The sequence below is a fragment of the Schistocerca cancellata genome, chromosome 6 (assembly GCF_023864275.1).
Source record: "Schistocerca cancellata isolate TAMUIC-IGC-003103 chromosome 6, iqSchCanc2.1, whole genome shotgun sequence".
NCBI classification, from domain to species: Eukaryota; Metazoa; Arthropoda; class Insecta; order Orthoptera; family Acrididae; genus Schistocerca; species Schistocerca cancellata.
Window position 1 is genome coordinate 647,872,909 of NC_064631.1, and position 72,089 is coordinate 647,944,997.

Here is a 72,089-nt window from a genome sequence, read left to right on the forward strand (position 1 = left end):
GTGATTTCATTGGAATTCATTGTCCCAGGAAGGGGAAACTTTATTGACACATTCCTGGGGTCAGATACATCACATGATCACACTGACAGAACCACAGGCACATAGACACAGGCAACAGAGCATGCACAATGTCGGCACTAGTACAGTGTATATCCACCTTTCGCAGCAATGCAGGCTGCTATTCTCCCATGGAGACGATCGTAGAGATGCTGGATGTAGTCCTGTGGAACGGCTTGCCATGCCATTTCCACCTGGCGCCTCAGTTGGACCAGCGTTCGTGCTGGACGTGCAGACCGCGTGAGACGACGCTTCATCCAGTCCCAAACATGCTCAATGGGGGACAGATCCGGAGATCTTGCTGGCCAGCGTAGTTGACTTACACCTTCTAGAGCACGTTGGGTGGCACGGGATACATGCGGACGTGCATTGTCCTGTTGGAACAGCAAGTTCCCTTGCCGATCTAGGAATGGTAGAACGATGGGTTCGATGACGGTTTGGATGTACCGTGCACTATTCAGTGTCCCCTCGACGATCACCAGTGGTGTACGGCCAGTGTAGGAGATCGCTCCCCACACCATGATGCCGGGTGTTGGCCCTGTGTGCCTCGGTCGTATGCAGTCCTGATTGTGGCGCTCACCTGCACGGCGCCAAACACGCATACGACCATCATTGGCACCAAGCCAGAAGCGACTCTCATCGCTGAAGACGACACGTCTCCATTCGTCCCTCCATTCACGCCTGTCGCGACACCACTGGAGGCGGGCTGCACGATGTTGGGGCGTGAGCGGAAGACGGCCTAACGGTGTGCGGGACCGTAGCCCAGCTTCATGGAGACGGTTGCGAATGGTCCTCGCCGATACCCCAGGAGCAACAGTGTCCCTAATTTGCTGAGAAGTGGCGGTGCGGTCCCCTACGGCACTGCGTAGGATCCTACGGTCTTGGCGTGCATCTGTGCGTCGCTGCGGTCCGGTCCTAGGTCGACGGGCACGTGCACCTTCCGCCGACCGCTGGCGACAACGTCGATGTACTGTGGAGACCTCACGCCCCACCTGTTGAGCAATTCGGCGGTACGTCCACCCGGCCTCCCGCATGCCCACTATACGCCCTCGCTCAAAGTCCGTCAACTGCACATACGGTTCACGTCCACGCTGTCGCGGCATGCTACCAGTGTTAAAGACTGCGATGGAGCTCAGTATGCCACGGCAAACTGGCTGACACTGACGGCGGCGGTGCACAAATGCTGCGCAGCTAGCGCCATTCGACGGCCAACACCGCGGTTCCTGGTGTGTCCGCTGTGCCGTGCGTGTGATCATTGCTTGTACAGCCCTCTCGCAGTGTCCGGAGCAAGTATGGTGGGTCTGACACACCGGTGTCAATGTGTTCTTTTATCCATTTCCAGGAGGGACCAGTAGCCGCATGCAACGGCGTATTGTGATCTGAATAACTGATGAGGTCCATTGGTGAGCTCACTTCGGTAGCAACGAACTAGAAGTTATCTTACAAGAGTATTATTATGAACAGTGGTTGTTATACCGGCGCCATTAGCAGTACATTTATATTTTGTGAATCAGTTTGTGTAATAGTCAAACCAAGTTCTCTACAGTGTGTAAAGTTTGGAGGCAATAATAATTTTGTGGTTTAAATTGCATTCCCCGAGTGTAATCAATTATTTAAAGGAAATAGATCATTATTACCCCACATCCAGGGATTTCTATGTGCTGCAACATCAGTGCAAAATTATTGTGCGTGAATATCAGCGTAGCTATATTACAAGAGAAAATAGTCGGAATTAACGCCCAAATTGTCAGCAGACGCCGCCTCATGCAACGGATGGAAGTGCTAGGTGCTGTGCCACCTCAATTACTATCCAGCTCGATGTGGTGGCTTTTCAGTGCATTTCCATAGTCAAAAATTACTCGGTTCCGTCCGAGCAACGTGATTCACAATTAGTGTTTTCAGTAACTCTATTGACAAGCAGATCTATATTGTTCTTTAATTAAGCGTTCAAGGAAATTGCTGCCACCACAGTACACGTTGTGCCTTCAGCACAATGCAAGCTCAGTAACATTAAATTCAGTAATTACAATTTGTGTAGTTTACATTAACGTAAAACAAGTTCAAGTGTTTATCACGTGTGTTTATGTATTATGAAACGATTTCAGGCTGTGGTATTGTTTTAAATGAATAATGTCATCCAGCTAGGCAATATCAAACATACAGAATTACGAGCTCCCTGTTCAGGTACACTTCAAAGAGATTATCAGTGCTACTAATAATCAAATATAGAAGTAAAAATAAGTTTGTTACACGCCATTATCATTATTAATTCCAAAAATTCCATGTAGTAGTTGAATCACCATAGAGTGTCTATTCAAACCTATTACACGTGAGAGCCGCTTTCTGGAAGTCTGATACCGCATTGTCTAATAATAATACAGTAAATTCGGGTAGTGGCGTCGCAACTTGGGGATTGGCCGTATGAAACAGTTAGCTCGTCGACACTGTACTTGGCAGGGCATGGACACACAAATAGAACAGCTGACGTCACAGTGTCACGCATGTGCGGAAAATCAATCCGCTCTGCCACAAACATTCTCTGCCTTGCCTAAGTCGCAATCACCATGGCAACGTGTGCACGTAGCCTTTGCTGGTCCTTTTTGGAACAATCGTTGGTTGATTGTGATACAGTCTCATAGCACGCTTCCTTTTGTTGTGCCAATGAACTCGACAACGTCAAGTAGCACAGTTCAGGCATTGTCCTCTATTTTTTGCCTCGGAGGTTTGCCTGAAGTCATAGTGTCGGACTACGGCTCTCAGTTCATTTCAAATGAATGTGAAACATTCTGTGAACGCAATGGCATACAGTATCTAACTAGTGCACCGTTCCATCCGCAGTCACACAGCGAAGCGGAACGTTTTGTCAGAGCCTTAAGCAGCACATGGCAAATTCCGCACTGGATATACCAGGGATGAAACATTGCAACTGTTTCTCGTCTCCTATCGTTCACAGCCATGAGATGGACGATCGCCGGTGGAACTTCTTCACGGTCGCCGCCATCGGCCACTGTTCCACCTGCTCCCCCTCCTCAGCATCCGCCACCGAAGGACGGCCGCAAGTATCACTTCGCGCCGCATGATACTGTGTTTTTCAGGATTTTTAGCGGCCGCAGGCGGTGGGCACGAGGCGAGATCCTCCGTCGACTTGGCGCATGCATGTACCTCATTTCAAGCTTAGACGGATTGCAGCGCCGGCCTGATAATCAAATTCGCCACTGTCAATTGCACGGCGATCCATCAGTATCTCTTCCCCAGATTCACAGATGCCGAGGACAGCGCGGCCACAGCAGTCCCCAGAGGATGTCACCACGATACCGCGGGACGACCCCAAGGAGACGGAGCCTGCACCTCCTCCGCCTCCTGTCATCCTACCGCAGTAGCCGACGCCTTCTACTTCTTCGTATGGACCTCAGGAGGTGGACGCGTACCCTTCTGGGCGTTTTCCGTTGAATGTTTCCACCAGAGCGCAGGCCGAATGGTGGGGTACGACCGTAAGTCTGACGTCCCTTGCAGCCGCAGCTTCCGGCCGATCGCAGCGTCCACGCTCCTGCCTCCCTTCCCGTTGTCGTGCCGCACATACGACTACGGTCCATCGCTTTACGGCGTAAAGTCAAGCGCTGGCACGCCAGTCGGGAACGACAGAGAAGAGAAGGCTGTGAGAAGAGGTCAGCCAATCGCACGCTGACCGACCCCTCTCAAGGACGAGAACGCGATAGCAGCGGCCCGTATTGGAAGAGGACATAAGCGCCACCACCGACTGGCGACGCCCCAGTTGAATAGTAGCTTCAAGATTAGGCACTTGTATAGCAGCGTGAACGCTAGTCTATGTAGCACGCACTTTGATTGTTTGTACTGAAGAAAATTGCTAATTTTTTATGTCGCCCTTTGCTTACGACACATCTGTGTAATTGCAAAAGTGAAGTATTGTCAGTGCCCAAACGCATAAAAACAGGAACAGGCGCAGTGAAGGGACGAAGACGGACAGCGAACAAGGAGAACGGCTAAAAGACACAGACCTGACGCAGTTTCAAATCCTCACATACAGAGGCAAAACAAGAGGAGAAGAAACGCACTAAAAAGGAAAGGAAACACAAGGAAAAGAGAACAGAAACCGAAGGGAAACAAGGAGGTAATCATGACTGGCGGACCTCTTACCTAAAACCTGGGTGAGCCAGTCACCCAGCAGCACATTAAAACCCTCTCCCTAAAATCCGGGGCAACAAATTGGACAGGACACAAAACCGTAAGACCTTAACCACAGTCGTTGCGTCATCTTGCGTCAAATAGAGAGCAAATCCGGTGCCAAAGAAACCACCGCCCTCTGGTCAGAGAATAAAAGACAGTCAAGTAAAATGTGGCGGACAGTAATCTGGACGCCACAAGAACTGCAGAATGGGGGGTCCTCCCGCGGGAGTAAAAACCCATGCGTTAAGGGACTGTGCCCGATGCGGAGGCGAGTGAGGAGAACATCATCCCGCCTGCATGACTGGTAGGACGTACAGCGTGGCCGCGTGGTGGCCTTGACCAGACGCAGCTTATTTTCACCGACTGCCAGCCACTCCAGCCACTGATGCATAACACGAAAACGCAGGAGGGAGGTAACAGCATGGAGGGGGACGGCACATACAACAACGTGAGGGAGGGAACATGCATCTTTGGCAGCCACATCCGCCAGTTCGTTTCCCCTAATACCCACGTGCCCCGGCACCCAGCAGAAAGAAACCTCCTTCCTCTGCCGTTGCAGGTGGAGTAGGGCATCACGGATGTTCTGGACGACCGTATCCGCTGGGTACAAGTGTTGCAGGGTCTGAAGGACACTCAGGGAGTCAGAACAGATGAGAAACTTAAGACTGAGAACACATCTCATCTGCTACAATGCCCGCAAGATCGCAAACAATTCGGCATCAAAAATGGTAAATGCCGCAGGAAGCCGTAACTTGACGACTCGATCAGGGAAAACAACCGCACAACCAACAGAGTCCCCCTGTTTAGAGCCATCCGTAAATACTGATACATGGTCGGGATGCTGGTGTAAAATATCGGAAAATAAGGAGGTAAAAACAAACGCAGGAGTGTAGCTCCTCCGGTACTCCGACAAGTCTAAAAGGATTCTGGGCCTCTGGAGCAACCAGGGAGGCAGGCGGGTAAAACCTTGAAGTTGAGGGGCCACACGCTCCACACCAAGGGACTCAAGCAAATGCTTGGCACGAATCCCAAATGGTCTCGTTGCCCTGGGACGACTGGAAAAGAGACGTTCCATAGGCGGTCGGGCAACGCTAGGGTACGCAGGGGAGGTAGGACAGGCAAGGAATTGACACACCCGTCGCACCATGAGGAGTTTCCGCCGGATGGCGAGCGGCGGTTCCCCTGCCTCAGCACACAGGCTGGGGATGGGACTGGTACGGAAGGCATCAGTGGTCTGCCTGATACCCTCATGGTGTACTGCGTCAAGAATCTTCAGATACGAAGGCCTCGCTGACCCATACACGGTGCAACCATAGTCAAGACGCGATAGGACGAAAGCCCTATAAAACTGCAGCAGACGCGCCCGATCTGCTCCCCAGGACCGATGGCTCAGACACTTCAAAATATTCAGTGTCTTCAGGGCCCGCACCTTGAGGTCTTTAAGGTGAGGCAACCACGACAACTTGGAATTAAAAGTGAAGCCCAGGAACCTCACAGTGTCGCTAAAAGGAAGAATGGTGTCCCTCAGACGCAATTCAGGGGAGGTAAAAAGACGTCGAGCACAATTAAAATGAACATACACACATTTGTCTGCAGAAAAGGTAAAACCCGTCTTCGCAGTCTATGCCTCTAATAGCTTTATCGTAAGCTACAACTGCCGACTAGCAGTGACAAGACGGGAGGAAGAACAGAAAACAGCAAAATCGTCCAAAACAAGGAGCAGTGGGCAGGACTCCGGATAGTGGACGTGATACTGTTAATGGCGATGGCAAAGAGGGTGACACTTAAAACGCTTCCCTGAGGAAAACCATTCTCCTGCGCGTACAAATCAGATAGCACATTACCAACCCGATATCGAAAGAGGCGTTGGGAAAGAAAGGACTGAATCAAGATGGGGAGACGGCCACGAAAGCCCCACTGATGGAGTTGATTGAGGATAAGGCGGCGCCAAGTAGTGTCATACGCCTTATTAATGTCAAAGAATACACCTAGACAATGCTGGTTACGTAGGAAGGCCTGCTGGATGGCCGCCTCAAGCAGGATCAAGTTGTCTATAGTTGAACGACATCTCCGGAAGCCACACTGAGAGGGGCTAAGGAGCTGCCTGGTCTCGAGCAGCCAAACCAGGCCACGGTTGACCATGCCTTCCAACGTCTTCCCGACACAGCTCGTCAAAGCAATACTTCGATAACTACTTCCCTGGTTTGAGGAGGGGAATCAAAATCGCCTCCCTCCACGAGTCAGGGAACATGCCGGATAACCATATCATATTAAAACAATTCAGAACTTCCTTGGATGGCAGCAACAAGTGCTGCAGCATGTTGTACCGGATTTGATCATGACCAGGCGCAGTATCATGAGCCACAGACAGCGCCGAATCCAGTTCCCACATTGTGAAGGGGCAGTTGTAGGGCTCAGAATTTGGAGACTGGAAGTCCAAGTGACCCCTCTCGATGGCAGTGCGGTAGCGGCAGAAATCTGTATCACAGTTAATAGTGGCGGTAGATTCCGCAAAATACATGGCCAGTGTCTGGGCAATGTCTCTCGGTGCCGTGACGAGACATCCCTGATGCAGCAATGCCGTGACAGGTAGTTGGCTGAGTTTCCCGGAAATCCTCCTGATGGCTTGCCATACTTTCGTAGAACTAGTGGAGTGGGAGATGGAGTTCAAGAACGATTGCCATGACCGTCGTTTGCTCTCTTTAATCACTCGCCGCGCCTTGGCCCTTGCCACCCGAAAGGCCGCAAGATTGTCAGCTGAGGGACGGCACTTGAAGCGGCGCAGAGCTGCACGGCGGGCTCGGATGGCTGAGCGGCACTCAGTGGTCCACCAAGGGACAGGACGCCTCTTGGGATGACCCGATGACCGTGGGATTGACAATTCAGCAGCATGGTTCAAATGGCTCTGAGCACCATGCGACTTAACTTCTGAGGTCATCAGTCGCCTAGAACTTAGAACTAATTAAACCTAACTAACTTAAGGACATCACACACGTCCATGCCCGAGGCAGGATTCGAACCTGCGACCGTAGCGGTCGCTCGGCTCCAGACTGTAGCGCCTAGAACCGCACGGCCACTCCGGCCGGCTCAGCAGCATGGGAGATCACGGCTGTAACATGGTCGACCCATTCGTCGACGCTGGCACGAACAGCCAGTTGGCTGAAAAGTATCTAGTCAGCTCTGCAGAGGTGCCACTGGGGTGGCACTGGTAATGCCACAGCCTCATCCAGGAGGCGAATCCAAAGGGGAAGTGGTCACTGGAATGGAGGTCAGCAGCAACCACCCACAGAGCAGAATCCGCGAGTGCTGGAGAGCAAAAGGAAAGGTCAATAGCTGATGACGACCCAGAAGCAGTACAGAAATGAGTGGGAGCACCAGAGTTGAGGATGCACAGTTCTTCAGACATCATGAGGCTTTCCAGAACGCGACCCCTGTGGCAAGTAGTCGGAGAGCCCCATAAGTCATTATGAGCATTGAAGTCCCCCAGAAAAAGAAATGGGCGGGGGAGTTGGCTAATAAGGTCTGTGAGAGCCTCAGAGTCTATTGCATCCTGAGGCAGTAAGTAAACGGAACAGATTGTGAGCCTCCGACCCACAAGAAGGTCAACTGCAACTCCTAGCAAGTCTCTAACGAGAGGGAGCTCAGATGAGTGGTGCATGTCATGGACAAAAACCGCAACACCACCCTTTGCCCTTTCCCCTGTCAGATCATCTTTTCGATATACGGTATAGCCCCGCAAAGAAGGAGCATCAGTGGCCCGAAAATGTGTCTCTTGGAGAAATAAGCACAAGGGGCACTCTCGTACAAGGAGTTGTAATTCGGCCACATGCGTCCTGAACCCATTCAGGTTCCACTGTAATATGGGAGCCAGTGGTCAGGGTGGCTGAACTTTCACACTGCCTCTGTGCTTTGGAGCAGAGCCCATACTTGCCGTAGATTTATTCCCGGGGCGAGAAGATCGCCCCCAGTTGACATCAATGTCCATCAGCTCCGATGATGACCCACGGGAGATGTCAGACAGTACGACGGCCTCGTCATAGGACCGACCCTGACTGGTCTCCTCAGGTGGCAAAACCTTCACCTCTGGCGTCTTTGTCTTGGGGGGCTTAGAATGCAGAGCCTTGTCAACAGTTGGAGCTTTACTCGCCTGGGCAGAAGGCGCGATATGGGCAGAAGCAGGAAGTACCCCAATGTCAGCAACCACGGCCTTGTCCGACGTTGCGGGGAGAGCTGCAGGTTTCAACAACTGCAGCAGCACAAGTGCACTGGCAAACGCAGGTATTAGTGCTAACACTAGCAACCTCCGTTTGCGTAGCAACAGTGGCCAACTGTAGCGGTTTTTTTCAGAACAGAAGCGAAAGATGTTGTAAACACAGAAGGCTGCATGGCCTTAAAGAGCTTCTTGGCCTCACCATAGTGGATGCGCTTAGATGTTTTAATCTCCTGTATCTTCCGTTCTTCGAGATAGATGGGGCAGACACGGCTCCAGAAAGGGTAACTCCCAGAGCAATTCACGCACTTCACAGGCGATGAACAATCGGCTCCTTCATGGGCAGGCTGACCACATTTACCACAAGTGGCTATCCCATTGCACCCCAACGTAGTCTGCCCAAAGCGCTGACATTTAAAACAGCGCATTGGGTTGGGGAAATATGGTCGTACTGGCAAACGTAAGAACCCATCTTTAACATGCTCTGGGAGTCTCGGGCAACTGAGCGTGAGAATAAACGAGTCGCATTTGACTAGGTCCCCATCGACTCGTTTCATAATTTGGTGCACGTCAATAATACCTTCGTCAGCCCACTCAGTTTTAACTCGTCTGTGGGGATATCCACCAAGTCCCTACATGTCACAACACCCTTACTATAGTTCAAAGTGGAGTGGAGCTCGGTCTCGATAACGTACTCTCCGAGACAGGTTGCTTTCCGAAGAGAAGCGACTTGACGGGAACTAGAAGTCTCAACTAACAGAGTCCCATTGCGCAGTCGCTTCACAGATTTCAGTGTTCCTGCAATTCCCTCAAGACCCTCGTGGATGTAAAAGGGAGAAACCCTCTGAAAGCTACCCTCCCTCCGTTTAACAATCAAAAACACATTCTGATTATCAGAATGTGCTCTGTTACGACAGTCTAATAAATCTCTAGCAACACCAGGCGCTGGAGTACTCGCAGCACGAAGTCGCTTTTCGATGGGATGTGTTTTCCTACCAGTGGCCCACCCAATCCACTGGTAGGGGGAAATGTAGAGGTCGAAGGGTCCATTGCGGTCCCACGAGCAGCTAGGGAACTAAAGGTCCACTCAGACAGAGCCCCGCGTGCCTGAGTAAGCCTTATACAACTGGGGTGCGGCAGGTGCCCCAGAGGTTGCCCGCTTGTGACTGTTCCACCCCAACAGCCATGCATCTTATAGGCGCGGAGCACGCCTTAAGATTGAGGGGTTTTTATAGAGGTTGGCCTTCCTCGCAATCCAGGCGGTCAAGCCAAGATTGTCATTCCCCGCAGCACACATTATTCCACCGCCGCGCCATACGGTGGTCACTGAAGCATGTCCGGGGGTTACGGTGACAGGAGACTGGCGGCGCTGACCAGTCCCCAGCTCAGGACCCCGAGGTCGCCAAGCCCGTACTCAGCAAATGAATGCTGAGCCCCTGGGGGCTCTTTTATTATTAATCATTATTCTTTCACTACTTATTCTATCAAGCAGTAAAGTTCACTGCTGTTAAATGAGAATTTTGGATAGTCCTCAATTTTGTAAATTACGCTTTTTTATCTGAGTTACGGAAATTAAATAAGCTCGTCTTCCATATTTTACTGTTCTTTCATTGGCGGTATTCTCAGAGTCAATAATGGTGATAGGATACGACTCTGTTAGCTGAGTGATTGAGATAAAGTTCGTTTACTCTATAACATTATAAAACACTTCTAATGTAAAGTAACACACATACACATTCGGTTAACCACGTCGCGGACAGCTGATACTCGCGTAATACAAGATGTTGCATTGTGAACAGCAGCTATGGCGCTCAACTCGCTTGCATATTTCGAGTACTTTATGTAAATCCCCTAGAAAACAAGTAAAAAACAACATATCGTAAATGTTGTGTGAATGTGTAATTTTGGAAACACTTCCAACGTTTATTAACAAAGATATGTATTCTATCGTCCTCGTCGATATTAATTGATGTCTTGTTTGATGTAAGTTCCTTGCTTTGTTCACGTGCAGCTAGCTCACGCACTTCCAAGGGATCCAGTTGGTTATAAAATCCACCATCAATCACAAACTATGGGTGTTCTTCGAAAGTTGGTGCACAGGTGCACGTTTTGTCTGATGGGGACAGACTTGAAAAGGAACACCCTACACGTTCACTAAAACTGGAAAAGACCTGCATTGGGATAGTAGATTGTTGATGAAAAGAAAGGTGGATATGGAGAAAGACAGGAGAGTTTTGATGATAAGGAATGATGACAGGTCAGGTGGTGACGAGACAAGGGTGGATGTTGGGGACAAGAATAGAGGGGTAGCTAATAATGGGAACTAAAAATTTCAGAGAAAAAGTGGGTAGGGGGATAGGGAAGAGGAAAAGGAGATGTTGTACTACAAGGAGAGGATGAGTAGGGACCATTGGGTGGTTGGATTGTATGGGTTACAGTCAGAGTTGGTAGATTAAGTATACATCGGGGGCAGAGTTTGTGGTCAGGAAAAGTGTTGAAATGTCTTTGGTAGAGGCCATGGAGGGTGTGCAGATCGAGGATTGGTGGGATATACAGGTAGAGAGGCGGCAGTGCACTAGGATTGGGAAGAACATGGGACACAATAGAATTTTTGGAGCAGAATTTGCGGTTGGTGTAGGTAATTCAGAGTGATTAATATAAGTGAGCCGAGGTGAGAATCTGATGAGACAGTAAAGGCTTCTTGTCGGAAAAGGTAAGTGGATGTGGAAAGGAAGGCAGAAGGCATGTAATTTGAGGAGCTGGAGGGGCTTATAGAACTTTGGTCAGGCGGATACCTATGTAACAATCACATAACAAAGGATTGGGCACATTAGGGAGTTGCATGTGTGAAGAACAGTGCAGGTATGTAGCCTCATTTTCAGATGGTTGCTAGTTTTAGTCTACAGTGGGCTTTCTATTGGATGGTTAGTGGGTGAGGTTTCCTTGCCAGTATTTTAGTGTGGAGACGGAAGGTGGGAGTGGTGCGTCCTATGATTGTTGCCTGGGTATTGGAGGGATTAAACTTAAGGGGACTGGTCCGTGAACACCAGGGGAAATCTTGGAAAAAAATAGTTCAAATGGCTCTGAGCACTATGGAACTTAACTTCTGAGGTCATCAGTCCCCTAGAACTTAGAACTACTTGAACCTAACTAAACTAAGGACATCACACACATCCATGCCCGAGGCAGGATTAGAACCTGCGACCGTAGCGGTCGCGCGGTGCCAGACTGTAGCGCCTAGAACCGCTCTGCCACAACGGCCGGCAAACCTTGAAAAACTGTCAGTTTTCCAAACAGTGTAAATCAAAGAATAACATTTGTAAACCTATATAATGCATACCACCTTTTAAGTCATCTTTTGTGAACACTTTTATATATGAACCACTACTTTAGCTCTCACACTTTTTTAACTGTCCTTTTGTTGCTAACCATGCTAATTATTTATGAACATCATAGATACATATTACTCAAAATACATACAAAGTAGGAGGTTTACTTTCTCCTGTAAGTTCTTTAGACTATTATCTTTAAATCAGACTATTCAAAAGATGGTGCTGTCATATATGGTGGTACAAAAATTTTTTAAGTATGATTATCAAAGATTTTCGAAATGAATTCAAGATTTTTCTTCAAACAAGCATTTTATTTTCAAGGTTACTGCAAGAGTAGTCTACTTTTCAGTCAAGCATGTTTTAAGAGAGTATACAAAATTTCTGTTCTCTGTACTGAATAGCATTTAGCCAAAGTGTACCACAACATGAAATAATTTAACTTTCGGGAAATTAAAGTTAAAGTTAAAACATGCCTTCTCTGTTAAACTTGGATGGCACTAATACATCCCAGGTCCATATTCATCTTGTTTACTATGTTGTTCTTCCACCCTTCTCTTTTTCACACTTCTTCTTATTCTTGCTTCTTTAGTGGCTTCCAACACAGATTTTTTTGTTTCGAAGAGTCTCCTTTGGTCAGTGGGTATTAGAGATCTATGCATATTTAATCCCCCAGGCCCTCCCATCATTACGCCTTGACGCTTCAAAGTCATTGAAACATAGAACGGCAACTAGCACACCTATTTTCAAAGTATTTAATCCCACTAGACCAGTTTTTGGTATCCAATCCCATATCCAACTGTTGAAACTTTCATTTGAATTTTGAGTCCTACTATGTAAACATTTTTCTAATGATCTTGTGTCACTAAGATCCCTAAATAGGTTTTAGAACTTCCATTATAGCAAAAGTCAAAGAATGTTTATGGTTGTATGTCTCACCTTGAATAACAGCCCTCAGGTAGCCACACCATTAATCACTGCCAGGTGGGCAGTATGCATGACATGGATTGTCATCTGTTATTATGAAAGAAGATAGCCCATAGTGCTTTTTTCATCCTATCAAGATCATTTTTATTTTTTCTTATGGTTTGTCCTCGTTATTACTGCAATGTCTGCAAGCTGGCCACATACACTAATGCACTTAACGTCAGCTAATTTCCTTCTCTTCAAATCCTTCTTCAAGTTCCTCAGTATTGTACCTAACCTTTTCTGGACATGTCCAACACATTCCAGTTTTTCAATTTTTCTGTCAGCATAAGGTTCGGATTCACAAACTTTTTGTTACCCTTTTGAGTCTCCATCTCCTAGGTAAGATGTATACATCACACAATCTTTCTCCACTTCACAACACTTTCAGATTCCATCCCACCACTGTAACCATGGAAATTAATCAAAAATTTATTATTTTCAGTTCCACTAACACAGCCATGACACTACTTGGTAATACATTCGACGTCAATTATTTTACCATTGTCCAAAGAGGTAGCAGGTAGCTGTCACTACACCATTTATGGAACTGTGGTCTCTTCATTGCCACGATGCATCCACAGCTGCATACATACATGTATTGCTGTCATTCATGTCTACACTTCCCTGAACAGCATTTTTCATACTATCATCTTTCACTCCTTCTAAAATCTGTAGAATAATTTTATTGTAGCTATGAAATCTTGTAGGGGGAGGTAAGTCCATGAGAGCACAGGAAATTTGTGCACTTCCGCACCCTTCGCCTATACACTTCATACCATAAGGAAGTTTAACATTTGTGTTATACACTATCGGTTTAGTTACACCACAAGTATAAACACATTCACTCAAATCTCAAAAATTGCAAAAATTTCTTAATTTTGATGCACAATCTCTTTCAGCACGTGTCTCGTCAATTACCTTCACACTACTATTGCCACATTCCTTACATTACAAAGCTTTATTTATTAGTTCGAATAGAGCAGAGAGCTCAACAATAACAGAACTTGAATCAATAGTGGGCGTCTCTATATTCCAGCATTAATACTGTCAAACCCATTGTCCAAATGTCCCTGTTTTAGCTTCGAAGCACTTGGAGTAGTTGAAGTGGATTCAAGTGTTGTACCACGTTGTATTTCAGTAGATTTAATCCGTTTGGTGAAACGATTTCCCTAAAATTTACGATATTTAACACCGAACTTCTTAATTCTTCCCATTGCTTTCAATTGGAATAAGAAACTAACGCACACAATAAGAAACTCATGCATACAATTACTTCACTGTATACAAAATATTCGTTCCAAAACAACAGAAAACTACAACTAAACTCTCTGTGTGAACAAAAGATAAGCAACTGTAAAGCTTCCGCAGGTTAGCCAACTTAAGGGGCTAAACAGTCATAAAAACGAAACAAATGAGAGCAAAATTTTATTTTTAACAGAGCTGACTGTATGTCATGGAGACGTCGTGGTGCATACCACCACTTTTAAATTCCTCTAAATTTGGTACTTTCTGTGGTCCATTTTCCTGGAAGTAAACTTTTCTCGTTCAGAAAACTACAGAGAATTTTTTAAGACAAAAATTAAAAAATCGATTTTTTTACAGTTATTCACGTACAAGTCCCCTTAAGGAGCCATTCGTCACGCGAGGAGATAAACTGACATGTGGATTTGGAAGGATCATTGGTATTTCTGGAGTGCCGGATAGATGGTAAGGAAAGTGGTGTCATCAGTGTACTGAAGGAGGTGGATGGGAAAAGGTGGTTTGGATATATTGGCAGTGTATAAGAGGTAAAAGACCAACTTGGGCCATTCCTGCAGCGGGGTGAAAGGTACAGGAATTGGTGTTGTTAACAGTGACGTGGGATGAGCTACCGGAGGGGAAGGAAGCAATAAGGCGGACATAGTTGATTGGAAGTGCACAAGTCTAGAGTTTTAGAAGGTTACTGAAAGGCGATATGTGGACGTATGCTTCCTATAGGTCAAAGGAGACGAAGATGGTGGATTTAAGTTCGTTAAGCTGTTGTGATAGGAGATGGGTGAGGTTGTGGGGTTGATCACCAGCAGTCAAGGAGGGACGGGAGCCACACTGGGAAAGGGGTGGCGGGGGGGGGGGGGATTGTTCAGTTTGAGGGATATTGCTAGTTCACATTGCTAAATGTTTACCAAAAACTGGCACAGATACCAGCCCAAAAGGCAGCAGCTACACGAGCGACCTGTGTTGAGTTGCACGCCGTCTTCGGATATTGCTCCATCTATGGAAGTCGTATTAATAAAATTAACGGTCGTTATACGTGTCGTGGGTCATAAAATGTTTTATATCTGAAGATATTAACGAAATCAGCGGGGCCCACATCTTAACCAATTCAAAGCCGCAGTCATGATTAATCAGATGTCCTGAAAAATGTGTTTTCACCGACTGCTTAATTATTTAATCGCAGAAGGAGCTTGTCGAGGACAAGATTTCCGTGGCAGAATAATCCACGGAATGTACTGTGAAGATACAGTGCTCGGCTATCACTAGCGTACTGGGCTGGGAAAGGAGAGTGTGGTGATCATGTTCAGCGCGTCTTTCACGCACTGTGCGAGTTGTCTGACCAATGCCACACTGGCAAGGTATTCTGTAGATTCCAGCTCTACACTCGTGTTCCTGGAAAAATGCATATACAGTTGAAAGCGGTTTGTTTCGGAACATGGACTATTTCAATTTTAGTTGGCCCCAACAGAAAACTATGTGTGTCGTACATTGAAGTGCCAAATAAACTGGCATAGGAATGTATATTCAAATACAGAGATATGTAAACGGGAAGTAAACGGCGCTGCCGTCGGCAACGCCTATATAAGGCAACAAGAGTCTGGCGCAGTTGTTAGGTGGTCACTGCGGCTACAACGGCAGGTTAACAAGATTTAAGTGAGTTTAAACGTCATGTTATAGTCGGCGCACTAACGATGGGAGACAACATCTCCGAGATAGCGACGGAGTGGCGATTTTCCCGTACGACCATTTCACGAATTATAGTGAATGTCAGGAATCCGGTAAAACTTGAAATCTCCGACATCGCTGCGGCTGGAAAAAGATACTGCAAGAACGGGACCAACTACGACTGAAGATAATCGTTAAACGTGACAGAAATGCAACCATTTCGCAAATTGCTGCAGATTTCAGTGCTGGGCCATCAACAAGTGTCAGCACGCGAACCGTTCAAGGAAACACTGTCGATATGGGCTTTCGGAGCCGAAGGCCCGTTCGTGTACCCTTGATGACTACACGACGCCTCGCCTGGACCCTCAACACCAACATTGGATTGTTGATAGCTGGAAATATATTGCATGGTCGCATGAGTCTCGTTTCAAACTGTATCGAGCAGATGGGTATGGAGACAGCCTTATGAATCCAGGGACCCTGCATGTCAGCAGGGGACTGTTCAAGCTGTTGGGATCACTGTAATGGTGTGGGGCGTGTGCAGGTGGAGTGCTATGGGACCTTACAGGTCTAGATACGTCTCTGGCAGGTGACACGTACGTAAGCATCCTATCTGATCATCTGCATCCATTCATATCATTGCGCATTCGAACGGGCTTGGGCAGTTCCACCAGGACAATACGACACTCCAGACGTCCAGAATTGCTACAGATTGGTTCCAGGAACACTCTTCTGAGTTTAAACACTTCCACTGGCCAGCAGACTCCCAAGACATGAACATTATTGAGCATATATGGGATGCCTGGCAACTTGCTGTTCACAAGAGATCTCCACGCCCTCGTAATCTTACGGATTTATGGACAGCCCTGCAGGATTCATGGTGTCAGTTCCCTCCTGTACTACTTCAGACATTAGTCGAGTCCATGCCACGTCGTGTTACAGCACTTCTACGTGCTCGCGGGGGCCCTACATGATATTAGGCAGGTGTACCAATTTCTTCAGCTCTTCAGTGTATTATGGTATGGAACTATCGATTAAACACGTTGAGAATTGTATAAGTATTGAATGCAATGTGATGATACGTCTTACCTAGAACATATCAATCAATAATAGGATTTCCACAAATATGATAAATATCATAAGTGATAGAACAAAGAGCATCTGGAAAGAATAAATGTTTTTCCCTGATTCGTGTAATTTTCTTCATACGACAAAAATCTTGCATCACGCACTTTGTAAAGTAGCATATGTTCTTCCTCAACATTATAGTCCTACTGTATTTCATCAAAATCGGTTCAGCGATTCAGCTGTGGAAATAACTATCAAACAGACTTTCGCACTTGTAAAAATTTAAATTGTGATATCTTTTCTTCTCGGTGATGAAAGTAACCATGTATGTAGCCCCAAGCTATGCTGAAGTTAGATTAGCGTGTTCAAACACAAATAGACAGACGCGACGATTTTAGACAAATCTTTAAATACCATATCTTTTTTCTTCCGTAGTCCGATTTGGATGAAACAAAACTCATATGTTACCCCAAGCTACGCAAAAGTTTCGTGTTTGGAGTTTAGCATGCTGAAACAGGCAATCGGACAGAGAGAACGGCCTTGCAGTTTTATTATTAGTATAGGTAAACTGTGTACATAAACAGTCCGCCCGGATAGCCGCTCGGTCTAACGCGCTGCTTCACGAGCGGCAGGGCGTGCCGGTCGCCGGCAAGAATTCGCCCGGCGGATTAGTGTCGAGGTCCGATGTGCTGGACAGACTGGGGATGGTTTTTAAGGCGGTTTTCCATCTCCCCCGGTGAATGCGGCTGGTTCCCCTTACTCCGCCTCAGTTACACTATGTCGGCGATTACTGCGCAAACACTACCTCCATGTACGCGTACACCATAGGTAGTCTACGACGCGAATAGTAGGGGTTACACTCGTCTGGTATGAGTCGTTCCCGAGGGAGGGGGGGGGGGGGGGGGAGGTGTCCGCTGGGGGCCGAACCGCACAATAACTCTGAGTTCGGTGTGGGGCAGCGGTGGGGTGAATGTACTGCTGTAGCCTGTAGTGGGGTTGTGAACCATTGAGGGCTATGGAGGGGACGAAACTTCACCGTCGTTTCTAGGTCCCCGGTTCCATACACAATACACACAATATGTACATAAAACACAGTTTTCATCATTATTGAACAATCAACTGTGTCTGTTACCATATAATAAGATCTAGACTGAACGTACCTTTACCAGTTATAAACGTTTCCTAGTAAGGAATAAACATGTAAACTACATAGCCTAATTACATTAAAGAAATAACTAAAACAAACTCGTTTATGAAGGTAATAGAAAAGCACCTGTTAACTAATGCATTCTGTACTGTGGAGAGTATCATAAACAGTACATGATGCTAATAATAAATAATGTAACACAAATACATAATAACTAACATCTCTATCATTTCACACCACACTTTGGCACATCTACGAGGTTTTTCTATTCAAAATTCCATCAAAGTTCTGGAACCAGTAATATTACATTCAAAGGCTTTTTTCTGTGTTCTTTATCACACTCATTATGCAAGGCTGTTAAATTTTTAGGTAAGGAAATGAGAAGATGCAGCACACTAAACAGAAACCGAAAAAGTGCATTGTAATAATCCAGATAATGACTGACAGCGTGTATTGCTTTACATTACGAAATTAAGCATGTTTAGTGCACGTAGTTCGTGTGGTGAGTAGTATTGAGAAAGAAATGAACAGTACAGCCCTAGATTTTAAAATATTAAATGCATTCTTTACGGGAATCTGTAAATAGAACAGCGTCTTACACTAGGAGTAAACCAAGCGAGGCTGGGTGGCTGAGGCTTTAACATGTACCAGGCCAACCATAGCTGCGTCTATCGTACTATTCCTGCGTTACTATAAACTGCTGACAGGATGGCTCCTGCACCGAAGCCACGGTTCCACATGTGCCATCCTGGCAAAACTAGTCGTACAATTACATAAATGGCTGTCTATGGCAATTTTTTTTGTTCTTAAATTATTATATGTCTAAATCTCTCGTAAGATTTCAAAAATGTCTCTGAGCACTATGGGACTTAACATCTCAGGTCATCAGTCCCCTAGAACTTAGAACTACTTAAGCCTAACTAACCTAAGGACATCACACACATCCATGCCCGGGGCAGGATTCGAACCTGCGACCGTAGGAGTCTCGCTGTTCCAGACTGAAGCGCCTAGAACCGCTCCGCCATCATAGGTCGGCTTCGTAAGAGTATTTCACGCACAAACAAAATTACTATTGTTAGTACACACCTGTGTTTCATTATTTGAAGTTATCTATTTATAAACACAACCATAGATATGAGCCAAAACATTATGTCCACTGCCCACCGGGAAACGGAATGACGTGTGGAGGCGTGGCAGGTATTGGAAATTTGGGGTAAGGTTTTATGGGACCAAACTGCTGAGGTCATCGGTCCCTAAGCCTACACACTACTTAATCTAACTTAAACTAACTTACGCTATGGACAACACACACAATCATGCCCGAGGGAAGACTCAAATCTCCGACGGGGGAAGCCCCACAGACCGTGACAAGGCGACTTTGACCGCGCGGCTACCCCTCGCGGCCGTTGTAGATATATGCCACATTGGAGCAGAAACGAACGGGGAATCATTTATAACGACGATACGAACTGAGAATGCAAAAATTCAGTGGAATAAACGACACTGAGAAAGAGCGGAATGTTATGGCCAGTTACGACTGTCTCGGAAACGGCGATGCTGATGAGCTGTTGATGTGCTACTATCTTGAGCGTCTGTCGAATGTGGCTGAAAACGGCAGAATCACTAAGAGGCGACAAGGTGTTGGAGGTCCACGGCTCATCAGGCAACCTAGATGTCAGAGGCTCTTCCGCGCTGTAAAAAGGTATACGCGGCAACCTGTGGCATGTAACTTCCCCCTCACTTATCGACCTTAATGACAATGAAAAATTAAACCACGTGTACCCAATGGAAATTTGGGAAAAGCAATCGTCACCAAAGTTAGACTGTCGGTAAAGAGGGAGGAAAGGGTTACATCTAAATGAAAGGAAAAATGCAAACGAAACTGGCGGAAATTAATTTTGAAAAGGGGTAAAGTTAATAAAGAAAGTAAATATGCGGTCGTCACGTTAACAATTAATTGGCGCTAATTAGATATTTGAGATTTGGGGGAAATTACGGTCGCCAGTCCTAAGGACAATTACTATAATAACTGAAAAAGAAAGGTTATTACACATATAATTAGCACTAGAAGCGTGGCAACTGAAGGTTGACACGTGTAGTGTGAAAACTGAAAGTTTGTCAGAAGTAATAAATTTCGCTACACTCTGACTTAATTTAGCAAAAGAATTAATAAAACCGGAAAATCGAAAGTTAATTTAGTGACTGAAGTTAAGAGTGAGCTTTCTTTCTGAAGCACATCGAAATTCAGTAAAATACGGTTAGTCTTGGACTACATCAACAATCATTTCAAAAGCTACTTGAATCTACGCAATTTAGAAATAAGAGATTTAACATTGAACTTGAATTAAATGATTCTGAACAATTAACAATAGTAAAATTTAGTACGTACCAAGCTGAGCTGCAGTCACAGGTAAGCTAAAATATGGTAACAAAACTCACACTCTTAATTTGTGCTTGTGTAATCTAAATACTGTAGCCAGCTATGAATACTTTAACTGAACTTTGAAATTAAAGCAGTGAAATCGAATTATATTACTTTAATGCTGGCGTTTGAGTTTCAACGACACTTGGGTTCATTTCGGAAAAGGAAGGGACCCTGCTTGGCAATGCAATTGGGACAATGAGCAACAAAGGTTCATGCAAAGTTGCTGTAATTTTGTGATGCAACAATTTTAAAAGTTTGAAAAGCTGAGGTCTGCCATACAGTTCTAAAAATTTACGTGCTTCCAGTCTTCCTTGTTGGTTGATTGAAGGTTTGAAGCCGTCGATCGAGGAGGTGGCGACAGTCACTCATTGTCGGCCGTCGCTGTTGCAGAAGCTGGATGTTGGCGCGCCTTCTTCTCGACACGGTCACCAGACGAAACGGGCTCTTGATGTGCGCCAGCTAATGCTTCCCGTCCGCAACTCCGTATCTGAAACTATCATAGCAAGTCGAGCGCAATTACATGCTGCCAAACCCCGAAAGCGCGGCAACTCGCGGGAGCTTCACACAACACACCTACTCCACTCGCCACTCCAGGCAGACTCCCTCTGTGCTCAGCCCGCGCTCCACGCGGCAGAGTTCACACTACCAAAGATCCTGACACTCTGGTTCTCCACACGACCTATCGACGTATTCGTTCGATAGCATAGTTTTCCCTAGGCAAGACCCAGCGTAAAAATGCAAATAATATTTACAAAACAACCTACTATACATCGACATAAATGCATAAATATATATATACAAACAGTAAAACAATTACAATATATAAAGAGACAAAAAATTTCATATCTTGAGGTAACAAAACAAGGAAAAAATTATAGTACAATAGATGGAAATAGGAGGATATGCATTTCCGGCGTTACGGGCAAATATGGCACCAGAGTACAATGCTTGTGCAGGCAAAAGTGTTCTGGAACACACCATTCAATACACCTTGTTGAGCATGAGGCTTTGCAGCATATGATCCCCAACTTGTTCCCATGTAGACACAACGACATCGTTAACCACGGTTGCAGTGTGCAAGGCAAATTATAGATTCGACTATGGATCAGTGGAAACATTTTGCCGGGTCGGATGATTCCCGTTTCATCTTACACCAGGTCTTATACAGACACGCCGTCATCCAGGCGGACGACTGCTTGAAACATTCTCCACATCATGGACGAAGGGTGCTGGGGCACAGTAACCTAAGGCACCAAGACAGCTGCACACGACGTGAATATTGCTGTGGATCAAGTGCATCCCCTCATCTTAATCTCTTCCCCGGCAGCGAATGCATGATTCAACCAGATAACTGTCCATTTTAGGGCCCTAACCGTGCTAGAATGGTTTGAGGAGTATGATAGTGAGCTGACACTGATGTCTAGACCACCAAATACGCCTGATCTAAACCAGAATGGACACATCTGAGGTCCTTTTAGACGCCAGCTCCGTGCTCATACACCACCGACCCATAATTTATGACAATTGTGTGACCTGTTCGTAGACATCTGCTGCCATAAGCCTCTGGAAACCAACCCACAGACACCAACTCTTCCTCGTAGATATTGGCAATGGGGCCGAAAGAGGGATAGTCGATACTACACCTGAGCCATTAGCGCCAGGCAGAACAGTCTACCAAGTCAATGGCGCCACGGCTCAAAGGATGTAAATGAACTCAATTGATTTCCTATACAGTACACGTGGACTGCTGTAGCAATAGTAGCCGGGGAAGAATCAAGGGAATTACAGATTTACTGGATCTTACAAGAAGACCTGGTACCGGCCGCATTGGCCGAGCGGTTCTAGGTGCTTCAGTTCTAGGCGCTACGGTCGCAGGTTTGAAGCCTGCCGCAGGCATGGATGTGTGTGATGTCATTAGGTTAATTAGGTTTAAGTAGTTCTAAGTCTTACGGGACTGATGACCTCTGATGTTAAGTCCCATAGTGCTCAGAGCCACTTGAACCATTTTTGAAAAGCTGGTACAGCACTTATAGCTCGAGCAGTTGTGTTATTGTTGTACAACACAGGTGGGGTTGTAAGGAACCTGTAGCTGGTCCCAGTGTCGGAGCCTCTTGAAGCAGGGAATCTGACCAAATTTCTTGGCGAGAGAGTCATTAGTAAAGAATTAATAATCACTAAAAGTAGTTAATGACAGCCGCACGGGATTAGCCGAGCGGTCTTATGCGCTGCAGTCATGGACTGTGCGGCTGGTCCCGGCGGAGGTTCGAGTCCTCCCTCGGGCATGAGCGTGTGTGTTTGTCCTTAGGATAATTTAGGTTAAGTAGTGTGTAAGCTTAGGGACTGATGACTTTAGAAGTTAAGTCCCATAAGATTTCACACACAGTTAATGATAGAAGCTGAAGAACTGAGTTAAAATTTGTACCTGTGCGAGGACTTAAACCTGGGGCTCCTCCTTACTGGGCAGATCTGTCAGCCATTACACCACCGTAGCAGTATAGGTAACACAGCTGCAATGTCTATCCCATTCCAGTGCCCTCCCTAACACAAACTTCAGTTCACATCTTCATCCTATTTTCCCCTTCTTAAATCATCAGTGTTAGGTCATGGAAGTTCGGATCGATATCCCAGTAACGATTTCGTAGACACCGACTAAACCAGGGTTACCATGAATCTCTCACTGTTGTGGATAAACTTAACTACTAACATGTATATTACGGTGCATCAGGATACTGCTAAAACTGGAAAGTTCACGACAGTATCGTCGAACGACGGGGCAGTTCACATACGAGGGGGTCATAAAAATAACGAGAACTGTTTTACAGGATATAGTGTATTTGATGGAACATTTTCAGAACCTAAACACCTTCAAAACAGTGTCCATCAGACATAACTGACTTGTCCCAGCGTTTTTTCTATAGGTGGAGACAGCTTTTAAACTCGTCTGAAGTTACGCTGTTTAGTGGCTCTAGCGATTTCCTTTTCACTTCTGCTACGTCTTGAAAACGCATAAATCTCAGGTGTCTTTTCATTCTTCGTAATAAAATTAAGTCACATGGGGCAAGGTCCGATGATTAGGGTTGGTGAGAAACCGTTTTCATTTGGTTCTGGGAAAAATTACCTGACACTCAGTGCTGTGGGCACAACGAAATTGTAGTACTAAAAGTTCTAGTCTCTAATTGCCACAATGAGATCGTTTATTTCTCATTATTCCCTGTAGTTTTAGCACTTCAGCTTTGTAATGTCCGTTGACTGTGGTACGTTGGGGAACCGTCCGAGCTGAAGATCCCCTCTATGTCAAAAAATCAGACCAAAACAAACAATGTGTGCAAATGAAAACACAGATGCCATGTTTTTTTGTTTTTATTGTTGTTTTTTTATCTTGGTGATAAAGTAGTCTTCCACTGGCTGGATTGTTGCTTGGTTTAGGAGTCTTACCCATAACACCGCGATTCTTCACTAATGATGATTTTTGGATTAAAATGTAGAACAATTTCTGTCTGCTCTTTCAGTTCCCGATACGTGCGCAAACGGTGCGCAAACGGTTTGCTGTCTGGTCGTCAGAAAGCACCTCAGGACACCAGTTTTGCTGCAATACGTTTTATCTTCAGATCTTTAGTCAAATACTTGATGGTTTCCTCCAGTTCATCGATTGTTCTGCAATAGTCAAACATCACCATAATACGGATTTTTGCAAAGTTTTCGTCCATTTTGGAAGTCGAGAAAGTCCGAAACTTGATTTCGTCTCCAGTTGAGAATTTGCCACTTTTAAAACTAGAAAACCACTCGTAAACCTTTGCATGGCTCAAGGTTTCCTTCACATAAGATATCAGTAGCACTGTGATAGTTTATGCTGCTCATTTGCCTAACAGTAAACAGAACCTGATGCTAGCAAATCGCTATTTAATGTCTGTCATTGAAAAATCGCCGAACACGTAAAAAAAGAAAAAAAACAGCCACACTGACCACATTAATGTTTGCTCATGAAAGCCGCTGGAAAGACTGATACAACATGGTTTTACTAAGGGCATCTGCCGGGATAGTTTGGAACTAATGTTCTGCCAACTTCCAGAGAAACATTCTCGCAACATTTGAGTCCATCCTCAAACACTTCCGTTCACGTTGGTCAGTATCTTCGCCACAGGTAATGGAGAGGTCAGCACACAGTACGCGTATTCTACTTTACAGTCGTTCCAGATAGACACTACATTATTTAAGTAAACTGGGAAGAAGGTGATTGGGGAATGAGTAGACAAACTTAAACGAGTTCGCACGGGACAAAAATTGTCTGCTTTTGATTTTGAGCGCTGGACTCGTATAACGTAGGATAGCGCAGGGCGTGGTCCAACGATATATGAGACTGTGTGAGATTTGGATCTTGACATGTGAAGCATTTAAGGAAAGGCTTGGGTCGATAATTCCATTAAACTCAGGGACAATTTATAGTAGCGTTAGCGTGCAAATATCAGTGAGTTGGAATGGTTAGCAAGGTGACACACAAAGTCCCACTCCCAGATCCTTATCCAGTTTCCTACGTCTTGGAGTGACACACGTCCTCACCAAACTAAAACGAAAGAGTTGAAAATACTGTACATAGATGCCGTCTTTCTAATTCCGATGCTACACGGCCTATGATTAAAATTAAAAATAACATATCACATGGTGGCATTTTATTAGTTCAGGGGTTGCTATTGAATAGACGTCACCGCAGTGATCGAAGACGTCTGCTTGTTAGGTTTCGGTCACAGTCACGTCCTGCTATCATATATGCATATAAAATGAAAAGGGAGAGAGAGTGTAACGACTACGCTCGGGCGTACTTTAACTCTTTAAAGCCTGTACTATGGTAAGTTGACGGGCTTCACCTTATAAGAAAGGATTTTAGTAAATATGTTGACCGCGTGTACCTGAATGAAGGCAAAATCAGACTTACACCCACTCAGTAACAACAATGATACGCCAAGCAAGTCTAAAGTGCAACTACACGTTTGGACGGACAAGAAACATACACAGCAGATGCTACCAATTATTAATAATACGGTCGCCAGCCTAATTAGGCATTAAGTGAGTTTTTTCCTTGTACAAGTGGATGTACGTACAAGCATAACAACACGTAGTAATACTGCATTAAATGGTAAATTTTAGAACCAGAAAAATCTACTGAACTAATATTTTCACTTTCTGTACTAATTTGGACAAGCTATAAATACACAACATTACACTATAATGATTACTACAAACTTCGTTTTGTCTATTGATCCGACTGAAATCGGGCATAGGTTACCCTAGAAATAGCACTTTTGAAACACACATACAAAGTCAATTTTAAGAAGGGAAAACACTGATAAATTTAGGTTTTGTATTGACTTTAACTTTGCTGGTCAAATCAGTTCAGTACACTTCAGAATTCAAATGAATAGAAAAGAAAAAAGGGCGGGGGGGGGGGGGGGGACCCTGAAACTATTATGATCACTGTGGTGAAAGTTTGATTATTGAGAGCATTAAGCATTCAAGATTTCCAAAATATGATTTACCGCTCTTTTTGTCTTATTTCATGCTCATTTAACTACCGTTATTTTTGTCTCAGTTTAAATAAACTTCATTACTAAACTAATTTCAACATTAACTTCCAACTTTGTCATACCTATATTATTCGTCCAGTATTCATTAACAACGAAGTTCTTTAAATATCATTTTAACATTGAGAGGTCTGCAGGTAATTATTATTAACATAAACTTTAAATCTTCATCTTGGGACACTCGGATTGCACAACATGTGGAAAGGACCCTGTCTAGGTTAGTTGTGAGGATAATTAATTGATAGGGCAGTTCTGGTAAAATTTAAGTTGTTATTGAACCGTATGTAGCAAAAGTAACACTGGTCCACACGAATACAGTACTAAAAGTTTCAACCTGTTCGTATCGATGAGGCGGACGGCAGGCGGCGAGATGGCGAGGCACAAAGCACACATGCAATTACAGCAATGGCTCTTGAAATATCGGCACTTCACTTCTCCATAGCATCGCAATACTTTTCCATTTAGTGCCTATGGAATATTGCCATGCTGTATAGGCGTCGGAAACAGCGCATCCGAGGCTCAACGAAACCACTTTTTCCAGGAGAGCCTCCTCGATCCAGCACGTGTTTCTCAGATTGATGCCCAACTCCGACTAACTCTGCTGAGCCCGTTATGCCGTGCAGCGCCCGTGTGCATTTTCACGCGCTCGCCTGCCTCCACCTTTTACCGCTCCCCCACAGACAGGGTATTCACCAAAGGTTTTACATTCCACATATTCTAATACATTGCCTACGTATGGACCAGGCGTACAAATACAACTTTCACATCTTACAATAGTTTCAACATTAGGTACACTTCCCTTCGATTACAACATTACTTGAAATTTGACATAAATATTAAAATTTACATCGAAATTTGTTTATAGCTTTTTTAACATAATGTCATGAAACAAAAAAGAAATGAAACCAGAATATCGATTATACTAATTTATCGAAATTCAGAAGACAAAAATTTATTACATATACAGTAGGATAACGTTAGTGTTGTTACAAGAGGTATCGAGAGAAAGGGAGAATGACTAAATTTCCCAACGTGGAGAGAGAGAGAGAGAGAGAGAGAGAGTGAGAGAGAAAAGAAAGTGAGAGGAGCTGGAGTGTGTTAGCTTAACGGGGCACGCATCTGAGATAAATGAGTTAACTGCCTTTGAAGTTCTATGCATATTTTAGGAAGGAAGGAAGGAAATTGCCTTAAATGTCGGGACTCATCTCTGAAAACGAAGAATGTTAGTAATTATTTACACATTTTCAAAGGCAGGCATATTTCAGCCTTCAAGCGCACACCGAACCTCATTTAGCGCCGTGCACAATGCCGGTGATAGAAGATTTTAAAGAACAGAGAAAAGTCGTGTACGTACGTTGAGTTATTTTTCTCACTCTCTTGTCGTCAGATATTTATTTCATCAGTTTACTTACCATGACGTTTTCAGAACACTTTTTAATTAGATAGGAAACTTGTGGACTTAATGTTTCCATAACTGAAAGTAACATTCCGAAATACCAAAATCAAAATGCACAATTTTTAACTAATGACAGTGAGATATCCGTTATAAACCACAGAAATAAAATGTCATAAACAGTCCAATGTGCCACAGTCTGAAACCAGTTAGAATGTGTGCACGCTTCGTTAGTAGGCAATGTGTTTGAAACCCCGCAGCGCCATACTGATTTGTATCCCTTACGTTTAAGACCGAGATAAAGCCTCGTTTTAATTGGCCTTGTGTTCAAAGGAGCGTTAAACTGTACGGAGAAAAATGAAAAATGCAACAGCACCGTTCGGACAACTAAATGAAACTAGTGTAGAACAGACCTGTAGAGGCCATGCAGAAATTTGTCGACTTAACCGTTCGCAGATTCTAGGAAAAATGCATATAAAACTACCAACGTAGCAGCTGGTAGATTTTTCGTAGAAGTAACAAGTAATTTGAAGTTTCTACATACTACCAAAAGCATTCATAACGACATAAAGGAGAGCGCATGCTGGACCAGTGCTGAGCTACAGAAGTATATATTCTCTTTCGTTTCAGTAATAATTCTAATGCATACGTTTTTGTATGAAATATTTATAACGAATTATATTTTGTTTATTATGTCTACATCTACTTTAAGGAAAGCTGCACTTTCCAATACAGACCCGAAACATCCTGAAAGAATTAACATTTGTTTTCTCAAGAGATGTCAGGGCAGGTAAATGAAAAACTTTTCTCAAGCTCCTTTTTTCCATAATGGTTTCTTGATCATTCCCCTCCTGAACTCATCTTCTTCCGCGTTTTGTACCTGTCATCATAACTGCACTGCAAGGGTAATACGCGTCGCATGTTGTCTGTAAGGAAGTATAACTCTAAATATTCTTCTGTCTCCTTCTCTACTTGCTTTACAACTGCGAATCAAACTGCTCAATATCCTGATACACAACCACTATATGCTCCAGAGAAAACTAAAGTGTTTTCATGATTTAATCGGCGTTGGTGGCCTACTAGCGAATATCGTCCGATTTTCTCCCATCCTCGTAGAACCCGCATCTCTATCTCATTTACAATACTCTTCCAGCTTACTTGATTCGTATCTGTTTGTTTCGTTTCTTCTTTCGTGTCTGTTACTTTTACTTCAGTATATCTTCTGCTAATTCTTACCTACAATATGTGTCTCTCACCCAGGGAGGTATATACGCTAAACATGATTCTTTGGGTACAGTTGGCAAGCTTTTCTGCATGCTCACAATAATTGTAATACAAAAAGATGTGTGACTTGATGAATTACTTGTTTGTCATCTTCTTTTACGGTACTTTTTCCAAAGCTGTTTTACAGAGGAAGACCGCACTGCAGTTACTTCTCTAAATTCTCGCACAAACGAAAAAATGGCTGACATCGCAATAAGTGTCCAAGGAATAGAAAAGCAACTGAAATCACTCAATAGAGGAAAGTCCACTGGACCTGACGGGATACCAATTCGACTCTACACAGAGTATGCGAAAGAACTTGCCCCCCTTCTAACAGCCGTGTACCGCAAGTCTCTAGAGGAACGGAAGGTTCCAAATGATCGGAAAAGAGCACAGGTAGTCCCAGTCTTCAAGAAGGGTCGTCGACAGATGCCCAAAACTATAGACCTATATCTCTGACGTCGATCTGTTGTAGAATTTTAGAACATGTTTTCTGCTCGCGTATCATGTCATTTCTGGAAATCCAGAATCTACTTTGAAGGAATCAACATGGATTCCGGAAACAGCGATCGTGTGAGACCCAACTCGCTTTATTTCTTCATGAGACCCAGAAAATATTAGATACAGGCTCCCAGGTAGATGCTATTTTCCTTGACTTCCGGAAGGCGTTCGATACAGTTCCGCACTGTCGCCTAATAAACAAAGTAAGAGCCTTCGGAATATCAGACCAGCTGTGTGGCTGGATTGAAGAGTTTTTAGCAGACAGAATACAGCATGTTGTTCTCAATTGAGCGTTGACTACCGACGTTAAAGTAACCTCTGGCGTGCCACAGGGGAGTGTTATGGGACCATTGCTTATCACAATAGGTATAAATGCCCTAGTAGATAGTGTCGGAAGTTCCATGCGGCTTTTCGCGGATGATGCTGTAGTATACAGAGAAGTTGCAGCATTAGAAAATTATTGCAAAATGTAGGAAGATCTACAGTGGATAGGCACTTGGTGCAGGGAGTGGTAACTGACCCTTAACATAGACAAATGTAATGTATTGCGAATAAACAGAAAGAAGGATCCTTTATTGTATGATTATATGATAGCGGAACAAACACTGGTAGCAGTTACTTCTGTAAAATATCTGGGAGTATGCGTGTGGAACGATTTGAAGTGGAATGATCATATAAAATTAATTATTGGTAAGGTGGGTACCAGGTTGAGATTCATTGGGAGAGTCCTTAGAAAATGTAGTCCATCAACAAAGGAGGTGGCTTACAGAACACTCGTCCGACCTATAATTGAGTATTGCTCATCAGTGTGGAATCCGTACCAGATCGGGTTGACGGAGGAGATAGAAAAGATCCAAAGAAGAACGTCGCGCTTCGTCACTAGGTTATTTGGTAAGCGTGATGGCGTTACGGAGATGTTTAGCAAACTCAAGTGGCAGACTCTACAAGAGAGGCGCTCTGCATCGCGGTATGGCTTGCTGTCCGGGTTTCGAGAGGGTGCGTTTCTGGATGAGGTATCGAATATATTGCTTCCCCCTACTTATACCTCCAGAGGAGATCACGAATGTAAAATTAGAGAGATTCGAGCGCGGACGGAGGCTTTCCGGCAGTCGTTCTTCCCGCGAACCATACGAGACTGGAACAGAATAAGGGAGGTAATGACAGTGGCACGTGAGGTGCCCTCCGCCACACACCGTTGGTGGCTTGCGGAGTATAAATGTAGATATAGATGCAGATGTAGATGTACTGCCGCCTCGTTTTTTTATTCCATTTACTGGAATCACTAACTTCTGCCTTACTTCCTGTAAGTGGCAGCAGCAGCGCTTATCGATAAGTGCACTGTCGTACCATCTCTGGAGCGACTGATATTATTTTCGGGTCGTTTTGTGTCTGGAAGTCAGTTGGAGACGGACCAGCGGTGCAGTCGTGGGCGGAGCAGCGGTCGACAACGAAGGAGCGTCGTGGACACAGCACCAGTGAGGTGCGGACAGCCAGCACTTGCCGACCGCTGGCGACACACATGGCCTGTCCGACCGAAGGAGACTGGAGCGGGAACGACCGTTTGGTGGTCGTTCAGTCGTTCGTCCCATCGGCCGACGTCTATTTGGCCCTTTGACCCTTGCCATGTGTGGCGGTCGGTCGGTTGGGGCAGAGCAGCGAGGAAGTCTCCATGGAGCATGGTCAGGCTGGAGCCGCTGGCAGCGTGCACGCACGGTTGGAGTTGTGAGTTGCTTCTTGTGAGGGTTGCGAAGTTCGTCGCCCACCGGTCGTGTACACTAAAGCTGAGTGCTCTCTTAACCTACTATCAAGCCTCAACTCCTATCACACCTCTTCGTTTGATCCTGGTTGATTCTTTCTGGGAGATTCTTGCGAGCAACAAGGTGTGTGAATTGAAGTCGGCTAGAATTGCAGCCGTCTTCCTATGTGGTGTTTAACTTCATTTAATTCATTCCTTCATTAATGAAGTGTACCAGCGGTATCTTCTGCCTTATGGCCGTTGATGTTCCGGTGACCTTGAAAGGTGGCTACACTGAGCCACAGCGCCAAAAATCGCGCCAGAGAGAGTATTGTTCGGCCGCCTCCACTGGCAGTGCTTTATGAGACGTAGTGGCAAGCAGTTCTTGCCGAGAGTTCTTGCCGAGCAGTTGTGGTGGACACTGGTTGTAGCGGAAGTTGAGATGAGATAGTGCAGAGTGTTGTTCCATGTTTATGCAGTTATTTGATGGGAGAGATAGCAGATGTTGATCCAATGGAGATATTGTAATGATCTGAGTGCTTTTCGTCAATATAAATTAAGGTAACTAACTACTGTTCTTATTTTCTTATTATTGTGTGTCCTGAATAATGCTTCATTACAGGTTCAGTCAACAAAGCATCTGGCTTGTGTTCTTGTATTAGAGTGTAATTTTGGTTTTCTTGCACAATTATAGTATTTGTAATTTTCTTTTATCACGTCAGTATAATTGGTATTTAAAAATTCTTGTCTTGTTGAAGAAGAACCGTGCCAGATGTGCGTTGAGTCATACTACCACATACAGAACAGCTACACTTGTGCTTTGTTGGATTTGTAGGTTTTATAGTTGCTGGGGACTTAATTAATTAATTGTATTAACTGAAATTTTCTTGCATTCTTTATTGTCATTCTATGCAGTCAGATAGCGTAATAATACTAGTCGTCAGGGCCAGCCGTTTACGAGACTTGCGTAACCGGACATACAGCTACCAAAATTATTTGCATTACATTTTATTAAGCCCCCATGCACGTGGCGACCGCTGCTTCGGATCGTCCCTTGGAATTCTTCTGATTGCAAAAATAGTAGACAGTAGTATTGTTGTAGTAATCTGTAGTTTAGTAATTGTAGTTTGTATTGCATGTGTAGATTTGGTGATTGTTATTCTTCTATTGTTCGTTAATCGTGTTTGAAGGAAGCATTTCGTGTGAATGGTATTATTGATGATAAAGTGTCATTGTGAATAAATTTCGTATAGTGACGAGTTTTGTAGATTTTGTAAATGATTACGCGATCAATGAAAAAGGCAAAAATGATGAATAGTGAGAATGACGAAATTGTTAACATGGCGAACTCGCCAACAGAGGAAAACAGTATGATGGATAATGAAGTGGAAAACAATGTAATAAGTCGGGAAAATAGTCCGGAACCATTTCAAAATTTTTCTCAATCAGAAAATTCACAGAATACGAGATTAATGACAGAAGATTCTGGAATAGTATCGAACAAAGATAGCTTTACAACTATGACGAAAGAAGTCGATTTTGCGGGAAATGTTAGGGGTGAAAAGAGTTTCGAACCAGTTACTATGGAGCAGTTGATGAGTGCAATATTAAATTTGGGAACACGGTTAGAATCACAAATAGGAACAATTAGAACTGAGATGAAAGCAATGACAACACGGTTATGCTCACAAATAGGAACAAGTAAAACAGAGATGGAAACAATGGAAACACAGTTAGGCTCACGAACAGGGACATGTTTTAAAAACATGAAAGATGAATCAAAGAAGGAAATTAGAGAAGAAGTACAACCGATTTTGAATCCTCACAATAATAGTTTAATTTCAACAGGAATTAGACAAGAGGAACAGGAAGAAAAGGATCGCGTGATAGTACAGAAACTTTCAGAGTTAAATTTACAATGTGCACACGATAAGGAAGAAATATTTGCGAGAATCGAGGAATCCATACCGAATGACAGATTAAATAACCTAACACAACAGTATGAACAGTTAGCTACTAAATGTGACAACACCGAAACCCGAGTCGCGACATTTACAGAAGATTTAAATAAACAGAAAGAACAATTAAGTGACTCATCGGAAAGAGTTGAGGAGATCTCAGATAAATTAACAAGTGTTAGTTTAGCAGAAGGGTTTGAAGAAAATAATTTGTTTCATTTACGTGATGCAACAAGAGAGCGCCAGGCGCGTGAATTCAACAATAATCGTCATTGGGACTGGGACAGACGCGGTAGGTCTTTGTCGCCACGAGGCGAAAACTTTGACTATAAACATTTTTTGACTGTTCGGAAATTTAAGATCTTCCGCAATTCTAAGAATGACATACATCCATGTGCATGGTTAGATCAATTTACGTACGCACTTCCGCTAAATTGGTCACTAAGTCACAAACTGAAATTAATGTGCAGCTATTAATGTCCTCAGGGGATTCACTATTCTTAAGTGAATATGTGCTGTAGCGTGCACAGGGCCTCGAGCTGTAGTGGTGCTATTTCTCTTTTAGTTTTCTGTACCGCTGCCTACTCTTTTACTATTCTTTGCATCTGTCAAAACAACTCTTCGACTATCAATCTATCTAGTGAGTAAGTAAACAATAACCGGATATGACTATTTACCTAAATGTGATTTCATAAATTACCGTTTGGACTTTACCTTCAGCAGCATTCATTCGTAGCTTAAATGAAATTTTACCTGTTTATCTTCGTGACAATATTACTTCATATGTTGACGATATTCCTATTGCTAAACGTTCTTGGAGTGAGCACAACAAAATTTTGGATTCATTATTACGTATCTTTGCAAGAGTTGGCATTACAGTGAACTTAGAAAAAATCTGAATTTGGTCGTTCTCCGGTGAAATTTCTCGGTCACATTATTTCTACAGAAGGTATTCTTCCTGATCCAGAAAAATTAGACGCTATTCGTAATTATGCTGTTCCTACCACAAAACGTGACGTTCGTAGTTTCCTTGGTGTCTGTAATTTTCTTCGAAGCTTTGTTAAATTGGACGATTTGGCCACACCTCGTTTTTGCGATCTATCTGGAAAGTTCTTTTTAAACGAAAATCGGTCGACAACTCTGTTTGGTTAGTTTGTATTCCTGATGAGTGGGTTAATAAGCTGATTTAGTATACGCATTTCAGTTATGCACACTTTGGTCCCAGAAAATGCTTTCATAAATTACGAGAAAATTGCTACTTCAATAATATGGAAAAACGTATTCGATTTGTTCTTGCCGAATGCAAATTATGTCAAAAGGCTAAACCGCCGACAGTTTCTCACAGAGCACCGTTGTTTCCTATCATTCCAGCAAAATTAAAGGACATGGCTACAGTTGATTTGTTCGGTCCAGTGGTTCGATCTACTAATGGTTTTGCGTACATTTTCGTAGCAGTGGAGTTGACATCAAAATATGTGTGTTTTACACCGTTACGCAAAGCAACAGCTCGTTCAGTATCTAATGCTTTCATCAAACATTTTCTTAAAGAAGTGGGTCATGTTGATAAGGTTATATCAGATAATGGATCACAGTTTCGTTCTAAAATTTGGCTTCGTACTCTACGGCGTCGTAAAATTAAACCAATTTTCATTTCACTTTTTCACCCTCAATCTAACGCTTCAGAGAGATGGATGAAGGAAATCAATAAATTGTGTCGTCTTTATTGTCATCAGAATCACAGAACTTGGGATCAGTATCTTCATATTTTTCAAAACATTCTGAATGAACTTCCTAACGACTCAACTTCTTTACCACCTATACTGATATTAAAAAACAAAGCACCGACAAATCGCATTTCTGAAATCGTTCCTTTTCCGCCTACACGGAAACTGCGGCATTCTGAAGTTGTCAACCTGGCTCTACAAAATATTGCATCTGCGGCTGCTAGAAGAGTGAAATCAGCAAAGCGTCCTGGTCGTTTAAAAATCTTGTCAGTTGGTCAGAAGGTGTTAATTAGGTCTCACCGTTTGTCTCACAAGGGAAAGGGCTTGTGTCGCAAATTTTTTCTGCTTTATAACGGTCCATATAGAGTTCGCAAAATTATTCATGATAACACTGTTGAAGTAGAAACTCTTAAATCTCGACGCTCTAAAGGAATCCATCATATATCTAACGTTAAAATTTTTGTGGAATGATAGACTTTTAAAATATTTTTTTAGGAATGACATACTGGTGAGAAACTAACAGCTACATGTAAACATGCGGGGTGAGAAACTAACAGCTACATGTAAACATGCGGAGAGTACAAGGACACCGCGCTGTGTTTTGGCGGCGGCGTATACTCAAAGCAACAGTCAAGTCTGCGCGCCGCAAAGGGCAGTCGTTGACCGCAAACAATCACTTCCTACGTCACGCGCCTACAGCTGATCGAGCGCTCAGTGCGAATGCACTGACAGCCGTAAATAAATACACAGTCTAATTTCTCCGACTAAATTCAGTATAAAACTATAGTGACTTGTTGAATTCTGTTATTAACATTCAGTATTTTTCAGGATACGGTTCTATAAGATATTTAAGAACTTCAGGTAAATTCTGTGCGTGTCCGATGTTAAGACGACTTGCTATCGAGGAAAGTTCAGGAAAAATGTCATTTCGAAGAAGAAAGTAATAAACTAAAAAAGGTAACTATTAATTGAGTTTATTTTTCAGGTAACATATTTCCACTCAGGTACGTACTTTAGACGTAATTTGCTGCTCGCGATTACGTGATTCATACTTTGTGCTAATTACATGTTCTATGAATTTGCTTGTGAAGCGACGTGCTTGTGTACGTTAACTGATTTTGACAATTTTTATTAATGTACTGGATTGTAACTTGTGTATACTATGCATCGCTTGGCTGCACTGCTTTTTCACTGATGTCATATTTTTTAATTATGTGCGTGCTGTGCCTATTTATTTAAATTATAATTGTCACCTGATTAATTGTGCTGATGTGGTTAGGTATGTAAGTTATACTTTGTGATTTATCTGCTTGTGCCTTCATGTTTATTTATTAGATTACATATGAACATTTATTTGCTTACGGTTATACGATGCTAATGACCTGTTTATTACGTAAGATATGTTTGCTGCTATGCGTATGGATTGTATATTTATACATTTCTGTTTGTTGTCACAACTACTCTTTAATTTTGTATATAGAAATGCTATTATACTATGTATGAACATATAGTTTAGGTTACACTATGGTACTATTCACAGATTGTTCGCTTGGCAGAGCCTCGTTGTAAGATTTGTGCTGCATCCACTTGTTGACATTCTGTTCACTACTGGTATATTTACTCGCTATTGCTTGTTTTGCTTACGCTCAGTGCCTTATATTTTTAAGATAAGAAAATGAACTGCTATAATTCGACGAACGACATTAGTACAAGAAACTTCATAGAAGTCACATGAGCTGGAGGTTTTATAAAGCTGTATAAATGTATGCCAATAGGAAGGAAGCTAACGACATGACATACCAACACAGTTATTACACTGCATTTTTCGTGAGCAATTGAAATAGAAAGAGACACTTGACACAAGAAATACTCCACATGTTTGCTTCTGTTTGCCATAATTCTTGAAGTGGTGTACACACTGTGAAATATTAGCATCATTCACACTCCGTAATCGTACTTAATTACTGAGAGTTATTTGAACTAAGTCTGTTAGAGGTCATGTATGCATTCTTTGTTTATAATTCATAATGAGAAGAAGATTTTGCTCAGATGGATTACACAGAGGTTGTGTGTTGACAGTGTGTCTTCGGATTGTATGGGATGAGGAGGTTTGCATTAGGATTTTATCGACGAAACTGACTAGAGGAAAGAGTTATTATGGAAGTGAAATGATATTGGTGCTAAGGTTTATATGTAGCGACGTATTGAAGAGGTATTATAGAGGTATTGAGATTATATGAAGTTGATTTGAGTCTTAGTGGACAAGAGGCAAGTAAGTGAGGTGCATATTTTTTTTGTTGTTGGTCTATATGGAACAAGGAGGATGAAGATAGCAGACTAGAACACTAAAATGGAAGGAAGATTGTCTACACACAATTTGTTAAATCACTAAGCAGTATGTATTTTTTTTTGGAGAGAGGAAGCATTGCATATCTTGGCACACTGACAGTTGTTCAACAACCATACATTTTGATCTGGCTTGGCAAACATTGGTCTTGACATGATGACTATGACGTTGACTTAACAATTATTGACTGTTATACATTGCTGTCACTACTACTTGATACACATGATGAACATGAAATTTGACAGAAGTGGTTCAGCCAGTTAACACTATACAATTACACAGTAGTACTTAATGTGGATGAAAGATGAGTGAGTGTGTTTTGTGTGTTTTCCTTTCCTAATCCTAGCCACCTATCTCCTAAATATTATTTTATTTGTTTGTAGTGGCTTGCACTGACACCCAAAAATATTAACTGATGTTTGTGTATTTGTAATAGTAATATAACAATTATCTGATATCATTTGTGTGTTTGTTATGATTTGTATGTTTAGTGTAAAAGCATTGTAAAAGCATTTGTAAGTGTATTCAAACTATTGTTCATGCTTGAACTGTCTGAGTAGGGATTAAATTATGGACTGTTACTTGTACTGTTTCTACATGATTGGTGCCACTAGGACATGTTTAATTTGTGCTTAGGAACAGTGTAATCAGTGATAGTTGTTTAATGTCATTTGTTGGTGTCTGCATCTACTCCACAATGCTGGGTGCCACTGATGGAACTGCTTCTACTGACATAATGTCACTTGATGGTGTCTGCACCTACTCAACATTCCTGGGTGCCACTGATGGACTGCTTCTACTGAAATGAAGTCACTTCTTGGTGTCTGCACCTGCTCAACATTGCTGGGTGCCACTGATGGACTGATTCTACTGAGATGATGTCACCTGTTGCTGTTTGCACCTACTCAACATTGCTGGGTGCCATTGATGGACTGCTTCTACTGAAATGGTGTCACTTGTTGCTGTAGCACCTGTTCAACATTGCTGGGTGCCATTGATGGACTGCTTCTACTGAAATGATGTCACCTGTTGTTGTCTGCACCTACTCAACATTGCTGGGTGCCATTGATGGACTGCTTCTACTGAAATGATGTCACCTGTTGCTGTTTGCACCTGTTCCACAATGCTGGGTGCCACTGATGGAACTGCTTCTACTGACATAATGTCACTTGATGGTGTCTGCACCTACTCAACATTCCTGGGTGCCACTGATGGACTGCTTCTACTGAAATGATGTTACTTCTTGCTGTTTGCACCTGTTCCACAATGCTGGGTGCCATTGATGAACTGCTTCTACTGAAATGATATCACCTGTTGGAGTCTGCACCTACTCAACATTGCTGGGTGCCACTGATGGACTGCTTCTACTGAGATGATGTCACTTGTTGCTGTCAGCACCTATTCAACAGTGCTGGGTGCTACTGCTGGAACTGTGAACTACTTGTTGTGAATATTTGTATTAACTGATTTTTTGTGTATTACTGTTTGTGAAAGTTATAAGACTCTTACGTGCTCATATTCGTCATTGCTGACGTTATCGATTGAATTGTTTAACCACATGATATTTCTGTAAACTATTATGTAAAGTCACATGTATGAAAGAATTTGTATTGCTTAGTGTATTTTATTAGGCTATTGAAAGGTCAGTGCAAAGCCAAAATTTTATCTAGTTATATGATATTTACGTATTAATATGATCTTTTATTTTTGTCTGTATTTTTTTTTTGACGAATTTGGTAGTATTTTCACCACCAATGCTGGCAAAAATACCATCAAATTCTAGCCCATGGAGGAAGGGCATATGAAAGGTGGCTACACTGAGCCACAGCGCCAAAAATCGCGCCAGAGAGAGTATTGTTCGGCCGCCTCCACTGGCAGTGCTTTATGAGACGTAGTGGCAAGCAGTTCTTGCCGAGAGTTCTTGCCGAGCAGTTGTGGTGGACACTGGTTGTAGCGGAAGTTGAGATGAGATAGTGCAGAGTGTTGTTCCATGTTTATGCAGTTATTTGATGGGAGAGATAGCAGATGTTGATCCAATGGAGATATTGTAATGATCTGAGTGCTTTTCGTCAATATAAATTAAGGTAACTAACTACTGTTCTTATTTTCTTATTATTGTGTGTCCTGAATAATGCTTCATTACAGGTTCAGTCAACAAAGCATCTGGCTTGTGTTCTTGTATTAGAGTGTAATTTTGGTTTTCTTGCACAATTATAGTATTTGTAATTTTCTTTTATCACGTCAGTATAATTGGTATTTAAAAATTCTTGTCTTGTTGAAGAAGAACCGTGCCAGATGTGCGTTGAGTCATACTACCACATACAGAACAGCTACACTTGTGCTTTGTTGGATTTGTAGGTTTTATAGTTGCTGGGGACTTAATTAATTAATTGTATTAACTGAAATTTTCTTGCATTCTTTGTTGTCATTCTATGCAGTCAGATAGCGTAATAATACTAGTCAGGGCCAACCGGTTACGAGACTTGCGTAATCGGACAGAAAACAAAAAAGTATTTGCATTACATTTTTATTAAGCCCCCATGCAACCTGCCATGGCCATTGATGTTCCAGTGACCTGCCCTGGTCGTTGATGTAGTTTTCGGCAGTGTATTTTCCGCGTCGTGTTGATTCTGTCCAGCATGGCGTGTAGTTCGACAGCTGAGCTGTTGTTGGTAGTTTTGGGCGTTTATTCTGACTTGGCTGGATTGGGCACCAGTATCCAGAACGTTGCGCTGTTGACGTCTTGTTGCAGTTCTGCTGGTCGGGTGGAGCAGAACTGATCTTGTTAGTTGGTTCGTCGGCTGGCTTTCGGTTGGGTTGCCTTCTGATTAAGCAGTTGTCAGTCTAGCTGCCTGTCTCACCTAAACGTGCGTTAGTGTTACCTTCCTAGGCCAACCCTTGGAAACTTCTGAGTGCCGCTCCTTGTGTTTTACATAGTGATTTCCTTCTTAGTCTTAAGTACTCTGTGTGGCAAAATTGTTAAGGCTTTCGTGGCCACTTGTTGACAAACTGCCTATTGGCTTCTGTCTCGGGTTCTTCGGCCGACGTTCATCTAATGATTTTTCTGACGTTTCGCCAGCACGAGTGGCTGGCATTGTCATAGCTTCACCCTCCATTGCCGGCAATGGAGGGTGAAGCTTTGACAATGCCAGCCACTCGTGCTGGCGAAACGTCAGAAAAATCATTAGATGAACGTCGGCCGAAGAACCCGAGACAGAAGCCAATAGGTACTCTGTGTGGCCTTCAACTGAGTTTTAGCCTATTAAAGTTGCAAGGATTTTCTTCTTAGGTCTTAAGCCATAGAAAAAAATTGTTTCTTGTTTGGTATGTGGGCTTCAGCCGAGATTCAGCCTTTCAAATCGAAAGTTGAAAAATTTTGTCTAGGCCTTAAGCTGTAATAAATATTTTCTAGTTTTTATCAGCCGAGTTTTCCAGTTTAAATTAAAAATTTGGAATTTTTTTGTTTGGGCTTTAAGCCGTGAGATTTTTTGGGTTTCGTGTGTGGCCTTTAGACGAGCTTTAATCTCTCTTGAATTAAAAATTCAAAATCCTTGCCGTGCCCTTAAGTCATAAGATTGTTATTCTTTAGTATGAGGCCTTCAGCCGAGTTTGACACGAAATATTTTAAGATAAAGCCTTCCGTCTTTTCATAGTGAAAGCTCTTCTTCCTAGGCCTTCAGCCGAGTTTTCAGCATATTTAGATTAAACATTGGAAACCTTTGTCTCGGCCTTAAGCCCTGACACTGTTCTTGATTAATGTAAGGCCTTCAGCCGAGTTCTTTCGGAAAAATTTAATCTAAGGCTTTCAGCGTATTTATATTGAAGATAAAAATTTTATTCTAAAGAAGTGAAACCTCCAGAAGAACTCCTGTACTCAATTCTTTGCTTAGGTCTCGTGCCGTGGCTTTTCGATGTGGCCTTCAGCCAGTTTAAATTAAACCAAAGGAGGTCTTTCGTTAAAACCTTAAGTGTTTTTGATTTTTGCTTGTATGATTGTGTGTTTAACAAATACAGGTTATATGTTGAGTGCAACTGACAGTAACTACACTCCTGGAAATTGAAATAAGAACACCGTGAATTCATTGTCCCAGGAAGGGGAAACTTTATTGACACATTCCTGGGGTCAGATACATCACATGATCACACTGACAGAACCACAGGCACATAGACACAGGCAACAGAGCATGCACAATGTCGGCACTAGTACAGTGTATATCCACCTTTCGCAGCAATGCAGGCTGCTATTCTCCCATGGAGACGATCGTAGAGATGCTGAATGTAGTCCTGTGGAACGGCTTGCCATGCCATTTCCACCTGGCGCCTCAGTTGGACCAGCGTTCGTGCTGGACGTGCAGACCGCGTGAGACGACGCTTCATCCAGTCCCAAACATGCTCAATTGGGGACAGATCCGGAGATCTTGCTGGCCAGGGTAGTTGACTTACACCTTCTAGAGCACGTTGGGTGGCACGGGATACATGCGGACGTGCATTGTCCTGTTGGAACAGCAAGTTCCCTTGCCGGTCTAGGAATGGTAGAACGATGGGTTCGATGACGGTTTGGATGTACCGTGCACTATTCAGTGTCCCCTCGACGATCACCAGTGGTGTACGGCCAGTGTAGGAGATCGCTCCCCACACCATGATGCCGGGTGTTGGCCCTGTGTGCCTCGGTCGTATGCAGTCCTGATTGTGGCGCTCACCTGCACGGCGCCAAACACGCATACGGTCATCATTGGCACCAAGGCAGAAGCGACTCTCATCGCTGAAGACGACACGTCTCCATTCGTCCCTCCATTCACGCCTGTCGCGACACCACTGGAGGCGGGCTGCACGATGTTGGGGCGTGAGCGGAAGACGGCCTAACGGTGTGCGGGACCGTAGCCCAGCTTCATGGAGACGGTTGCGAATGGTCCTCGCCGATACCCCAGGAGCAACAGTGTCCCTAATTTGCTGGGAAGTGGCGGTGCGGTCCCCTACGGCACTGCGTAGGATCCTACGGTCTTGGCGTGCATCCGTGCGTCGCTGCGGTCCGGTCCCAGGTCGACGGGCACGTGCACCTTCCGCCGACCACTGGCGACAACATCGATGTACTGTGGAGACCTCACGCCCCACGTGTTGAGCAATTCGGCGGTACGTCCACCCGGCATCCCGCATGCCCACTATACGCCCTCGCTCAAAGTCCGTCAACTGCACATACGGTTCACGTCCACGCTGTCGCGGCATGCTACCAGTGTTAAAGACTGCGATGGAGCTCCGTATGCCACGGCAAACTGGCTGACACTGACGGCGGCGGTGCACAAATGCTGCGCAGCTAGCGCCATTCGACGGCCAACACCGCGGTTCCTGGTGTGTCCGCTGTGCCGTGTGTGTGATCATTGCTTGTACAGCCCTCTCGCAGTGTCCGGAGCAAGTATGGTGGGTCTGACACACCGGTGTCAATGTGTTCTTTTTTCCATTTCCAGGAGTGTACTTTGTGCCTTTCCCACAAATATAACCGCTCTGTCCTGATAGCCCAAGGATTTCAACTTTATTAATATTAGTTGCGACCAAATTGTTAATTATAAAGATCTGCCATCTTTTAGCGACAACTTGCAGTGTTGTGTTATGCCTCAGGGCACGTGGAACCGCCGCCTTCTGGTAGGGTGAACATCTACAGCATGCGTCATTTCTTGAAAACTCTCATCCACAGCTATGCTCTGAGCACTGCGATTAGAAACAGAGCTGGAGATACGGGAACATACAAGCAGACTGCTGTTTGTCTAAATTATAATTGTGAGTGCAGCTCTTTTTGTATGGTTACTTTACACAACGTAACTTAGTGCTGGAAATACTTTAATAGCCTGTCAATCACAATGGCGCGAGGAATTTTTCTTTCATATCTGTCGAATAGCCCCCCCCCCCCAAATTAAGGGAATGACCACATTGAAAGTAACAGAACGTGCTGCAATTGGTTCAAATGGCTCTGAGGTCTATGGGACTTAAATCTGAGGTCATCAGTCCCCTAGACTTATAACTACTTAAACATAACTAACCTACGGACATCACACACATCCATGCCCGAGGCAGGATATGAACCTGCGACCGTAACGGTCGCGCGGTTCCAGACTGAAGCGCCTGGAACAGCTCAGCCACACCGGCCGACGCGCTGCAATTTTTGAGACTAATTTATAACATAGGAATGGAAAAGTTTTACCATATCTTTACTGCGACATATAGGGAAGATGATCCATACGGGCTGAAACATGCCTTGATACAAAAAAAAAGTTAAAAGATACATTTCGTGATTTTCAGAAGGCAGTTTATAGTAACTCCATGTATCAAGGATGCTAATACAGTTTAATTCATGAGATCGAAAATTCAAGTTGGCATCGTCACCTGCATAGTCACCATTCAATGCGGCATACTTTTTCTCAGTGATGTGGAGTGAGGGTAGGGGTGTGTGTGGTGGGGAGGGGGGAGGGGGGGAGGGGTAGACAGTAGGGCAAAGTTTTGCTAGCACAAGAAAGAAGCATGTGTGTGTGTGTGTGGCTGTGTGTGTGTGTGTGTGTCGCTGCGTCCTGCGCGGAACGATCTGGGGGCGTTGTTGTGCAGTAGAAGCGAACCCTTGGACGCCACATGCTGACACCCTCACTTAAACGAGGCAGGAGGCAATCGTTAGAGCGCTCCATTGTTGGATTTGTTGGCACCACACCTGGCGGTCTCATAAAATACTCAGTGTTCTCTGCCAGCAGTGGTTGGCTCTGCGCCTCCGTAAGTGCTCGCGAAGCCGCGTACTTCTGCCGTTTACTTCCCTCCTGCGTCTCAGGATCGCAGCGATCCAAACAGTACTCGACCGCATTGTCTGTGCATCTACAGAATTCCCCTGGCTCGGCTTGACATAGCTACGAAGTCACCGTTTTAAGCGGGATTTTTAGAATGCGTGCCGGCAATAGCAGAGGCGGCGGTTGACGCGTTCAAAATGTGCAAGACCTTGAACACCGACCAGTGAGTGATTTTTCACTTCCTCCTCCTCTATCACCTGTTATGTGATACGCTGGTAATCGAACAGCTGTGCCCCGACTTCTCTTGCAGTTTCCGTTTCCTCATACAGAGGTGGGCTTCCGCTTCGTTCTCTGTAACACAGACGTGTGTGACCACAATGGAACTTGTGAGCAACATAATATCTGTGCCACGCAATGGCGAACATCTGCCATAGGTTTCCACGAGCTCAGCATGGATTGTTGTAGCGCGCCCACAAAGTACACCACTGTAAGTAGGGGCTCCGCCATTCAGTTTCGCTCCTCCAGCGGGGTGCTGCGGTCTGTGAGGCGAAGATTCTACGCTATACGAGAACTGCAGACGTGTTTCGGCAAACAAGATAAAAATTGGAACATCCGGGTAGGTTAAGATTGTGTGCCGAACCAGGAGTCAAACTCAGGATTTTCTACACTGAAGCGCGAAAGAAACTGCTGTAGGTATGCGTATTCAAACGCAGAGATATGTAAACAGGCAGAACACGGCGCTGCGGGCGGCAACGCCTATCTAGGAAGACAAGTGTCTGGCGCAGTTGTTACGTCGGTTACTGCTACAACAACGGCAGGTTATCAAGATTTAAGTGAGTTTGAATGTGGTGTTATAGTCGGTGCACGAGCGATGGGACACAGCATCTCCGATGTAGTGATGAAGTGTTGATTTTCCCACACGATCATTTCACGAGTGTACCCTGAATACCAGGAATCCGGTAAAACATCAAATCTCCGACGTCGCTGCGGCCGGGAAAAGATCCTGCAAGAACGGGAACAACGGCGACTGAAGACAATTGTTCAGCGTAACAGGGTGTAACCGTTCCGCAAATTGCTGGACCATCAACAAGTGTCAGCCTGCGGACCATTCACCGAAACATAATCGATATGGGCTTTCGCAGCCGAAGTCAAACTCGTGTACCCTTGATGACCGAACGACACAAAGCTTTACGCCTCGTCCGGTCCCGTCAACACCGACATTGGACTGTTGATGACTGGAAACATGTTACCTGGTCGGACGAGTCTCGTTTCAAATTGTATTGAGCGGATGCACGTGTACGGGTATGGAGACAAGGTCATGAATTCATGGACCTTTCATGTCAGCTGGGGACTGATCAAGGTGGTCGAGACACTAGTAACGTGGGGCGTGTGCAAAAAAATGGCTCTGAGCACTATGCGACTTAACTTCGGAGATCATCAGTCGCCTAGAACTTAGAACTAATTAAACCTAACTAACCTAAGGACATCACACACATCCATGCCAGAAGCAGGATTCGAACCTGCGACTGTAGCGCCTAGAACCGCACGGCCACTCCGGCCAGCGGGCGTATGCAGTTGGAGTGATCAGGGACCCCTGATACGTCTAGATACGACTCTGACAGGTGACATGTACGTAAGCATCCTGTCTGATCACCTTCATCCATTCATGTCCATTGTGCATTCCGACCACTAGGGCAACTCCAGCAGGACAATGCGACACCCAACACGTCCATAATTGCTACAGTTCGGCTCGAGGAACACTCAACTGAATTTAAACACTTCCGCTGGCCACGAAACTCCTCAGACATGAACATTATTGAGCATATGTGGGATGCCTTGCAACGTGCTGTTCAGAATAGATTACCATTCCCTCGTACTCTTACAGATTTATGGTCTGCCCTGCAGGATTCATGGTGTCAATTCCCTTCAGACATCAGTCGAGTCTATGTCACGTCGTGTTGCAGCACTTCTGCGTGCTCGCGAAGGTCCCACATGATATTAAGCAGGTGCACCAGTTTCCTTGGCTGTTCAGTGTATTTCACGCGAAATACTCCAACCGCCTGAGTTGCCCGTTTTACGGCATGCCCCCCCATATTTACTTGCACCACTAGCCCTGTCCCGTATGTTCCGCACTTCATAGAAATTTTCCAGCATACGTTGAAGGACAACGATACTGCCAAACTTGGCTGTGGCTAAGCAGCCTGCCTTTCTCCAGAAGTGCTTGTGCTGCAAAGCATGCAGCAGGACTTGAGCGAAGTTTGGAAGGTGGGACAGAGGTATTTCGGACGCGAAGGTGTGACGGCGGGCCGTGAGTCATCTCTGAATCAGTGTTTACTGGCGTAGGGCCCATGTCTCCATTTCGATGACACCTATGGCTCCATACTAAACTAAGTAAACTCCGCGATCAGGTCTTGAACAACACGTGATGTCGACCGGCCGCAGTGTCGTCCTCTGTCCTGTGGCGTCGTGCGAATGCGTTTTGGAGGGGCTTTTGGCCAGCAGGAAGCTCTTCCCGCCTCTGTCGACTTTTCACACCTTGGAACGGCTTCTTCTTATTCAAGTAGGTCGTTAATCAAATCTTCGTGACTGAATGCACCCTCATCCCAGTCCTCCAACCAACGAAAAGTACCTGGCCGTACCGGAAACTGAATTAGTGTCTTGCATATGACTGTCAGACACGTCGCTCCAGAATGCAAAATTTACAGATCAAAGATTATCCAGACACCCCCAAAAACATACGTTTTTCATATTAGGTGCCATGTGCTGTCACTTACTGCCAGGTACTCCATATCAGCGACCTCAATAGTCAATACACATCGTGAGAGAGCCGAATGGGGCGCTCCGCCGATCTCACGGACTTCGAACGTGGTCAGGTGATTGGGTGTCACTTGTGTCATACGTCTGTACGCGAGATTTCCACATTCCTAAACATCCCTAGGTCCACTGTTTTCGATGTGATAGGGAAGTGGAAACGTGAAGGGACGCATACAACATAAAAGCATACGGGCCGTCCTTGTCTGTTGACTGACACAGATCGCCGACAGCTGAAGGTGGTCGTAATGTGTAACAGGCAGACATCTATCCAGACCATCACACAGAAATTCCGAACTGCACCAGGATCCGTTGCAAGTACAATGACAATTAGGCGGGAGGTGAGAAAACTTGGGATTTCACGGTCGAGCGGCTGCTCGTAAGCCACACATCACACCGGTACATACCAAACGCCGCCTAGCTTGGTGTAAGAAGAGTAAACACTGGACGATTGAACATTGGGAAAACGTTGTGTGGAGTGACGAATCACGGTACACAATGTGGCAAACCGATGGCAGCGTGTGAGTATGGCGAATGCCGGTGATCGTCATCTGCCAGCGTGTGCAGTGCCAACAGTAAAATTCTGAGGAGGTGGTGTTATGGTGTGGTCGTGTTTTTCAAGGAGGGGGCTTGCACCCCTTGTTGTTTTGAGTGGCACTATCACAGTGCAGGCCCACATTGATGTTTTAAGCACCTTCTTGCTTTACTCTGTTGAAGAGCAGTTCGGGGATGGCGATTCCATCTTTCAACACGACCGAGCAGCTGTTCATAACGCACGGCCTGTGGCGGAGTGGTTACACGACAATAACATCCCTGTAATGGACTGGCCTGCATAGAGTCCTGACATGAATCCTATAGAGCACCTCTGGGATGTTTTGGAACGCCGACTTCGTGCCAGGACTTACCGACCGCCAACGGTACCTCTCCTCAGTGCAGCAGACCGTGAAGAATGAGCTGCCATTCCCCAAGAAACTTTCCAGCACCTAATTAACGTATGCCTGCGAGAGTGGTAACTGTTATCATGGCTAAGGGTGGGCCAACACCGTATTGAATTGCAGCATTAGCGATGGATGACGCCACGAACTTATAAGTCATTTTCAACCAGGTGTCGGGATGCGTTTGATCAAATAGTGTACCTCCACATCTACCAGAAAGAAATATGTTATGTAGGAGAGAACACTTCGAACCTATCCATCGTTAAGAGCAAGGAAAGAATTAGTCCAAAGTGCTCGTATGTCAATCAAATATCCTCGCCCAGGTTGGTCACAAGCGTTTAAGAGAAGTGTAAATCAGACTTGTAGAGGCATACAAGCATTATGAACATAATTACCGGAAGGAATTTAAATATTCATCGTGGGTGCTAAAAGTCGCCGGTTTATCTCAATCTCTTTTTGGTCACGATGCGTTTCGCGTTTAATCCATCATCAAATGATCTACTATAAACAAAGCAGTAACATATATTTTGTCACAAATTTTATCAGGTTCTAATTGTCTTATAAACGTTAGTTCTAAACGAACATTGTTCAATAAAAAACACTTTTCTGATACAGAAACACACACCATCTTAGATAAAAATATATGCTACTTGAATTTTATTACAAAGATGGGATTTTCCCTATGTGGAAAAGTAATTCTTTGATGTTTTATATATTGATTAGTACTTTCCACCGTTGTCTCGTAAGAATTTAAATGTGACACTCACATTGGCTATGAATCTGTGTGGTGCTCTTTTGTACGTACATGGACACGGTTTCTCCACTTGGCATGGCTGAAGCCTCCTCTTAGCACGCACGGTTGAGCTAGTCATTCCTTGTTAGGTACCTGAACAGCTGTGGTCAAATTATACCTAAATGGTGCTATCTCTTTTTTCTACATTTTGTTAACGACAGTCTTTGACGTGTACATCAAAGTCCATGTATTCATTTCTAAAACGATAGGTAATCTCTTGTAAAAAGTGTTTTGTTTTTGGATATTATTCGTTTACAAGAGACTTAAATAAGATACTACCGTTTCTCTAAAAAACTCTAACGTAACGTCTGTTACCTTGTCTGTTTATTATAGGTCATCGGATGATACGTTGAAACTGAAACACGTCAAGAAAGTTAATAAACAATTTTAGAGAAAACTAGCGACAGTTTTTAAGGAACCACAGTAGCTTTTTTAAATTTCTTCCAGTAGTAATGTGACTTATTTTACAAGACGTCGTAAAGGATACCTATTCATAATTTACTAAGAAATGTAAAACTGAATGCATCCCTTCAGTTTTATGCGATGTGTGTAATGTTGAAAAGAATAAGCCACGTATAGTCAAGTAAACATTTACCAGTTGGTATCCGGCAAAGAAAAAAGCCTATATGACCACGAGAAGCATAATAAACGTCTGCCATGTTTTGCGTCCAGAGTGTAAATTTTTCCCAGGAGCTGACTCAATGTGACTGCCAGGATTATTAGCCATTTAATATTTTTCCTGCTACATTCAAGTTTTCCCGTGCGCAGGAATTCACAGACTTTTGTCCCTGCAATTTTGTACTCTGATGTCTTATCTAGGAGCCTGATACGGCATTGGTGAAAAATTATTTATGAGTGACTCGTTTTAGACAGGTTAAGCTCTAAAAATGACTATCAGTAGTGCGTTTTCAAATCAGTAACACCATCACCGGATGAACAAGTCAGTTAGAAGTCTTTTATTCCAAAATGACAAGCAAAGCAGTCTTAAATGGAGACTGTTTTGAGAGTACAGAGAATGCAATAGAGATATAAGTTGTGCTTTGCCTAATTCGGACATTTTTTTAAAAACCACGGTGAAAGAAATAATGTCTGTTGTATATCATGTCTTAGTTCTATTTTATATACAGGTTAATTAACAAATCACTTTCATCTACAACAAATTTAAACAAACACAAGTATCACACGCTCGCTTTCTTATACTACACGTGACACATTTATTTTGCAAATAGGTATTAGTGTTTCAATTGTTCTAATTCGGCTGTTTACGTTTTGTAATTCACATCTAATACTAGCTCAAACAATGAATCAAGACAGCGCAGACAAAATGTTCTCCAAAAAGAAACTCAAATCAAATTAAGTTGCTTAAAAAAATGTGTTTTGTGGCTACAATACATACGCTGGTACTGTCGCTTTTTTTTTTAGTTTCTTGATTCATGTAAATAATTTGAAGAGCATGCAGCCGGGGGTGTAAAACTTAGCAGTTCGTTTTACTTTGGCACAGTAAAAGCATTTAGTGAAATAACCTTGTGAAACCTCAATGTTATGAAATCTAATCTGTATGACAATTAACTGTGGGACAGATCTAACCCTAAGAATCAATGAATCTACATCTCCGTGACTACTCCCACATACATACCTGAGTGCCTTGCAGAGGTTGCTGAATTAAATGAGCACAACGTATTAAATTAACACTTTATAAGACTGCGACTCTAGCAGTGAAATTTAAATTGTAGTTTTCGCAAGCTATCATTCAAAACCCCTGATCGTAACAGAGGTTTTGCTAACTATGAATGAGTGTACCCTGAATCTATTATAGCAGGTTAAGTACGTAAAAATCTAAAAGGGTATCATGAAATAGTTAACTGGTGCGAAACTGGCATTTGCTAAACGTCATTTCCGGTTCATAAAGAATTTACTACAACGTGCCTACAGATTTATAAAAGTGATTGTGTGGCTTGAACGAGAAACTGATGGAGTCCAAGCAGCTCTGAAAGTTCTGTCGAACGTGGGGAGGTCAAATCGAAAGTGATGTTGAATCCCTAAGTTCCCTTCGTCTTAACGTTCCACTGCTTCAAGATATTCTCACTATAGTCGCTGATGTCTCCACCGCAGCACAGAGCCGCTTTCGAAGTCTGGTGTCCCAGTTGAGAGCAAAGCCTAATAGCTCAGCCGTCTCGTATCACCTCAGAAGCCTGACTCTCTCTTCTTTAGAACTGAAAACGAAGTCCTTCTGCGTTTCACGTCTACCAGTTCTGAAGAAGTTACGTTTTCTCTGTCATTGGCGTAAACTTTTTGATGTTAAAAATCACCCACCAAATGTCAGCAAGAATGTAAAATCTAATAACTTCGCTTTCCGCGCCTCTGTTCTCGAGGAAATGAACTGAAACACTATGTCATACTTTCAGCTAGCAGTTCGTTTTCATTTTAGTAGCTAGTACAGATTTCACCAGTTGCGGGGAAAGAATTCATTTCCTGGTGACAGCCTCCTCGTCACCTGCCAAGCTAAAATCTTTTATATTCTGTTTCTGTGTATTTCGGGGAGAGGGGTGTAATGCCTGACACAGTACTCGTTAAAGCCTGTACTATGGTAAGTGAGCGGGATTCACCTTATGAGAAAGGATTTTCGTATAGATATTGACCGCGTGTACCGGAATGGTGGCAAATCAGACTTACATCCACTCTATAATAACAATGATCCGTCAAGTAAGTTCGGAATACAATTACACGTCAGGATGGATCAAAAGCAACCCAGAAGATGCTACCAATTTGATAATAATAAGGTCGCCAGCCTAATTAGGCATTGCCGGCCGCGGTGGTCTAGTGGTTCAGGCGCTCAGTCCGGAACCGCGCGACTGCTACGGTCGCAGGTTCGAATCCTGCCTCGGGCATGGATGTGTGTGATGTCCTTAGGTTACTTAGGTTTAAGTAGTTCTAAGTTCTAGGGGACTGATGACCACAGATGTTAAGTCCCATAGTGCTCAGAACCTAATTAGGCATTAACTTATAACACTCTCTTTCTGCTACCACTGTACCATAACCTCAACGCTAGAAGCAGATTGTGACATAAAACAATTTTGTGTAAGCAACTATGGCACAAAGCAACAGAACAGTGTTACCCTCTGAGAGGAATTTTGTTAAATTGACCGTGTTGTTCCTAACGGAGGTGGCTTGTCGGATATGAAAGGCAGAATTACGTAAATATTGGAATAGTGACAAACAAAATTTTGCCTAGCTATACTGTTCCTAGAATAAGGGAAACGGTCGCCAGCCTAATTAGGCACGAGAAAGATTAACGTTCTCGTTTAAGAGAGCAGGTATAAGTAACCAGAACGGACAAACACAACCTAGATAGTCACACCCGAGTGCAATGAACTCTGACACACATATGTTTTAAGATTGAAACTAACAGTTAGAGCAGCATGAACTATTTTCAGAATTATAACAGATACCGAAACACACTATTACTTTCAGGGTTTACACAAAGTGAATGGTCTTTATAACATTATTATTAATGTGCACTTCTAATACACAAGAGAGACAAAAACTTGGCAAACATGAGAATGTAACGTTTCACAACTGCAGCTTTCTCACTTTTACTACAACGAAACACAATGTTGACAAAATTGCAAGAAACTGACTCTCCTTTTAGAATTTACTACAGGCAACAATGTGTTCATTTACTTTACTTAAGGACTTTTAATTTTACCGTTAGCAACAGTACCTTGATAAGCAGTTTTACTAGGAAAATTGTTTTCAGCAATTATCATTGACTTTTTAACTTTCTCTTTAATAAGTTCAAGAGGCATTATTTAACAAAGCTCTAGGCTTCAACGTACTTTCAGTAAGGACACTCGGTAATCACTTTACTTCAAACGGAGAGGACCCTGAGAGGTGTTATGATGAGGAGTAAAATCAAGGTAGGTAAATAAATTCCGATATGAATTACCTTATATTTCAGCACATTAACACATCCATTAGGCTGATCCTTCACTGTACATCAATATAGTAATACGTTACAGTGATTGCGCAACGTGGTGGCTACTTCATGTTGGTAGGTGGATTCGCAGACAGAATTGCTGGACTCTGTCATTTCTTCGTGGCGATGATTCATACAAATTCCAGAATAGTTCCAGCTATTTGTCCATCCATCCGAGGCCTTGGAAAGAAGCAGGAAAAGCCTCTCTCTGAATCATCACAATATGCACCTTTATACTAGCAGTGCACGGACTCGTGGCTCGTCTCCGACTGCTGACTCGTCTCCGACTGACTATCAGTTCCACCTTTTCCACCTATGCCAACCACAATTTGCGCGCGCTACACATCCCGTTCCAGAGGGGAACCACTACACCATTTACATACAAACTAACTAAGAACCCTAAGTGAGGATCAGCAATTTACATAACAGCAAACAAATACATTAAATAAAACAGAACATTTTCACATATTGACACTTCTACAAAAAATTATTCACACAAAATTACAATTATATACAATAAGTTCTGCTCCCTCCAAATGGGACAAAGAACTTTAAATTACAGATACACTACTTTGTATAGAATCAAAACATGACTTCAAAGTTTATATAAAGAAAAGAGTACACAATTTTATGTTATCGATTTAAACACATTCACAGACGATCAACAATGTGACATTAAATAAAGCAAAAGCAAAATAAATCTATACAGCATAAGAGCTGTGGTGTTACACATGCCCCATGTTTCGTTGAAGTTTCCTGTAAGGGATACTTCAAGGAAACATCTATAACACCTAAGTGGTGCTGGCTGCAAAAAAAATTATTCCATCCAACTTCAGTTGGGAGAAAAAAAAAACACACACACATTATAAATATACAGTATATACACTAAGAAATTGCATACATTTCTTCCAAAAGATTTTCAAAATAAGACATTTACAGAAATTTTCATATTCACACTAGTTTAAGGAAACTAATTTTCATCATTACACAAGATATCTTCAAGCATGTTCTTTCCATACACACACAGTTCAATTAAAAGGCAAACAATACACAAAATAAGCTGCATATTAGTAGAATAGGTATAGCCTTCAAAATAAAATAAAGAAAATACACATATACAACAACACAAAACATTTTAACTTAGCAAAACAGAAGTTTGTCTCTCAATAATTTTAAAGGAATGTAAAATTTCACAGACACACAAGCATATTTATGATCACGGTACATTTTACAAGGTTCAGCAGTTAACGAAATATTGAAAATATCAGTTTGCATCCACATACGTACAAAAAATTTACACAAACAGCTATGAGAACCTTTTTCCAACTGACTCTTTAAATACCAAAATAACTTTGCAAGGTTGTTTCAAAATAATTAACTTTAAAGCTGCTCTTCATTAATAGCAGTCCAAAATATTTGTTGCACATAAACACACTAACCTATTCAGAACCTATCTTTAATCATCACTGCTGTGTTTTAAAACAAGGCAGTCCAAAACTTTAATTTACACCAGAAAACCTAGTCTCAAAATATCAATAACTATTTGAACAAGAATGCATACGTATTTTGTAATAACTTTTCACTGACTTCAATAAGAATAGTCAGTTCATAACACATTGATCAAAAACCTAACTTACTTCACTGCTTGCCTCAGCATAAGCAGTCCATATTACTCATACTGCCCATTATTGGTTTGGCAGCCTTTGCATATACATTTAGACACAAAAACACAATTTAGATAAAGAACACTAAAAAACACATTTTTAAATTGACACACTGCCCCCATCCTCTAGGTTTGGCAGTTCGTGACCACTTATCAAGTTCTTGCCCCACAATGGCAAGTCCTTTGGCTATTGCTCACATAGCATATTTTGTAGTCCTCAACTTCAGGACCACAGCATTCTTATTCTTTTGTCATGTTTTGCTGCCCAACAACATATTTTTGAGCAGTTTTTGTCATCATCTTTAAGTTTTTCATCATTATGTCACATCTTTGGTAAAATTTGCATTAATGGTATAGAACATAAAACCTGCAACTTTGAAACAGCAATTAGACACTGGTAACAAAACCATTTCTTTTCAAATGACACAATCAGGTAACATATACATTAATCGAGAAAAAAATTGAATGTCTCTTTAACAATACCCACCATACTTTCATTATTCTTGGTCATTTTCTAGTGTACCCATATTATTTTTCCATTTACTTGTCCACAAACAATACACAGTATCTTACATTATTTCTACACTGTTCACTCTATTCTGATAGAGAAGAAGGAAAGAAGATAGTAAAAGTTCTGAATGATGAAGAGGAAGGTTGGCAGCACGAAAAGAAATGGAAGTAGTGCCGACAACGACTCGGGTTCCTGGTGCTCGTCAGGCACCTGACAATGCAAAGAGTGCATTGCCCCCTGAGGGTTGTACATTTCATTCATCATTGGTTTCTGTGGACATACTTTTTCAGGTCAACTATATTTCTAACTCCCAAAGGCTTCCTTGACCTAGGGTACACAAGAAAATAAGCATTTGCATGTGGAGTTCCTTGCACTTCAAAAGGCCCATTGTAAATGTATTTGAATTTAGAAATTTCATTATTAATTTCACTAGATTTTTCATGGATCTTCACTAAAACATAATCTCCAAGTTTAAATTTAGTTGTTTTGAGGTTATTGTCATGCCTTTTAGATCTAGCGGCCGCTTTCTCTTTCATTCTTTTCTTAACTAACTCTTTTTTCTCATGCAGGTTAATTCCTACAATAGGGGGGGAATTGCAAGATCTCTTCAATAATACTTTTACTTTTACGGTCCAACAGAATTTCTTCAGGGGTAAAACCTGTGGTTTCATGGTATAAGGTGTTCATGGTCTTTTCAAAGTCATTTACAAATCTACCCCAAGCCTTATGGTTATGGTGACAGTAGGTTCTACCTAACCTTCCTAATTCACGCATATATCTTTCGACAGGGTTACTAGCCGGGTGGTAAGCTGAAATACACTCCTGGAAATTGAAATAAGAACACCGTGAATTCATTGTCCCAGGAAGGGGAAACTTCATTGACACATTCCTGGGGTCAGATACATCACATGATCACACTGACAGAACCACAGGCACAGAGACACAGGCAACAGAGAATGCACAATGTCGGCACTAGTACAGTGTATATCCACCTTTCACAGCAATGCAGGCTGCTATTCTCCCATGGAGACGATCGTAGAGATGCTGGATGTAGTCCTGTGGAACGGCTTGCCATGCCATTTCCACCTGGCGCCTCAGTTGGACCAGCGTTCGTGCTGGACGTGCAGACCGCGTGAGACGACGCTTCATCCAGTCCCAAACATGCTCAATTGGGGACAGATCCGGAGATCTTGCTGGCCAGGGTAGTTGACTTACACCTTCTAGAGCACGTTGGGTGGCACGGGATACATGCGGACGTGCATTGTCCTGTTGGAACAGCAAGTTCCCTTGCCGGTCTAGGAATGGTAGACCGATGGGTTCGATGACGGTTTGGATGTACCGTGCACTATTCAGTGTCCCCTCGACGATCATCAGTGGTGTACGGCCAGTGTAGGAGATCGCTCCCCACACCATGATGCCGGGTGTTGGCCCTGTGTGCCTCGGTCGTATGTAGTCCTGATTTTGGCGCTCGCCTGCACGGCGCCAAACACGCATACGACCATCATTGGCACCAAGGCAGAAGCGACTCTCATCGCTGAAGACGACACGTCTCCATTCGTCCCTCCATTCACGCCTGTCGCGACACCACTGGAGGCGGGCTGCACGATGTTGGGGCGTGAGCGGAAGTCGGCCTAACGGTGTGCGGGACCGTAGCCCAGCTTCATGGAGACGGTTGCGAATGGTCCTCGCCGATACCCCAGGAGCAACAGTGTCCCTAATTTGCTGGGAAGTGGCGGTGCGGTCCCCTACGGCACTGCGTAGGATCCTACGGTCTTGGCGTGCATCCGTGCGTCGCTGCGGCCCGGTCCCAGGTCAACGGGCACGTGCACCTTCCGCCGACCACTGGCGAAAACATCGATGTACTGTGGAGACCTCACGCCCCACGTGTTGAGCAATTCGGCGGTACGTCCACCCGGCCTCCCACATGCCCAGAATACGCCCTCGCTCAAAGTCCATCAGCTGCACATACGGTTCACGTCCACGCTGTCGCGGCATGCTACCAGTGTTAAAGACTGCGATGGAGCTCCGTATGCCACGGCAAACTGGCTGACACTGACGGCGGCGGTGCACAAATGCTGCGCAGCTAGCGCCATTCGACTTCCAACACCGCGGTTCCTGGTGTGTCTGCTGTGCCGTGCGTGTGATCATTGCTTGTACAGCCCTCTCGCAGTGTCCAGAGCAAGTATGGTGGGTCTGACACACCGGTGTCAATGTGTTCTTTTTTCCATTTCCAGGAGTGTGTATTTAACTTGAACCCCATGTTGCTTCATACCTTCCTTCCAGATTTTTGAGGTAAACTGTGGTCCATTATCAGACAAAACTGCTTTAGGTTTACCAATGGTGTTAAAATACTCAGTCATCTTGCTAAAGACTGCTTTAGCAGTGGCTTTTCTGATTGGAAATAATTTAATAAATTTGGAGAACACTTCCAATACTACAACAATGTAAGATCAATTACCTAAGGTTTTAGGTAAAGGACCGTACAAATCCACTGACAATAATTCTAATGTGTCCTCTGGTATTGTATTCTGCATGAAACCTTGATTTATTTTATTTGTTACTTTTGCCCTCTGACATACATCACAAGATCTTATTCTCTCAGTAATTTTCTAAGTAACACCTACATTAATTGCAACATCATTTAACTTTTCAATGCACTTCTTGGGACCACAATGCCCTAAGGCAAGATGAAAATAATCAGTTACTTCAGTGTCAAATTGCCTAGCCCAACACACCTTCCATTCTTCAGTGCTGGTATTCTTTCTCCTGTATAAAATTCCATTAAATATCTTGTAAAATCTACAGATTTGTGGGTAATTCGGGTTACTAAAATTAACTTTCACTGATTTCCAAATTTCATCCTCATTCTGGTGGAACCTCATATTTTTACAAATTTGCTCAATTCTTTTCCTACCTGGAACCTCCTTAATATATCTTACATGGAATTTGCCATCTTCATTATATTCCCTTGGTAAGTTGTTCATACCCTCAGGCAACCGTGATAAAGCATCAGCTACATAATTGTCACTACCTTTAATGTATAATATCTCATAATCAAACTGTTGTAAGTACAGGGCCCATCGACTCAACCTGCCGGTAAACAGTCTACAGTTTTTAAAAAAAGTTAATGCCTTGTGGTCTGTATGAATTATAGTTTTATGTCCCCATAAATAATTCCTAAATTTCTTTAATCCCCAAATGATTGCTAAAGCCTCCTTCTCTGAAATAGTATAGTTTTTCTCATATTTAGTTAATGTTCTACTAGCAAAAGCAATGGTATTATGTTCAGTTTCCCCAGATTCTGTGTTTTCTTGAAATATTTCAACACCAATACCATAAGCACTACTGTCTGTAATCATGTGGAATGGCTCACTTAAAACTGGATGATGTAAAATGTTTTCCCTTACTAACTCAGTTTTCAAATTTTCAAAATCTTCCTGACATTCAGATGTCCAAATATATACACTATTTTTTTTAACAAGCTATTCAAATGTGGGCTGTTAAAAGCTTGCCCTTTCACAAATTTGCGGTAAAACCCGCAAAGACCTAAAAACGCTTTCAACTGTTTCCTGTTCTTTGGAGGAGGGCGCTTTTCAATAGCATTAAGCTTTTCTGGGTCCTTGCTAATCCCAGATGTGGTTATTATGTGTCCTAAAAACTTAATTTCTTGTCTCACAAATTCACACTTTTTTAACTTTAACGTCATGCCCCCTGCTTGAAGAGCAATAAGGGTTTTGTTTAACAGGTCACAATGTTCTTCCCAGTTATCAGTAGCAATCAATAGGTCATCCACATATACAGTCAATCTGGCACAAAGTTCTTTTCCTAATACAGAATCCAAAGCCCTAATGAAAACAGAAACAGAAGTATTCAAACCAAATGGTACAACTTTGTATTGGTAACATTTTCCTGCAAACAAAAAAGCTGTATATTTCCTAGAATCTTTGTGTAATGGGATCTGCCAATAGCCAGCAGTAAGGTCTAAACTGGTTAGATATTTCACATTATGGAACTTTTGTAATAAATCATCTAAATTTTCAGGCCTATCTACTTCTCTCCTGACAATTTTATTCAATGTCCGTGCATCAATGACTACTCTTACACCTCCATCCTTTTTGTTGACTATAATAAGTGGACTATTGTATTCACTATTGCTTCTTTCTATTACCCCCCATTCCAACATTTTATCAATTTCAGCTTGTACTGCCTCTTTCTTAGCTATAGGTATTGGACATGGTCTGACAAAGAATGGTTCATGTTCCAGGATATCCATACGGTATTCAAAGCTATTTACGACACCTGGTTTATCAGAGAACACTTTCTTATTATTATTCAAGATATTAAATAATTCATCTTTCTGTTCACATGATATTTCTTGGATAACATCAACAATTTCCCTAAAACTGTCAGTTTTTTGATCATCCTGCAATAAACCTCTCACATGGTATATTTCATATAGTTGGGATAAACCATCATTTTCAGATTCTATTTTTAATAAAATGGGTTCTACATTCACCGCTTGGACCTGGTTGTCACCTTCAAACCTAATTTCTATTGTTTCGGTTTCCCTATTAATCTTAACAATTCCACTACCACAATCTAAAATTACTTTTTCCTTGTCTAGCCAATCAATACCTAGAATCATTTCAGCACTTAGTTCAGGGACCACTAAAAAATCATGTTCAAATTTTTGGCTTCCTATTTCAAAGTCCATCAATACTTGTTTTTGAATGGGCTTGCTGGACCTACCAGTAGCTCCTATAATTTTCACTCCACTAACAGACATTATTACTAACCCTGGTTTACATGAAATATGATCAAAGAAAGATTCTGATATGGCACTGATTTGGGATCCTGTGTCTAAAAGTACTTGCAGTTCAGTGTTACAAACATTTACAGGTATTATAGTTTGTTTAATAATTTTCTGTTCCTTTTCCTCCTGTTCTTCCCATAATAAATCCTGCTCAACCATAATGTCTTTCCAGGAAATATTACCTACTGATTTCAGTTGTATATCAGGTGGCTTTTTGGGTTTGTGGACCTCTACATCTTTACAGATCTTTAACAGTTCATGGTCTACTATATTTATCTCTGAACATTCTTTAGGTTTCTGTAAATCTATTTCGGTCATTTCATTTAGTAAAGCCCGCCCTAATATAGTATCATCCGGCGGCTCTTTCGGTTTTGTTTCAGTTACACATTCCGGATTTTGTTTCGAAAAGATGTCGTTAATTTTTTCGTAACCTCTTTCTGTAAAGGTATAATTATGTTTGTCGACCTCCGAAAACTCATCTGTATCTGAATCTGAAGTATCTCCTTCGTCTGAGCTATCACTAGGTTCTATTTCGTTATCAGATTCGAGCAGGAAAGCAACTTTTAGACAGTGAGGCAGATTATCACTAGATGTCTCAACCACTTCGTTTTCCGACTCCTTTTCTACAAAATGCACATCGTTTGGACAGTCAGGCACTTCTGTTATATCACTTTGAACGATTTCAGCCTTAACTTCATACTTAGTATAATCGTCACATACTTCGATAACTTTCATTTCATTTTCTTCCATGCTGTCATTTTCAGGTAATCGTGCGAAATTCTTACTAGACCCTTCTGCATCAAAACTATTAAACACCTTTCCATCAACAATAATTTCATCTGCACTGCTCATAATGTCATGATTACTAACGTCCTCCTCTACCTCATTTTTACCTATTATTAATTGTGCACACGTCTTTTGCGTGGCATATTCTACCTCCCTTTCTTCTTTATTCATCACAACCTCCCCCACATCTACGTCTTTTACCTCATACACATCATTAACAGTACAAATGTTCTCCTTTTCACTCGCCTTTTCTGGCTCCCTTTTATTCTTTAATAAAGTCTTTTCACACGATTCCGATACCGAGTTATCATTATCATATGACATATTAACTTTATTTTCATCTCTACATTCATCTACTACTGAAACTGGCCATCGGAAGTGTCCGATCCCGCCTCTTCTGTCTCTCTCTACGGCAGCCATCTTGTTCTGACGTCTGCCATTTGTGTCTGCTGCCAAGTGCAATGTACGCTGCTTCGGCAACAGCTGGCCCGAGCACGAACGGTCACGTGACTTCGCACTGGGAACGCCACTATGTATCATTCCGCGCCCGTCTGCTATAGGCGCGCCCTTAACCTTCCTGCCCTGTAGTTCACGTCTTTCCTTCTCGAATCTAATATTTGGCATCTTTTCTTTGGGCCCAAAACCGGTTTCCGCGTGAATCCGGCCCGCAACACACGCGGTTTTTAGTTTTCCATTTCGTTTCTAGTTTGGGAATTACGTGCTATATATCCTCTGCCGCGCGTCGTATAATTTCCCCTGCCTCTCGCACGACCTCTTTGAATCGCGTTTACACGATATCTTTCATTTTCGTGTCGTTCAGCTTGGTCATTACTTTCTCGCGAATAATTATTGTTATTATGGGGACGGTACTCACGATTTCTTCGCCAGTGATCTTCATCCTCTACCCTTTCCAAGAACGCAGAAAAACTACTGTGTGTACTCCCAACATATCGTTTCGAATCCTCAGGCAGTTTCTACCAAAGAACCCAAACGATCTCGGCTTCAGTCCTTCTTGCTTTTAAGTGCATTAGTTTTCTGTACCATGATTCGCAAAACTCTTTCATGGTTTGCCTACCTCTGACATCATACAGTCTGGCCATTAGAAATTCACGCCACAACTGGTCTTGTTTTTGTTCTGACCAGTATTCGTCAATAAATTTTTGTCTGAAGGTTTCAAAAGACATCTGGTTAGTATCAAGATTCAACCCCCACCTTTTTGCTTCTCCTGTTAATGCACTGATTACGACATTAATTTTTTCCTGGTCAGACAAATATTCAGGAAAATTTCTTTCGCAATTCTTTACAAAGTCTAGGGGGTACCATCCGTTATGCCTCTTTGCTGGGTCGAATTTTTCCTCGCCCTCTAATATTTTACTGAAAGGCAATTTTTCAGTAAAATGTGTAGGTCCGGTTTGTATTTTTCTTTCCAAGTCATACATTTTGCCTTGGATTTGTGAAGTGTTATGTTCACACTTCTTTTCGCAAGTAAGAATCTGTTTGGTTAGAGCTCTGCTTGTTTCTGTTACAGATTGTTTAATCTGTGCAAATTCCGCGTTACATTCGGTTTGTATTTCGGATTTAATACCGAATACCTTTTTGTCAACCTTAGTACAGACTAAGGGTTCAATTTGATCTTGAATTTTAATTACTTCAGAGTCAAATCTTTCGTTAATGTCATCAACTTGTCCCTGTATGTTGGCAATATTGCCACTGATGACAGTAATTTCGCTTTTGAGGTTTTTAATTTCATTACTCACAATGTCTACTTTTACATCAACTTTCTCAATCTGTTTACTAATATCACTACACTGTGTTGTAATTAACTGCCCCTGTGCTGCAATTAGCTGTCTTTGTTCTACATTTTGTTGTCCCAGTGCTGCGATTTGTGCATTAATATTGTCACTGTGTGCTGTAATTTGTGCCTTAATATTGTCATTGATATTGTCATTTTGCGCTACAATTTGTGCCTTAATATTGTCATTGATATTGTCATTTTGCGCTGCAATTTGTGCTGACAACATTTTTAACAATTCTATCATATCTGGATTCTTTTCACTTTTAGGTTCCGCTACAATTTTGTGTTCGAGTCCTACTTCCCTTTCAGTTTTTGGTGACTCAAACATATCCCTCGATTCGTCAGCATAGCCACTGTCTTCGACAACATCGGCTACATTGTCCTGCTTAGTACGCTCTACACACATAGCTTCGATCTGTTTATTAACGTCTGCGTGATAACGTACGTAATTTAACTCGCGCGTCATGCCATCTGTTGGTGTGCTGCCTGAACTGCTCTCGGTTGCATTTTGCTCTCGCGTGTCTGAATTTATTTCTAGTCTCTTGTCCATTTTAGCTATTATTAAGTACTGATACCTTTTATTTTTAATTTAAACTGAACTTTCACTACTAGTTCTGTCAAGTTATGTACAGGTTCGTGCCGCTGGACGTTTTATGTTCACTCAATGTTTGTAAAATGCTAACTACTTATAATTTTTTCCGTCTGTAGGTGCAAACTGAACAATGTCCTGTCACGCGGCGCCACGTATAACACTCTCTTTCTGCTACCACTGTACCATAACCTCAACGCTAGAAGCAGATTGTGACATAAAACAATTTTGTGTAAGCAACTATGGCACAAAGCAACAGAACAGTGTTACCCTCTGAGAGGAATTTTGTTAAATTGACCGTGTTGTTCCTAACGGAGGTGGCTTGTCGGATATGAAAGGCAGAATTACGTAAATATTGGAATAGTGACAAACAAAATTTTGCCTAGCTATACTGTTCCTAGAATAAGGGAAACGGTCGCCAGCCTAATTAGGCACGAGAAAGATTAACGTTCTCGTTTAAGAGAGCAGGTATAAGTAACCAGAACGGACAAACACAACCTAGATAGTCACACCCGAGTGCAATGAACTCTGACACACATATGTTTTAAGATTGAAACTAACAGTTAGAGCAGCATGAACTATTTTCAGAATTATAACAGATACCGAAACACACTATTACTTTCAGGGTTTACACAAAGTGAATGGTCTTTATAACATTATTATTAATGTGCACTTCTAATACACAAGAGAGACAAAAACTTGGCAAACATGAGAATGTAACGTTTCACAACTGCAGCTTTCTCACTTTTACTACAACGAAACACAATGTTGACAAAATTGCAAGAAACTGACTCTCCTTTTAGAATTTACTACAGGCAACAATGTGTTCATTTACTTTACTTAAGGACTTTTAATTTTACCGTTAGCAACAGTACCTTGATAAGCAGTTTTACTAGGAAAATTGTTTTCAGCAATTATCATTGACTTTTTAACTTTCTCTTTAATAAGTTCAAGAGGCATTATTTAACAAAGCTCTAGGCTTCAACGTACTTTCAGTAAGGACACTCGGTAATCACTTTACTTCAAACGGAGAGGACCCTGAGAGGTGTTATGATGAGGAGTAAAATCAAGGTAGGTAAATAAATTCCGATATGAATTACCTTATATTTCAGCACATTAACACATCCATTAGGCTGATCCTTCACTGTACATCAATATAGTAATACGTTACAGTGATTGCGCAACGTGGTGGCTACTTCATGTTGGTAGGTGGATTCGCAGACAGAATTGCTGGACTCTGTCATTTCTTCGTGGCGATGATTCATACAAATTCCAGAATAGTTCCAGCTATTTGTCCATCCATCCGAGGCCTTGGAAAGAAGCAGGAAAAGCCTCTCTCTGAATCATCACAATATGCACCTTTATACTAGCAGTGCACGGACTCGTGGCTCGTCTCCGACTGCTGACTCGTCTCCGACTGACTATCAGTTCCACCTTTTCCACCTATGCCAACCACAATTTGCGCGCGCTACACATCCCGTTCCAGAGGGGAACCACTACACCATTTACATACAAACTAACTAAGAACCCTAAGTGAGGATCAGCAATTTACATAACAGCAAACAAATACATTAAATAAAACAGAACATTTTCACATATTGACACTTCTACAAAAAATTATTCACACAAAATTACAATTATATACAATAAGTTCTGCTCCCTCCAAATGGGACAAAGAACTTTAAATTACAGATACACTACTTTGCATAGAATCAAAACATGACTTCAAAGTTTATATAAAGAAAAGAGTACACAATTTTATGTTATCGATTTAAACACATTCACAGACGATCAACAATGTGACATTAAATAAAGCAAAAGCAAAATAAATCTATACAGCATAAGAGCTGTGGTGTTACAAACTGAGTTTCTTCCCTGTACAAATTGGTATATATTCATGCAAAACAACTAATATAGTAGAATTTTAGAACCAGAAAATCTATTGAACTGATAGTTTCACGTTCTGTACTGATATGGAAAACCATGAATACATAACACTACACTAAAATGTATACTATAAAACTTTATACTGTCTATTAATGTGATTAAAATCGGGCATAGGTTACCCTAGAAATTGCACTTTCGTGCCACACACAAAATGTCAATTTTGATAAAGATAAAACACTGATAAATTTTGAATTTTATACTGACTTTAACTTTTGCTGGCCAAACAAATTTAGAACACTTCAGAATTCAAATGAATGAGGGGGGACCGCGAAACTGTTATGGTCGCTGTATTTAAAAAAATTATTACTGAATTTATTATGCGTTCAAGGTTTCCAGTATATAAGTTACTACTCTTTTCATCCTGTTTACTCCTCATTTAAATGCCTTAAAATCTGTCTGGAAATAATAAACTTCATTACTATTTCAATACTAATGTTATCTTTCGACTTCGTTAGAACTTCGCTATTCATTTACGAGTTCATTAACAAAACATTTCTTTAAACACCATTCTAACATAGCTAGTTCTGCAAATAATTATTATTAGCCCAAATTTAAATTTTCATTTCGGGACACTCGGATTGCACAATATTTGGACCCTGTCTAGGTTAGTTGTGAGGATAATTAAATGATGGGAAAATTCTGGTAAAATTTAGGTTATTATTGCACCAAACAAACACAGTTCACTCTCTGATCCATATGAATACAGTACTAAAAGATTCAACCCGCTAGCATCGATGCGGCGGTTGGCGGGTGGCAAGATGGCGAGGCACAGAGCACACATACCACCACAGCTATGGCTCTTGTCGTATCGGCACTTTAATTCTTCTTAGCGTCGCAATACTTTTCCATTTAGTGCCTATGGAATTTTGCCATGCTGTGTGGGCATTGGAACAGCACACCCGAGGCTCAGTGAACCTATCCCTTACTGGAGAGCCTCCTCGCTCCAGAAGGTGTAGCTCAAACCAGTGCCAAACTCCAACTACTACTGTGCCCGGTGTGCCGTGTAGTGCCCGCGCGCATTTTCCCGCGCCCGCCTGCCATCCAACTTTTACCGCTCCCTGACAGACCGGGTGTTCACCCGAGGCTTTGCATTCTACATATCCTAACACATTGCCTACGTATGGACCAGACGCACAGTTATAATTTTAAACATCTTAGAACAGTTTCAACATTTGTTACACTTCAGTTCTATTATAATATTGCTTGAAATTTGACATAAACATTAATATTCACATTGAAACTTATTTACAGTTTTCTTAACATGTTGTTGTTGTTGTGGTCTTCAGTCCTGAGACTGGTTTGATGCAGCTCTCCATGCTACCCTATCATGTGCAAGTTTCTTCATCTCCCAGTACCTACTGCAACCTACATCCTTCTGAATCTGCTTAATGTATTCATCTCTTGGTCTCCCTCTACGATTTTTACCCTCCACGCTGCCCTCCAATGCTAAATTTGTGATCCCTTGATGCCTCAGAACATGTCCTACCAACCGGTCTCTTCTTCTCGTCAAGTTGTGCCACAGGCTCCTCTTCTCCCCAATTCTATTCAATACCTCCTCATTAGTTATGTGATCTATCCTTCTAATCTTCAGCATTCTTCTGTAGCACCACATTTCTAAACTTCTATTCTCTCCCTGTCCAAACTATTTATCGTCCATGTTTCACTTCCATACATGGCTACACTCCATACAAATACTTTCAGTAATGACTTCCTGACACTTAAATCTATACTCGATGTTAACAAATTTCTCTTCTTCAGAAACGCTTTCCTTGCCATTGCCAGTCTACATTTTATATCCTCTCTACTTCGACCATCATCAGTTATTTTGCTCCCCAAATAGCAAAACTCCTTTACTACTTTAAGTGTCTCATTTCCTAATCTAATACCCTCAACATCACCCGACTTAATTCGACTACATTCCATTATCCTCGTTTTGCTTTTGTTGATGTTCATCTTATATCCTCCCTTCAAGACACCATCCATTCCGTTCAACTGCTCTTCCAAGTCCTTTGCTGTCTCTGACAGAATTACAATATCATCAGCGAACCTCAAAGTTTTTATTTCTTCTCCATGGATTTTAATACCTACACCGAATTTTTCTTTTGTTTCCTTTACTGCTTGCTCAATATACAGATTGAATAACATCGGGGAGAGGCTACAATCCTGTCTCACTGCCTCCCCAACTACTGCTTCCCTTTCATGCCCCTCGACTTTTATAACTGCCATCTGGTTTCTGTACAAATTGTAAATAGCCTTTCGCTCCATGTATTTTACCCCTGCCACCGTTAGAATTTGAAAGAGAGTGTTCCAGTCAACATTGTCAAAAGCTTTCTCTACGTCTACAAATGCTAGAAACTTTCTTAACATAATGGCATGAAACAAAAAGAAATGAAATCAGAACATCTTTGACACAAGTTTATCGTAAAATCAGATGAAAAGAATTACTTATATGTACAATAGTACAGAGTCGTTTTTGTTACAGGGGGGAGGGGGGCGGGCGGCTAAAAGAGGTCAATCGTGCTGAATGTTTCTTCGACAGAGGCCTGACTGCCACCCCTTGCTTCGCTGAATTCCTCGCTACATGGGTAAAGAATTCAGGGCACCTGTCTTGAACAGGGTACAGTCCGTAAATAACATCATTCCACAGGTGAACCTTACCTTTTTCAACGTGACTGCTGCCGTGGTTGATATTTTTCCAGAGCCCCTAGCACTGCCACTATGTCGCAGCTGAACCTGCCTCCGGCGCTCCGCCTGCATGCAGACACTGTACGACCCGGCCACCCCTAGCTGTGTCGGCCACCTCCCAGTTATCAGAAAACCTCCTCCCTTACCTGCAAGGCTTCCGTTTCGCATGCTTCTCACTGTCAGTGTCCTGTCCCACAAACTGTCACATGCCACAGCTTCAATGTTCACAGCCCCTCCTGCAGGGGATTCGAGTCCTCCCGCAGGCATGGGTGTGTCTGTTGTCCTTAGTGTAAGTTAGTTTAAGAAGTGTGTAAGTCCAGCGACCGATGGCCTCAGCAGTTTGGTCCATTAGGAATTCACACACGTTTGAACATTTCAGTGTTCACCGCGAGAAATTATTATAAGACTATACAGGGTGAGTCACCTAACGTTACCGCTGGATGAATTTCGTAAACCACATCAAATACTGACGAACCGATTCCACAGACCGAACGTGAGGAGAGGGGCTTGTGTAATTGTTTAATGCAAACCATACAAAAATGCACGGAAGTATGTTTTTTAACACAAACTTACGTTTTTATAAATGGAACCACGTTAGTTTTGTTAGCACATCTGAACATATAAACAAATACGTAATCAGTCCCGTTTGTTGCATTGTAAAATGTTAATTACATCCGGAGATACTGTAACCTAAAGTTGACGCTTGAGTACCACTCCTCCACTCTTCGATCGTGTGTATCGGAGAGCACCGAATTACGTAGGGATCCAAAGGGAACGGTGATGGACCTTAGGTACAGAAGTATGTGGTATCAGCATGATGGTGCACCTGCACATTCCACAATTAGCACTAGGCTGACCCTTGACAGGATGTTCGACGGGCGTTTCATAGGACGTGGAGGACGCATAAATTGGCCAGCCCGTTCTCCTGATCTTACACCTCTGGACTTCTTTCTGTGGGGTACGTTAAAGGAGAATGTGTACCGTGATGTGCCTACAACCCCAGAGGATATGAAACACGTACTGTGGCAGCCTGCGGCGACATTACACCAGATGTACTGCGGCGTGTACGACATTCATTACGCCAGAGATTGAAATTGTGTGCAGCAAATGATGGCCACCACATTGAACATCTATTGGCCTGACATGTCGGGACACACTCTATTCCACTCCGTAATTGAAAACGGAAACCACGTGTGTACGTGTACCTCACCCCTCATGGTAATGTACATGTGCGTCAGTGAAAAAGTCCAATAAAAAGGTGTTAGCATGTGGACGTAATGTGCTATTCCAGTCTCTTCTGTACCTGAGGTCCATCACCGTTCCCTTTGGATCCCTACGTAATTCGGTGCTCTCCGATACACACGATCGAAGAGCGGAGGAGTGGTACTCAAGCGTCAACTTTAGGTTACAATATCTCCGGATGTAATTAACATTTTACAATGCAACAAACGGCACTGATTACGTATTTGTTTATATGTTCAGATGTGCTAACAAAACTAACGGGGTTCCATTAAAAAAAAACGTAGGTTTGTGTTAAAAAACATACTTTCGTGCATTTTTGTATGGTTTGTATTAAACAATTACACTAGCCCCTCTCCTCACGTTCGGTCTGTGGAATCGATTCGTCAGTATTTGATGTGGTTTACGAAATATATCCAGAGGTAACGTTAGGTGACTCACCCTGTATATTAAGTTAACTGTAGTACAGTAAAGAAAATGAAGTGAAACTGCCTCTTACTAGTACTTTTATAGCTTTATCCAATACGAAAATTGTGTTTGCATTATCTGCATCACGTTACGTCGAATCTACGTACCAAATTAATCAAATGTGACCATCCGAAACGGCTTGACGCATTTCACCACTTCCCAGTCACACTAAAAATTTCCACAGGATATTTTTCACTGAAAGAACCACTGTGCGACATGAAGTATCAAAATTTAAATATACATGTGAGTTTCCCGGAAAGTAATGCACCACATTTTTTTTCTCCAACAATTCTTTATTGAACATAATGAGAATTACACACACGAAAGAATGGTGTTTTATCAACACCCCCTATTTTTCCACGCAATCTCCATCCCGATCTATGGCCTTGTTCCAGAGTGAAACAAGAGTGTGTATGCCCTGTCAGCACCAGTCCTTGTCCTGGTGGTGGAACCAGTGCTTCACTGTGTGAACTTCCTTTGCTGATTAACAGATGCTGCGCCAACTGCCGACTAGTAACACGTCTGTCCTCGCGAATGACAACATCAGCTCCCCGCAACATGTCAGGTGAGACAGCCGTGGATGGTCTCCCCGACCGCTGGAAATCGTGAAGCTCTGCGAAAACACCTTCTGATGACCTCGCCCTCCGTACCCAGCGACTAACTGTACTCCTGCCGACAGCAGATGCTCCATAGACTTTGCACAAGCGTTTGTGGATATTCCCCGCAGTTTCTTTCTCTCCAGTGAGAAATTCATTGACGGCACGTTGCTCGTCACGCATCATGTACAGACGCCATTTTAAAACTGTCTTGCAGCTACGCTATCTGTCGAAAGTAACGGAAACTTGGCGCGCTCACTCAGGAGGCTTCAAATAATACATACATAACGTTCCACATTCGTAGCATTTTTTAAGGCTGAGAAAAAAAATGTGGTGCGTTACTTTGTGGGCAACACTCGTACTTCCAGTCACACTATCGTGTTTATCTAGATGATCCAACATGCCACTGTCAGAAATTCTTGCAGGAGGCAAATGGGTAACTTGACTAGCGAAAAACAAGGAAAACATACTATTATCAACACACATTCATCGAAAGCGAACCATCTGATTCAGTCACATTTAAGACTGGGTATGTTGTTGAACGCTATTACGTGATATTGCAATCATTTAATTACAGCAAAGTTTCTGTTAAGAAACATCCTCAAAAAATTTTTCTAGGAAAGGAAAAGGCTTGCCCAGCTTCACTAATTATTCATTCGTTAACAGAAGAAAATGTTGTGGGAAAGGCTAACCAAAGACTGCGTTTTATTGGCAGGAGACTTACAAAATGTAACAGATCTACTAAGAAGAATGCCTACACTGCTCTTGTCCGTCCTGTTTTAGATTACTGCTGCGCGGTGTGGGATCCTTACCAAATAGGTTTGACGGATAACATCGAAAAAGTTCAAAGAAAAGCAACAAACGTGTTTTGTATTATCGCGAAAAATGGGGGAAAGAGTCACTGAAATGATATAGGATTTGGATTGGGCATCATTAAAACAATGGCGCTTTTCGTTGTGACGGAATCTTTTCACGAAATTCGAACCACTAACTTTCTCCTCCGAATGCGAAAATATTTTGTTGACACCGACTACATAGGGAGAAACGATCACCTCAATAAAATAAGGTAAATCAGAGCTCGCACGAAAAGATATAACAGTTCGTTCTTTCCGCGCATTATACGAGACTGGAATAACAGAGAATTGTGAAGGTGGTTCTATGAACCCTCTCCCAGGCACTTAAATGTGATTTGCAGTCTACCCATGTAGATGTAGAGTTAGATGGACAAGCAACAGTGGAAATTTTGTTCACAATATTAGCTTGTTAGTCTGCCTTCGTTCAGAGTACTGTTCGCTGTTCAATGTTTATTTTAAATGAGAAAGGAAAATAATGTTACAAGGTCTACTCATACCAACTGTAGACATCGTTGAGAACACTGTGGTCACAAGTTATTCATACACGAAGAACTGCTCGAAAATAAAGATGTATTTGTAACTGAAATCCAAATTTTATCAAATGTACCTTGAGTTTTAACAGATATTAATCAAATATGCGTATTACTATGACTGATAATTAGCTGGAATAATGCTTATACATGTCTAAGTTAGAATGGAATATGTGTCAGAACGATTATGTTCAGTCTACATGACTACCTATAATGCTGCACTGTCAGCTGAAATCTAGATCTGCAGTGCAATTAAAAACACGACATTACGACTGGTGCTGACCTTTCTGTGCTGAATTTCATAAATTCTTCTTATTAATGCAAAACAACTACAGAAATTCTCTGATTTAGAATGTTGTACCATATAATGGACATTCATACAGTATGAACAGATTAATAGTTAGTCATGTTACTTTGTTAATTGCTGTGAATACCTGAAAATTCTTCCTATCGGAGAACTGTTAACCTGTAAATGTATGCTTAGTATCATACTGGCAATGTGCTTGATAGTGCCAATACCTGTAATCAATAAATAATAGGATAAACTGTTACCAGTGCTGAGCTGACTCTGCTACTACGTGATCTCATATCCTTTCTTATTTTCCTCTTTTTTACTCCATATTCTACATTTTCTGCGTCATTCAAATCACCTACCATACCTTTTATTTGTTTATACCTCTCTTCATTGATCTTCTTCCTCTATAATGCTAGCTGCATCCTTCTCCCCTCTGTGAACAGTATCTCATACAAAACTGCAACACAAATTACCACATCATATTTAATTATATCTTAGACATGCAGGACAAAATATCCATTACTTAATTCGATATCCTCATATTGCTTTCCAGTTTTTATGCACATTTGTATTGGTCTACTCTTTTGTTCTCATTTAATCTCTAAACGAACCAAAATTATCAATTGCTATTGTAATGCTCATATTCAAATAATTGTTCCATTAATCTCATTGAAATTGGCATTGACCGGTATGTCATCCTCAAATATGGGTGCTTTATACTTCCTTGATACTAGTCCATCGTTTCTGTACCTCATAAGACAGGAAAACTTATTTACCATTACATTACCCACACCTTACATGCTCCTTTCGTCGCTACAAGCTTGTATGTCTTCTTCTTCTCTTAGCCATTTCTCTTAATAATTTTAATCATTTTTTTAGGTGATGATGGTATTTTACTTGATCTTATTCGTAAGTATTTCATGGCACTCTGCCCCTTCCTTCACACACACAAATAATCACTATCACACGCATTATAACCACACTAAGCAAGTTACAGATCAATCTAATTGTACACCAAATGTAGTAAACTTAAACTTTTATACAACACGGTAGGAAATACAATCTTTATAAACAAATTTGCCTCTTCTGCTTGTTCCCCATCCTTATGTTATCTGTTATTTCCTGAAAGGTTTGTAATGACAGATTTGATGTACATCAACAAATTTCTCAGATTTTATCATCTCTAAATCTACCACATTATCGTGTGCAATTCTTTGGATTCATGTAGACCCATTA